The sequence below is a fragment of the Dendropsophus ebraccatus genome, chromosome 9, assembly GCF_027789765.1.
Source record: "Dendropsophus ebraccatus isolate aDenEbr1 chromosome 9, aDenEbr1.pat, whole genome shotgun sequence".
Classification (NCBI taxonomy): Eukaryota; Metazoa; Chordata; class Amphibia; order Anura; family Hylidae; genus Dendropsophus; species Dendropsophus ebraccatus.
In genome coordinates, this window is record NC_091462.1 from 96,683,955 (window position 1) to 96,756,043 (window position 72,089).

General features: G+C 44.3%; 1 protein-coding gene and 1 long non-coding RNA gene across 2 annotated transcripts; both read right to left on the reverse strand.

Annotated features, from left to right (window-relative positions):
- Nucleotides 1-7,074: 7,074 nt before the first annotated feature.
- Nucleotides 7,075-22,108, reverse strand: LOC138801284 (uncharacterized). The gene is made up of 2 exons (XR_011364594.1): nt 21,494-22,108; nt 7,075-9,974 (listed from the first exon to the last, which is right to left on the reverse strand). It is a non-coding gene; the product is annotated as an uncharacterized lncRNA (long non-coding RNA).
- Nucleotides 22,109-35,823: 13,715 nt separating this feature from the next.
- GRIFIN (galectin-related inter-fiber protein) lies at nt 35,824-45,878 on the reverse strand. Its single transcript, XM_069983925.1, has 4 exons — nt 45,841-45,878; nt 39,154-39,233; nt 38,210-38,372; nt 35,824-36,108 (listed from the first exon to the last, which is right to left on the reverse strand). Exons 1-4 carry the CDS (start codon nt 45,850-45,852, stop codon nt 35,941-35,943), a joined length of 423 nt encoding a protein of 140 aa, XP_069840026.1. The 5' UTR covers nt 45,853-45,878; the 3' UTR covers nt 35,824-35,940.
- Between the last annotated feature and the right edge of the window lie 26,211 nt (nt 45,879-72,089).

The following is a 72,089-nucleotide window of genomic DNA, read 5'->3' on the forward strand; positions in this document are numbered from 1 at the left end:
CGGTGGAAAAGGGCCCTAAGTAATAGATAAAATGGATGATAAGAGCACAATGGACATAATGTTACTGCCATAAAATAATAACAATACATTAATCCTAAATGAGAATTATTGACCATTTTCCCATTAAGTTTCATGGAACACAGTATTTCACCTCTTCTTCTTCTCTAGGAGAAACCAGCATAAAGCAGAATAGGTGGCAAGGCAGAAGATACAACCACAAAGGAAAAGGAAGATACACCTTGGTGGCCATGACTTCGAGGGGAATTCATAGGAGCCCTCCAACCCTTTATATTAAACACTGTAAATCTTATTGAACAGCTCATAATAAGCATTGTTGTCCCTAAAGACTGAAGAATTATAGTGTATATAGCTGTGGTAGCAGTTTAGCCCAATGTTAGGCATAATGGCTGTGTTATTGTACTAATACCTGATAAGTCTTTGAGCCGTGGGCAATGGATTTCATTAGTCTTTAGGGACAGATTGTTAGATTTTCTAATACTGTCTAGCGGTGATATGGCGTAGTTTAAACAAGACAGTCTGAAGATCCGCCAGATTTGTCACAGTAGATCTCACTGTTTCATCAATTTGGTGGATTGTGAATACTCATTTCTACGTAACCTATTGATTGGTTTAACACATGCTTGTTGGTGCCATTTTGGCACCCCGGCCTAGCCAAACCAAGTTCCATCATCAGGCATGGATGAAGAAGAATCTGAAACACATAATACATAATGAATATTTTGTTGTAAATCTACCCCTCTGTGTGTAGGGTCGGGGGTTCTGGTAAGGGGATGCTTGATCTACAGTACTTAGTATGAAGACAGAAATAGTTTGTCTAAGACTGTAAAAGAAACAGATCTCTAATCTCAGGGAGAACAGCCAAATGATAATACTGCTGGCTGCTAGTGAAAGCGCTCAATGCAGTGAAATCCTAGGTGCATTGCCCCCTGGGAAACATGAATATGCAAAAGAAGAGCCCATGGAACCTCATTGAAGAGTCTCAAAACACAGGACTAGCCAGATATCCCTCCGGGAAGGACCCAGCCAAGGGGCGGCTCCTGTAAGGAAACCACCAAAACCACCATTTTAAGTGGCCCTATAAGTCAATGTAATGACAAGGGATAAACCAAGGCCAGGTATCTATCCACATACAGCTGTTGCAGGGTGTTGCCCCTCATCAGTGTGGAGCAGGATTCTGGCTAAGTGGGAGCAATGCCTAGTAGAGCCCCTGGCTGGGTCCTTCACAGAGGAATATCTGGCTAGTCCTGTGTTTTGAGACTCTTCAATGAGGCTCCACAGACTCTTCTTTTGTCTAAGAGCATGGCTATTTCTCCACATCCATCCATGTTCAACAATCCCCCTCCTGGAGACTAAAAATCCGTTCACCACCTGTTATTATCTTATCAGTCTGCTTCCTGAGTTCTGAGTCTGCTGCCTTCTACTCAAGGCAGAGAAAACTGTATGTTAGCTTTTCTCTCCCTCTTGCTCTGAACTCCCTCTACCTCCTCCCTTCGGGGACACTCATGTAGACAGCATCCCTGGCCGGCTGTCTCTGAGGTCAAGTTGCTAGAAAGCCCACTGTAATTAACCTCCCTGGCATCACAGAGTGCAGAGACAGCTGGCCAGGGACGCTGTTTATATGATTGTCTCCGAGGGGGGGGAGGGTTTAGAGCAGCTCAGATACCGTTTTCTATGTCTTGAGCAAAAGGCCGCAGACTCAAAACTCAGGAAGAAGACTAATAAAGTGATAACAAGTATGGAACAGACTGTTAGTCACTAGGAGGGGGAATTATTGAACATCTATTTAACCCCTTTAAGAATATCAATAACATGATGAGAGTGACTCAATTATTATTTGTAAATTGGTAGAACATGAATGCATACAGTGGTAGAGGCAGGTCCGTATGAAGTTCCCTCATCTCTGTGTAACTATTCCTGCCCAGCATTACGCTAATAACCATCTGACATCCATTACCATGTATTTTGGGTTCCTGCTCTGTTTTGCCCTTGGCTCTAAATATGTTCAGCGTCAGGCCGTACAAGGTTGCTGGAAGTCCAGTCACTCGTATTTTTAGCATATTTGGCTCTAGTAGAAAATGACATTGCAGCCTGTCTGCTCCAATCTGCGTCCAATTTCCTGAGCATTTCATGTCCCGTCACAGAGGTCAGAGGAAATCGCTGATGTTAGACCTGTCTGGTCTTCTCCCTGGATGGACTGTGTATGAGGCCGTCCAGCTGTTCACGCATAGAACATGGCTGTTCCTGTAATGGCTGCTATTTTCTATGACACACTAAGGAGCATTTGTAGAGAAGAATCCCCTGTGGCGCCACACTTATTCGCTTTTGTCAGTCTGGTGCTATTTTTAATGTTTTCTCTACCCGCCATTCGACTGTATTGCAATTGTCAGTAGATGTTATGCAGAAAGCCAAGGACACCATACATTGTATGTTAGTACAAGTGCAAGTGACTATGTTAATGTGTGTGACATCATTCCACTTTACAGGAATGTCCGCCCCTTAACACTATGTTGTTTTAAGGCTTAATATGTCAACTTATTTAGTTTGTAACCACTCCCCCCCTTACCTAGAGAAGAAAAGGGGTTAAGGGTCCTATTACACTGAGCGATTTTTAACGATTAACAACCAAAGATAAACAGTCGCAAACAAGATTGTTTATTGTTAACCTGAAATCGTTCACCATATTAAACAGAGCGATAGTCGTTAGTTACAATCGTTACCATGATCGTTATTGCGATCGTTACTGTGATCGTTTATTCCTTCTGATCCCAGAAAAACAATGAAAAATGTGCAATTACACTGAACGATTAGTGAAAAAACGCAGAACTCGAGCGAACGAACGTGGAATTACAGTGAACGATTAGCGAACGATTAATGATAATTTTAGGTTCAGATCTAAATAAACGATCAACGACATACAAACAATTTTTCGATCGTTGTCTGCAATTACACAAAACGATTATCGTTTAAATTCGAACGATTTTTTAAACAATTTTTCGCACGATAATCATAGAAACATAGAAACATAGAAGATTGTCAGCAGAAAAAGACCACTGGGTCCATCTAGTCTGCCCTTTTAGGGGGGTGCATATTAAACGTTGACTTTCCTGTGGAATAGTCCTTCATTACTATAGACTACCAGGGATCCATACTGTATCCCCTTCTCTACCCAAGACCACCAGAGACTCTAGAATTAACACCTTCACTGCCCTAGATTACTATTTACAGTATACTAGAATTAACCCATTCTGTGCTTTAGACTAACAGGGATCCATACATTGGTGTCCATGCTGCTCTAGGCCACAAAAAAATAAAATAAATATATAAATAAATAAATTAACCCCTTTACTGCCTTAGATCACCAGGCAAACAAACATTAAAGAAAATTCAACTGGTGTCAGAAAGTTATATAGATTTGTAACTGACTTCTATTTAAAAAAAAAAAACTTAAGTCTTTAAGTACTTATCAGCTGCTGTATGTCCTGCAGGAAATTATGTATTCTTTCCAGTCTGACACAGTGCTCTCTGCTGCCACCTCTGTCCATGTCAAGAACTGTGCAGAGCAGGAGAGGTTTTCTATGGGGATTTACTACAGCTCTGGACACAGACAGAGGTGGCAGCAGAGAGCATTATGTCAGACTGGAAAGACTAAATCACTTCCTGCAGGACATACAGCTGCTGATAAGTACTGGAAGATTTGAGATTTCTAACCATAAGTAGATTATAAATCTGTATAACTTGCTGACAGCAGTTGATTTTAACCCCTTGCCTCCGCAGCCTGTTTTGTCCTTAATAACCAGGCTCATTTTTCAAAATCTGACCTGTCTCACTTAATGCGCTTATAGCTCAGTGATGCTTTAACGTATGCTAGCGATTCTGAGATAGTTTTTTCGTCACATATGACACTTAATAATAGTAGCAAAATTTGGTCACTACTTTGTGTATTTTTTGTGAAAAACATCAAAATATCATGAAAAATTTGAAAATTTTGCATTTTATGAACTTCTGAAATTCTCTGCTTCTAAAAAAGGAAGTCATAGCACATAAATTAGTTACTAAATCACATTACCAATATGTCCTCTTTTTTCTGGCATAATTTGGGAAACATATTTTACTTTTTTAGGGTGTTACGGGGCTTAGAAATTTATGAGCAAATTATCACATTTTGTGAAAATTTCCAAAACTGATTTCTTTTAGGGACCAGTTCTTTTTTTAAATGGATTTAGAAGGCTTGTATACTGGAAACCCCCATAAGTGACCCCATTTTGGAAACTAGACACCTTAAAGAATTAATCTAGGGGTATAATGAGCATTTTAACCCTACATGGGCTGAAGGAAAGTATTCACAATTCGGCCGTAAAAAAATAGAAAATTTTAATTTTCAAATAATATATACGTTTAGATTAAAGTTTCTCATTTTAAAAAGGAACATGAGAAAAAAAGCACCCCAAAATTTGTAACGCAGGTTCTCCTGAATACAACGGTACCCCATATGTGGGCGTAAACCACTGTATGGGCACACAGCGGGCTCAGAAGGGAAGGAACGCCAATTAGCTTTTTTAATGCAGATTTTGCTGAAGAAGTTTCTGAGCGCCAGGTGCGTTTGCAGAGCCCCTGTAGTGTCCGCAGAATAGAATCCCCCCAAAAGTCACCCCATTTTCGAAAGTACACCCCTCAAAGAATTCATCTTTGGGTAGGATGAGCATTTTGACCCCACAGGCATTAGAGGAAAGTATTCAAAATTAGACAGTAAAAATGAAAAACACGAATTTTTCCAATAATATGTTTGTTTAGTTTGAAATTTCTCAATTTCAAGAGGAACAAGAGAAAAAAAGTACCACAAAATTTGTAATGCAGGTTCTCCTGAATACAACGGTACCCCATATGTGGGCGTAAACCACTGTATGGGCACACAGCAGGGCTCAGAAGAAAAGGAGCGCCAATTAGCTTTTTCAATGCAGATTTTGCTGAAGAAGTTTTTGAGCGCCAGGTGCATTTGCAGTGCCCCTGTAGCGTCCGCAGAAGAGAAACCCCCCAAAAGTCACACCATTTTGGAAAGTACCCCCTCAAAGAATTCATCTTGGGGTGTGGTGACCATTTTGACCCCACAGGTATTAGAGGAAAGTATTTAAAATTAGACAGTAAAAATGAAAAACTTGAATTTTTCCAATAATATGTTTGTTTAGTTTTAAATTTCTCAATTTCACAAGGAACATGAGAGAATCCGCACCAAAAATTTGTAACGCAGGTTCTTCTGAGTACAACGGTACCCCATATGTGGGCATAAACCACTGTATGGCCACACAGGAGGGCTCAGAAGGAAGGGAGCGCCAATTAGCATTTTCAGTTCAGATTTTGCTGAAGTAGTTTCTGAGCGCCAGGTGCGTTTGCAGAGCCCCTGTAGTGTCCACAGAGGAGAACCCCCCCAAAAGTCACCCCATTTTGGAAAGTACACCCCTCAAAGAATTCAACTTGGGGTGTGGTGACCATTTTGACCCCACAGGTAGGGCTCAGAAGCAAAACCGCAGCTAGTAATAGTTATTAGAATAGCGCAGTTACTAAAATACAACCTGGGGTGGTCACGGGCAACCTGGGGTGGTCACGGGCAACCTGGTGTGGTTATGGGCAACCTGGGGTGGTTATGGGCAACCTGCGGTGGTTACAGACAATCTGGGGTGGTTACGGGCAACGTGGGGTGGTTACGGGCAACGTGGGGTGGTAACGGGCAACGTGGGGGGGTTACGGGCAACGTGGGGTAGTTACGGATAAACTGAAGTGCTTATAGGTAATCTGGGATGGGTAACTGTAATTTGGGGTCGTTACAGGCAATCTGGCGTGGTTACGGGCAATCTGGAGAGGGTCACTGGCCATTTGGGGTGGTTATAGGCAATGTGCGGTGGTTATAGGCAACGTGCGGTGGTCAGAGGCAACGTGCGGTGGTCAGAGGCAACGTGCGGTGGTTAGAGGCAACGTGCGGTGGTCAGAGGCAATGTGCGGTGATTACGTGCAATCTGGGGGGTTACGGGCAAACGGGGCTGATTACGCACCATCTGGAGGGGGTCACTGGCAATTCGGGGTGGTTACGGTAAACATGTGCTGGTTACAGGCAACATGCGGTGGTTATGGGCAACGTGCGGTGGTTATGGGTAATGTGTGGTGGTTATGGGCAACGTGCGGTGGTTATGGGCAACGTGCGGTGGTTAGAGGCAATGTGCGGTGGTTACGTGCAATCGGGGGGGTTACAGGCAATCGGGGCTGATTACGCACCATCTGGAGGGGTCACTTGCAATTCGAGGTGGTTACGGTCAACATGTGGTGGTTACAGGCAACATGCGGTGGTTATGGGCAACGTGCGGTGGTTATGGGTAATGTGTGGTGGTTATGGGCAACGTGCGGTGGTTATGGGCAACGTGCGGTGGTTAGAGGCAACGTGCGGTGGTTAGGGGCAACGTGCGGTGGTTAGGGGCAACGTGCGGTGGTTAAGGGCAACGTGCGGTGGTTAGGAGCAACGTGCGGTGGTTAGGGGCAACGTGCGGTGGTTAGAGGCAACGTGCGGTGGTTAGGGGCAACGTGCGGTGGTTAGGGGCAACGTGCGGTGGTTAGAGGCAACGTGCGGTGGTTAGGGGCAACGTGCGGTGGTTAGGGGCAACGTGCGGTGTTAGGGGCAACGTGTGGTGGTTAGGGGCAACGTGCGGTGGTTATGGGCAACGTGCGGTGGTTATGGGCAACGTGCGGTGATTACGTGCAATCTGGCGTGATTACGGGCAACCTGGGGCAGCCTCCGGTGGCGGAGAGCATGGGGCTTTGATCATTTATTCATTTCCATCCCTGAGAACAAACATCGTTTGTTCGTAGGGATGGGGGTGGCCATCTTGGATGTGATGGCCGCCCGGGGAGGGGAGGGTTAGTGATCGTCCACTAGGGGGGCTGATCTGTTGTGGCAGGGAGGTATGGGGTAATTAGGTTAATTTATTCTGCCACGCTTCAACCAACTGTCTATGTCTAGATCGTAAAATGGGGAAGTGTCGGCCGTAAGGAAATCACACCAACAACCAGTTTGGTCCAAGTTCCATATACACTTCTCTTTATTACTTCCTTGATCCATACATTTATACGGTAGAATATAGGGGTGGTTACAATATAACATTATTACATTCCTCTTTGATCTAATTGGATTACACCAAATCTCTATTAATTTATGCATTTTCTACTGCGTAGTTTAGGCCGTTAGACTCTTATGGTAGTAACGTTTTCTATCTTCACATATCTTCTGGACGTGACTTCCTCTAGCTTCCTCTGCAAACCACCAGCATACCATTCTTTGTCCAGGACAGGAACCATTAATCTTCCATGTGAAGGCTTTGCCTTGCATAAGCAGTTACGAGCTACTAGTATATATATATATATCTGAAGCAGTTTGTTAAGAATTATATATTGTAATGAAAATCACGTGTTAGTATACATTGTAGATTTAAATGTTTCTCTTATAAGGGTCATCCCCTGACCTCCATACTTGACAGTCCCCCCTAGAAACATTGAAATCACTTAATCACCCATTAGAATAACCTTTTCCCTTGTTTTCCCTAAAAACTAGTAGTCTTGAGCCTTTGTAGCTGTCTCATGGTGAGGGTTGGGGAGTAGGGGTATTTCACCCAGCTACTGGAGTTTGTGTTCCTAACAAACACCACCTCCTTCCACTGGGGCTTAGTCACCATGAGAGTCTACCCTTCCCTTATCTATCCCTAATTAAGTTGTAAGTCTAGGTTATTCTTTATCATATAGGTGATTCAAAGGGAACCTGTCAGGCCCTGGGTTGCTCAGTAATAACTCTCATTGGGAGAACCATGGGTTGCTCGGTAATAACTCTCATTGGGGGAGCTCCTTCTGTACTATCCTCCTCCATACAGGTGAAATTATCTTCCCCCAGATAAGGAAAGACTGGAGTAACCTCATCCAAACCCTTAGACAACATCTTCTTGACACAAGGGATTACACAGATCACCATGATTAACAAGGCCAGTAAAACTACTCCTAGCACCGTGCCCACCTGTGCTAGCCACTTCTGCCACCCGCTCATCCAAGAGAAGTACTGGTCCCATGGGTCTGTTATGCCAGCATTCCTCTTTAGCTCTTCAGATATGTTGTCTAGTTTTTTAATGGCTAGGGTTACTTTACCGTTTGGACCAGTATTGTCAGGTATATAGGTGCAACAAACATCCTTGATCATTTTACATACCCCACCATTCTCTGCCAACACCATATCTAGGGCCATTCTGTTTTGGAAAGTCATAATAGATGTGGGGCCTAGTTGGTCTACCAATCCATGTAGGGCATCCCGAGTGTAATTGACAAATCTCTGTTGATTGTAATAAATATAGTTTATCCAATCCACATTCTTGTTTATGGTTATCTGAGGAAAAATTTATTCAAATCCTGCTTTCACCTGGTCCCTAGCTTTAAACTCATCTGGCACCCCCCTTGGGACTCCTATGGCATCTATGTATATGTGTGGGTCAAAGCTTCCCTTTGGGGTCAGATCAACAGTTCTCTTGTGTCTGATGGAAGAGTCAAGGGACCTTGCAATTCTAGAATGAGAAAACCTCTTCCTCTTACCATCTCCAAGGGGTATTACATGAAGTGGCATTAGGGCCTTGGCTGGTGCACATTCCCCTGTCCAATTACCTTCAAGTTTGGGTCTTATTTTCATATCCCCACAGATCCAGAACACATCAGCTACTGATTGGACCTGGTTCAGGAGTTGGTCTCTGGTTACGTTACTGTAACTTCCACAATAGCCTGGTTCAAACTTACCCAGGTTTCTACCCTCCCCTTTGCTCACGAAGCATGTGTAGTTACCAGGGTATATTGTAATTCCCTGGCTTCGGGTGGGTGCTTGTGTGATTATGGGATATTTTACTTTCCAAGTCTCACAAATCGGGTTGTTAGTAGTACTGTTGGTGAACAGGCTGAGGAAACATTGTTCTAAAGCTGGGTCTAGATGTAGGGGAACTGACCCAAGGTGTGGGCGGGCACTAGAGCATACATAACAGTTTGATTAGTTGTATTGTGCTGCGGTGTATTTCATCCATTCTAACCAATAGTTGGTATCACTGTATCCTGTCTCTACTGCATATACCTCTTCTACCGTGGGGTCTGAGATAGCTACCATCTCATTATACATTTGCATGTGGGATTTGGCTAAATGTATTATATCCGTTGTTTGTTTCTCCTCTGTTCTCCACTCTGGAGAATGGAACATGTCCTTCAGCTTGATCCCTGCCTTATAACCAGATGCCATTCCCCCATATCCACCTATAATATATGTTCCTGCATCATTAGCACTGGGGTTCTCTATGGTTATAACTAGTTTCACCTTCTTCTTCTTAACACACAGTGGTTTGAGTAAGGTCAGTCTATTGAGTAAGGGTTTCCCATTCTTGTCTTTCCTCTGTAGTATAGCTTCTGGTCTATATCCCCAATCAGTGTCTCCAGTGTTCCATCCCACTGCCCCCCAGGAATCGCAATGTGGACCCCAATAGTTATCACCAGTAACACACATATACCACACAGTCCCCTCATCGAATGTCATTCCCCTGGGTAGATTAAAATTGACCTTAAAAGTTGCTATATGGGTGTTGGATGAATTATACCAGAGAGTAATGAACTCCTCATCTTGTGTAATGGCTACCTCTGCTGTCCCCCAACCCACCCAGGCAGAACACATTATAAAAAGGATAAAGACGTCTTTCATGGTGATGGACTGGTGGGTGACACCTTCTTGCAGTGAGAGGCGTGTATCCAGGTGGTTTTCCCTTCAAGTTTCACAGAGGTTGGAGACACCAAAAGCACTTGGTATGGGCCTTCAAATCTAGGTTCCAGAGCGTCTCTGACGTGCTTTTTCACAACCACAAAGTCACCTGGTTGGAGGGAATGAGTGCTCTGGTCAGATTCTGGATCTGGAATAGAGGAGAAAACTGCAGCATGTGTTACTTTCAATTCACTGCACAGGTTTACAACATACTTCACAAGATTATCATTCCCCGCCTTCAACTGTTGTGGGTAATATGCCCCAAGCCTAGCAGGACCCCCAAATAGAATTTCATACGGGGTTAGACCGGTGGGCTGCCTAGGGGTATTCCTGACAGAGTAGAGGGCAATAGGTAGGATCTCAGGCCATGGGAGGGATAACTCTCTGCTCGCTTTTAGAATTTTATTTTTTAGTGTGGCATTCATTCTTTCTACCTTTCCACTACTTTGAGGGTGATAGGGGGTATGTAAGCCTAAGTCTGCCCCTATCATCTTCCAGATCTCCCTAGTCACATCTGCAATAAAAGCTGGGCCTTGGTCATAGTTACATAGTTACATAGTTACATAGTTAATACGGTTGAAAAAAGACACATGTCCATCAAGTTCAACCAAGGAGGGGATGGATACAGGGAAGGGGGAGAGATGATAGGTTCTATACATATGCATTTATATTATTTTGCTCTAAGAACTTGTCTAGGCTGGTTTTGAAGCCCTCTACTGTTTTTGCTGTGACCAGATCCTGTGGTAGACTGTTCCACAGATTCACAGTTCTCATGGTAAAGAAGGCTTGTCGCCTCCGGAGATTGAACCTTTTTTTCTCCAGGCGGAGGCAGTGCCCTCTTGTCCTTTGAGGGGGTTTTACCTGGAACATCTTTTCCCCATATCTCTTGTAGGGGCCATTTATATATTTAAATAAGTTAATCATATCTCCCCTTAAACGTCTCTTCTCCAGACTAAACAAATGTAATTCTTTTAATCTCTCCTCATAACTAAGATGCTCCATTCCCCTTATTAGTTTAGTTGCCCGTCTTTGTACCCTCTCCAGCTCTAGAACATCCTTTTTATGAATCGGGTTCCAAAACTGGACGGCATACTCCAGATGAGGCCGCACCAAAGCTTTATAAAGCGGTAATATTATATCCCTGTCCCGAGAGTCCATGCCTGTTTTAATGCATGACAATATCCTGCTGGCCTTAGAAGCAGCTGACTGACATTGTGTACTGTTCTGTAGTCTATTATCTACAAGTACACCCAGATCCTTCTCCATCAGTGACTCTCCCAGAGTAACTCCCCCCAGGACATATGATGCATGTGGGTTATTAGTACCCAGGTGCATAACTTTACATTTATCCACATTGAACCTCATTTGCCAAGTGGACGCCCAAACACTCAGAGTGTCTAAGTCATCCTGTAACATCTGCACATCCTCCATAGACTGTACTGTACTACAAAGCTTGGTGTCATCTGCAAAGATAGAAACATTGCTGTTAATTCCATTCTCAATATCATTAATAAACAAGTTAAACAGAAGAGGGCCCAGTACTGACCCTTGGGGTACACCACTTATTACCGGGGACCATTCGGAGTAGGAATCATTGACCACCACTCTCTGGGTACGATTATTAAGCCAGTTTTCAATCCAGTTACACATTAAATTTTCCAAACCAATAGACTTTAACTTACCCATCAGAGGTCCATGAGGAACTGTGTCAAACGCTTTTGCAAAATCCAGGTACACTATATCCACAGCCGCGCCGCCATCCAGGCTTCTACTTACCTCTTCATAGAAACATATTAGGTTGGTTTGACAGCTTCTGTCCTTAGTAAAACCATGCTGGTTATCACTTATAATACTATTAGCCACTACATATTCCTGGATGTAGTCCCTTATAAGCCCCTCAAATAGTTTCCCCACAATGGACGTTAAGCTTACGGGTCTATAGTTACCTGGGGAAGTTCGAGAGCCCTTTTTGAAGATCGGCACTACATTTGCCTTACGCCAGTCCCTCGGCACAATACCAGTAAGCAAAGAATCACGGAATATTTCATACAAGGGTAGTGAAATTACAGAACTGAGTTCCCTAAGAACTCTGGGGTGCAATCCATCAGGCCCTGGAGCTTTGGTTACATTGAGTTTGTTTAATTTATCTTGGACCATATCTATAGTAAACCAGTTCAGTACATTACATGTGTTAGCAGCACTGGCCCCACCCACCTCAGTACTGGCCCCACCCACCACAGCTCCATCCTCTTTTGTATATACAGAACTGAAGAACCCATTAAGTAACTCAGCTTTCTCCTGATCCCCAGTTATTAATTCCCCGTCGCCATTATTTAGGGGTCCTACATGCTCTGACCTTGGTTTTTTTGCATTAATATATTTGAAGAATTTTTTGGGGTTTCTTTTGCTTTCTATAGCTACCAGCCTTTCATTGTGAATTTTTGCTGCTTTTATTACATTTTTACAGGTTTTGTTGACTTCTTTGTAATGTTTAAGTGCTACAGCTGACCCCTCTGATTTATATTTTTTGAATGCCCCTTTTTTCTCATTTATAGCCCTTCTAACCTCGGTTGTAAGCCATGTGGGATTGGATTTTAACCGTTTATATTTGTTACCCATAGGAATATATTTGGCAGTACAGTTATTTAATGTGGATTTGAAGATTTCCCATTTATTAGCTGTATCCGTATGTGACAGCAGCCGCTCCCAGTCTATGCCCTGAAGTTCTGCCCTTAACCCAGGAAAATTGGCCCTTTTAAAATTAAGAGTTTTTGCCCTCCCAACATGCTTTTCTTTTCTACACTTTAAGCTAAAAGTCACTATATTGTGGTCACTATTACCCAGGTGTTCATGGACAGTGACATCCCCAACCAGCTCAGCGTTGTTAGAAATAACCAGATCCAACAAGGCATCACTTCTAGTTGGCTCCTCCACAAACTGGCCCAGAAAATTATCCTGCAGGAGGTTAAGAAATTCCCTCCCCTTTGTGGTTTTAGCTGAACCGTGACCCCAATCTATATCTGGGTAGTTGAGGTCCCCCATTATCACTACTGTTCCCTCCCGGGCAGCCCGCTCTATTTGTCTATTCAACTGGCCATCTACCTCCTCAGTAATGTTGGGGGGTCTATAGATTACACCAAGAATAATTTTTTCACTCTTTACCTCCTTCTGTAGTTCTACCCATAATGCTTCCACATCATCACAGTCATCTCCCACTATTGCATCTTTTACACTCACTTTAATATCATTTCTGACATACAGACATACTCCTCCTCCCCTTCTGCCCACCCGGTCCCTTCTGAACAACGTAAATCCCTGAATATTGACAGCCCAGTCATGTGAGGAGTCCAGCCATGTCTCAGTCACACCAACCACATCAATGGACTCCTCCAGAACCAAGGCCTCCAGCTCCCCCATCTTGCTGGCTAGACTTCTGGCATTAGTAACCATACACTTTATATTACCATCGAGTTTAACCGCTTCATTATAAGAAATGGGATTTATTACTGTGCTATGGCTACAATCATCCTCACTGTTCATCCGCAACATTTGGATCTCCCTATCCACTGGTCTTATCCTCCCCCCACAGGACCCTTCTCCTCCCTCCTCATTGTTCTGTCCCCTCTCTAACCTATCTGCCACTACATTACATACTTCATTGTCCTCCCTCCACATCCCTGGTCGCTTTCAATAACTTCTGGAACTCCAAACCTACAGACTAGGTTGGTCAAAAGTCTTTTCACAGTAAGTTTGGCTGTCATGTTAACAACTGGGTAGGCCTCCGTCCATCCTGAGAACATGTCCACCACCACTAGGACATACTTGTATCTTCCACTCTTTGGTAGTTCCATGTGGTCAATCTGGATCCTCTGGAAAGGATATAGCGGTTTAGCCAAGTGTTTCTTGGGAGTATGCACTGTCCCCCCTGGATTGCAAGTCTTGCAGATGTCACAACTCTTAGCATAGGTAGCTGCTGTGATAGACATTCCAGGTGCCAGGTAAAACTTAGTGATGGTGGAAATCATCTGGTTCTTCCCTCTGTGGGTGACTCCATGGGCCCACTGCACCACTGCTAGGAACAATGTTCTTGGTAGACAGAGTCTCTTGTCTTTTCTCCAGAATCCATCTTCTTGCATCTTAGCACCTTGTTTTTCCCACTCCTTCTTTTCTTCTGGACCTATCTGGGACTGGAATTGCTTCAACAGAGTAATTCCTGGATTGGGTATATCTTCTTCTTCTCCGGCTTCATCTTCTTTTTCCCTCCCTGCTCTTGTTAGCACGTGTATAGCAACTTCTGCTTCCTCTCGAACTTCTGGGAGAAGTGCTGCAGCCTTTGCTGCCAGATCTGCTCTGTAGTTGCCCTTGGCTTCTTCTGTCTCTGTTCTTCCATGGGCTTTAATCTTCAGGATGGCTACTTGAGCCGGTAGATGGAGAGCTTCCATCAAAGTCTTCACGGCTTTGTGGTTCTTGATGGGCGTTCCACTAGCTGTCTGGAAACCTCGCAAGGCCCATTTCAGGCCAAAGTCATGCGCTATTCCATGCGCGTAGGCTGAGTCTGTGTAGATATTGGCAGTCTTCCCTTCCACTAGCTTGCAGGCTTCGGTCAGGGCCCTAAGTTCAGCTTCCTGGGCCGACATGTGGGAAGGAAGGGAGCTTGCCATCACAGTTTCTGATAAGGTGACCACAGCAAATCCTGTATGGAACTGCCCTCTTTCATCCGCGTACCTTGAGCCATCCGTGAAGAGAATATAGTCAGGATTGTCCAGTGCTGAAGTAGAAACATTTGATAGACGTGAAGTCTCATCTTCCATCTGCTGGACACAATCATGTTCTGGATAATAATCTTCCTCTGCAGGGTAGTCTTCATCCCTGTGAGATGCAGCACTATTGCCTTCAATAGGATCACATTCCCCCCTTGAGAGAGGAAGCAGAGTTGCAGGGTTCAGAATTGTACATCTTTGCAGTGTGACGTTTTCAGGCAAGAGGAGAGAACTTTGCAGGCGTGGCTTGCGCTGCATAGACAAATGAGGTTGTTGAGACAATTTCAGAATGGCTTGTAAATTATGTGGTGCCAAAATAGTAACAGGATGTCCCAAGATGAGATCAGCTGTTTTGTCGAGAAGTGCTTTTGCTGCAAGAACAGCCCTGAGGCAGGTGGGTGCTGCTCTAGCCACTGGGTCCAATCTGCAAGAGTAATATCCAAGAGGCCGTGTTCTTCCACCATGTTTCTGGGCCAATACTCCTGAAGCATGACCATTGTTCTCAGAGATGAAAAGGAAGAATGGTTGAGTATAATCTGGTATCCCCAAGGCAGGGGCTTGTAAAATAAGATTCTTAAGTTCATAGAAACAGTTCATAGCCTCTATGGGAAGACTATGTGAGTCCTTGATGTCAGAAAAGGAGTCATAAAGCGGTTGCATCAAAGCCGAAGCGTTTGGAATCCATTGGCGGCAGTATGTAATCATTCCAAGAAATGCTTGCAGTTGGGTCAGAGTCTGGGGTGGCTTGATCTCTGCCACTGCCTTCTTGCGGTCTTCCGTAAGGTGTTTGGTTCCACTTGAGATACAATGTCCTAGGAAAACAACTTTTTCACTGCACCACTGCAGTTTTGACTGTGACACCTTGCAGTTAATGGAGGCCAGGTGCTGAAGTAGGCTGATAGAATGATCTTCACAAACAAAGGCATTCGGGGCACATAAGAGTAGATCATCAACATACTGGAGGAGAACCACATCCGGGTGTGCCAAAATCCATGGTTGTAAGCATGTCTGCAGTGCTTGAGTGAATTGGTTTGGAGAGTTCTGTGCTCCCTGGGGCATTCTTGTCCAGGTGTACTGTTTCCCGCGATAAGTGAACGCGAAAAGGTATCTTGAAGATTCTTCCAGAGGAACGCTGAAGAAAGCATTTGTAAGATTGATTACTGTGAAACAAGCAGCAAAAGGAGGTATTTGGGAGAGGAGGGTGTTAGGGTTCGGAACCACTGGGGCTTCAAGGACAGTAGCAGCATTCACAGCTCTGAGATCTTGAACCAAACGGTATTTCTCAGGTTCACCTTGTGCAGTCCTCTTCTTGACAGGAAATAAGGGTGTATTGGCAGGTGACATGCACGGGATAAGCACACCATTCCTTAGGAAGGTGGAAATCTGTCCTTCCAGAGCCTGTTCTTGACCAGCTTTCAAGGGGTATTGAGGTAGGTGGGGTGGTAATGCACCTTCTTTTAGGAAGATACGTACCGGGGTGACATGAAGTAGGCCAATATCATCAGGGCCTGTGGCCCATAAACCATGTGGGATTCGGGGTAGTACTCTTGGAGGGATATGTTTCTGGCAAGGAAGGACTAGGAGTGTGTGTATGGCTTGTAAGGCACATACCTCTTCAGTGGTAGGAGTATTTTCGAGGTCTAGATACATTCCAGATGAATCAAATCGGATAGTTGCTCCCATCTTCTGTAAAAGGTCAGCTCCCAGTAAGTTGGTTGGGCATGAAGGAGAAACAAGAAGTCTTGACAGTATACTCTGGTGTCCAACAGGTACTGGATAGGTAAGGCGAGTTTTGGTAGGTTGTCCGTCAACTCCCACACATGATATATAGTCAGGAGAGAGGTTGACTCCTGGTGGGATATCCAAGGTTTTTAAAACTGATCTGGCTGCACCCGTGTCCACTAGAAAAGGGATTTCATGACCATTTACTGGAAGTTTAACTGTTAAAACAGGGCCAGATTGATAAGAAAGGTCTTTGTCCGGCAGGTTAGTAAAAACAGTAGACACAGGCTTGCCAAGTTCCTATGCATCAGGGTAAAACCAGTCCTGAGGAGGAGGAGGAAATGATTGTTGATCAAGTTGGTTCTGTTGTGATCTCTGAGGTTGACGCCCCTGGCCTGGGGGTCGATTATATCCTTGGTGGCGGTCATGCTGGGCCATATTCTGTTGTCCCATGTTCATGTTGGAGAATCCTCGGGTTGGTGGGTAACCTTGCTGAGTTTGAAGATGCTGTGCGAAAAAGAGACGGCATTGCTTCCTAATATGGCCTAGTTTGCCACAAAAATAGCAAGCAGGTTTAGGCTTTTGGGGCCTATTGTTGTTATTGGGCATCTGTTGTTGTCTGCCAGGGAAAGGACTTCCTGGATAGAGTTGAGCTGGCTGATTATACATAATCCCCTCCACTCTTGAGGCATTGTTAGCACGAGGGTTTTGTGTTTGTTGGAAAACAGCCACATTATTATCAGTCAGTCTTTGAGGGGCATGCTTAATCTGTTGCTTTTCAATAGCTTTAGAAATGAGCAAGACTTGGCTGTGGGGTAGTTCTATATACTCAGGGCGAGTTTCCTCCAATTTCCTCCTAATGGGGTCAAGAAGGCCTTTGACAAAAGATTCCACAAAAAGGGTGTGCTGGTGTTTGACCTTCATATCAAATCCCTGGTCTTGGAAGAGTGCCAACATCCTAGCATAGTACTTTTCCACTGTCTCAGCGGGTTCCTGAGATGTGTCAGCCACACTGACAGAGGAGTCAGCCAGTCTATCTTTGGCCCATTTAAGAAGTCTACGGCAAAACTCTTCACCCGAGGGATAGCTGAGGGTATCTAACATCCCATTCTCCACTAATGCTGACCTGATAATAGGCCAAAAGGAGTCTCCTACCTTGATACTGGTAATATTAGCTAGATCCTGCCAGTTGACGGAGTAGGTTTTCTGCACTTCATTGAGTCTACGGTAAAAAGGCATTGGGTGTTTCTCAGGATCAGGCAACTGGCTCAATAAATTATTAATTTCAGCAGGGTTGAAAGGAACATACTTGGGTTTCTCTTGGTGTGTTAAAATGGGTTGTACTGAGGAAAATGGTGATGGTGGTGTATTGGCAATTGGTGGTGGTGGTGGAAGCGGTAATGAGTCAAATGAAATCAACGGTTGAGGAGGAGGAGGAGGATCCAGACCTGGAAGGAGGTCATCACTAAATGGATTATGTCTCGATAAGGGTATCATCCCGGTTGAGTTTCCCTGCGTAGTGGGGAGAGGATAATCTGTACACATGTACTGCCAAGTTTCTGCAAGTAAGTCAGCTATATATGAGTCTTGAACTACGATCTTAATAAGCCGTAGCGTGTGGATGGGGCCAAAATCTCGTATTGCAGATAATATTGTCTCACAACAAGGCTTCTCGGGAAACCCAAATAGTCCAGCACAGATAAGTGGTAATGACAGTGAGGTTAATTCTTTAACCTTGACATTCTGGAGTACATTGTGTATTGTCTGTCTCAGTAAGCGGGCAGCTTCTTCATGAACATAATCTCTGTATATGGGGCCTACTGCATGTAGAATGACCCTACATTTCAGGTTGTAACCTGGAGTTGTCACTACTCCTGTCACTGGTAGGTAAGCACCCTGTCGGCATGCAAGGATGTCATCACAGTCTAACTGTATCTCCTTACCACCGTGCTTTACTATCTGTTTAGCCACACCTCCATTGTGCTTGAGGGCATTAGCTGGATTCACTAAGGCCTCTGTATCCTGATGTACCACATCACCTATGCCTATGACCAAGTTGGTCTTGAGATCCCATAACTTGGTAGAAAATACTGGAGTGAAAGGTATCGGGTTAAATTTCACTCTATTAGGTCCCTCAGACCTTCTAGTGGTAGTGTGGCGTGGGGTTATTGGATGATATGAGTCAACTGATACACGTTCATCCTTGAAACCAAAACCTGGGGAAGGCTGGTGTCTAGTCCTAAGTGACCCGCGTTCAACTGGCTCGGGGGCAGATTTCCCTTCTCCATCACTCTGGTATGGAGATTCCTCCTTAAGTCTGATAGGGGTGTTATGGAATTGCTGAATTGTAGCTGCAGGTACTTTATCAAACTCATGAGACTGTGGACTGAATGGGGCACTTGATGCTCGCTGTGGTGATAAGATCATAATGGGAGCGGCACCTGGGGTGGGTACATAGTATGCTCCAGAGGCAGTCAATAAGGGATATAGATTAGGAGCGCTGCTGTCCGGAAGGGTGGGTTTGGGTATAGCAATATGGCTGCCGGAAGTAGGCTGTTCCCCTTGGGTGGATGGGGAGGAGCTGGGAGTCCCAATATGGCTGTCCGCAGTTACAGCAGTGTCACTAGGTGGGGCAGATTGGGCGGTTCTACATTCAGGGGCTGGATTTGGGCGTCCCCTTCCACAACTACTGCAATATTCAGCAGAGGGTGGATTCTGCTGATGGCAATGTGGACACTCCCAACATCGTGGTCCACCGTCGCCATCATGGGATATGTAATTCCCCAGACAGTACATATATGCAGTCACTTCCCCTTTTGCATTGACATATTCCACCTCCACATAATTATCTTTTGCAATTGAACATGCGGTGCGATGCCATGCCTGGGCAGACAAAAGCAAGTCATTATCCTCCAAGGTCCCTCTGTTCTCTCTAAGGGCCTTGTCCCATAGCGTAACCTGCAGTCTCCCCTTTTTATGCATCTGACAGACATCCATTAGTTTTTTCATGTTAGCCACATGTTTCTTCCCTTCTCTTCTGGTTACCAGCTCGACTGGGCTTTCATAGGTATTATTGGGAGGCTTCGATGCAAACAAGGATCGCAAGCTTTCCATCGCGTTGCGAGTTTTCCCAGGGCTCAGAGATCACGGGTGTTCCTACTCTACGCTAATACCTAGTTTGTGCAATTCAAGCACGCGACCGTAAACTCAGCAAGTGAAACACGTCTTTAAAATATCTGAAGAAACTAATCCTTGACAATATGGTCATAGGAGGCCCCCTGGAGGGGAATATAAATGTACAACAAGCTACAGAAACAAGTGTTTCCTGTCTGTTTGACTTCACCGGAAAATAGGGAAGTGAAAGTCAAACTTGAGGAAGTGTCTGGAAAGAACAGAACAGCTAACCGCAGCTGCTTAGACAAACTACTAGACTACTACTCCTATCATACGTGCTTTGTGTTACATGCAGCCACAGTGTCTGCGCTCAGAAAGAAAAAAGGGGAAAAAAGGAAGTAAGAAGTTCCACTTGCATTAAACTTTAATATTAACCCTTTAAGGACAGAGCAAATTTCGATTTTTGCGTTTTCGGTTTTTCCTCCTTGTGCATAAAAGGCCATAGCACTTGCATTTTTCCACCTAGAGACCCACATGAGCCCTTATTTTTTGCGTCACTAATTGTACTTTGCAATGACAGGCTGAATTTTTCCATAAAGTACACTGCGAAACCAGAAAAAAATTTAAAGTGTGGTGAAATTGAAAAAAAAAACGCATTTTGTTTATTTGGGGGAAATGTGTTTTTACGCCATTCGCCCTGGGGTAAAACTGACTTGTTATATATGTTCCTCAAGTCGTTACGATTAAAACGATATGTAACATGTATAACTTATATTGTATCTGATGGCCTGTAAAAAATTTAAACCATTGTCAACAAATATACAACACTTAAAATCGCTCCATTCCCAGGCTTATAGCGCTTTTATCCTTTGGTCTATGGGGCTGTGCGAGGTGTCATTTTTTGCGCCATGATGTGTTCTTTCTATCGGTACCTTGATTGCGCATATACGACTTTTTGATCGCTTTTTATTACAATTTTTCTGGATTTGATGCGACCAAAAATGCGCAATTTTGCACTTTGGGATTTTTTTGCGCTGACGCAATTTACCGTGCGAGATCAGGAATGTGATTAATTAATAGTTTGGGCGATTACGCACGCGGCGATAGCAAACATGTTTGTTTATGTATTTATTTATTTACTTTTATTTATAACCTGGGAAAAGGGGGGTGATTCAGACTTTTATTAGGGGAGGGGGATTTTTACTATTAACAACACTTTTTTTTTTACTTTTACACTTATACTAGAAGCCCCCCTGGGGGACTTCTAGTATAAGTGCTTTGATCTCTCATTGAGATCTCTGCAGCAGAGATATGCTGCAGAGATCCATGAGATAGGCACTCGTTTACTTCCGGCTGCTGCAGCCGGAAGTAAACGAGTGCCGAGCCGGGGACGGCGCCATCTTGGAGCGGTCCCCGGCCGGCTTCATTTGCGGAGATCGCTCCTCCGGGATAACATCCCGGAGGAGCGATCTCCCCACTAGACACCAGGGATGACGCTGCGTCCGGTAATCGGATGCAGCTGTCAACTTTGACAGCTGCATCCGATTACTGTATTAGCGGGCACGGCGATCGGACCGTGCCCGCTAATACCTACGGTCCCGGGCTACACGCGGCACCCGGGACCGGCGCGGTTCAGAGCGGGGCCGCCGCGCGGCCCCGCTCTGAACTCCCTTACCGGCATCAGGGCGTAAATTTACGCCCGATGTCGTTAAGGGGTTAACATACGGCCGCTCTAAACAATATCTTCAGAACTGGTCTTGCCCAGCAACACAGCCAAGGCTAATTCACTGACTTGACAGGTTATCTTGCAAACCCAAAATATCTAACAGATTCTCTTTCAAACCCCAAATTATATCAGGTTCTCTTTTAAACCTCAAATTCTATCAGGTTCTCTTCCAAACCTCAAATATGTATATCTCTGTAACACAGGTTCTCTGTCAAACCCAAAATTATCTCTATACTGACACCAGTTCTGACAAGTTAAACCACCACGTGCCTCAGAGCCCCAGTAAGAAACCCATAGACAGTTAGTTGGTTACGACAAGCTGTACGTACACAATGATACACGTACATTTACGGGTTCTCGGGACGGCACAGCGGGAGGAACACCTCGTCGCTAAGGTCACCACGGGGATCGAGCAGGTTACCCACAGACTCACACAGGACCGCCTGACACAACAGGTAAGCTACAGATTTATAAAATCAGCAGACTTACCGTTGTGGTGGAGTTGATCAGGCTCGTTCAGTCGGTCCGGGATCGTCTAGCAGGCAGCCGGGTGTCGGTCCCACGGGGTAGGCCCCCCCCTGCAGGTGCCGGCCTATTGTTCGGGCACCAGTGTCGTGGCAGGGAGGTATGGGGTAATTAGGGTAATTTATTCTGCCACGCTTCAACCAACTGTCTATGTCTAGATCGTAAAATGGGGAAGTGTCGGCCGTAAGGAAATCACACCAACAACCAGTTTGGTCCAAGTTCCATATACACTTCTCTTTATTACTTCCTTGATCCATACATTTATACGGTAGAATATAGGGGTGGTTAGAATATAACATTATTACATTCCTCTTTGATCTAATTGGATTACACCAAATCTCTATTAATTTATGCATTTTCTACTGCGTAGCTTAGGCCTTTAGACTCTTGTAGTAGTAACGTTTTCTATCTTCACATATCTTCTGGACGTGACTTCCTCTGCAAACCACCAGCATACCATTCTTTGTCCAGGACAGGAACCATTAATCTTCCATGTGAAGGCTTTGCCTTGCATAAGCAGTTACGAGCTACTAGTATATATATATATCTGAAGCAGTTTGTTAAGAATTATATATTGTAATGAAAATCACGTGTTAGTATACATTGTAGATTTAAATGTTTCTCTTATAAGGGTCATCCCCTGACCTCCATACTTGACAGTTAGGGGCAACGTGCGGTGGTTAGGGGCAACGTGCGGTGTTAGGGGCAACGTGTGGTGGTTAGGGGCAACGTGCGGTGGTTATGGGCAACGTGCGGTGATTACGTGCAATCTGGCGTGATTACGGGCAACCTGGGGCAGCCTCCGGTGGCGGAGAGCATGGGGCTTTGATCATTTATTCATTTCCATCCCTGAGAACAAACATCGTTTGTTCGTAGGGATGGGGGCGGCCATCTTGGATGTGATGGCCGCCCGGGGAGGGGAGGGTTAGTGATCGGCCACTAGGGGGGCTGATCTGGGGTCTGAGTTATACATTTTCATCTCCCCCCACCGTGGATTCCACCGTAATAGCAGCGATCCGCCGGTATCGGGGGACGAGGGGGGGGCGGGGGACACATTAGAAGTTGCGGCGGGAGGAGGCAACGTTCTGCAGCCTCCTCCCGCCGCCCGATCGGCGGGAGGACATTGAATCTCCCCATAGACGCTGCGGTCGCATTGACCGCGGCGTTTATGGGGTTAACTGCCCGTGGGGAGCGCGGCTCCCCTCCGGGTAGTGGCAGCGGGAGGATGCTATGTGACATAGCCTCCTCCCACTGCCCGATCACCATTAGGGACAGCGGGGGGAGGCAGGGAAGCCATGACGTTTGGGGAACGTCATGTTGCGGGAAATACTTGTTTTACATGACGTTCCCCAAACGTCATTTTGCGTCAAGGGGTTAAAGATACCCCCCTTTTCGCCAGAGTTAGCCTTTAACCCTTTGAGATATAGACTATAGTCTTCACTGTTCTACACCTGGATGTGGTTTAATGCCATCTATATGGCTGCATTATATTGCTGTATGTTATTATTTACTTGATTTGGTTCTGTATTACCCTAATTAACACGTTTACCATGGCCTACAAGTATATATATATATCTAAACTGTTGGTCAGAGCCCCACTTTTCTGATTTAGAGCTATAGGTACCACTGGAGAGAGCTTACTGTGTCATCACTGTGTTCAATGTATGCAGTAAGCTCTTGAGCTCCCCCTAGTGGTGATTTTAATCAGCCAGAAAGTCATGATTTAAGTCTATGTCTATGAGGGTATTTGGAGCTCAGTATTAAAAGACAAGACTCATAGTAACATAATATTTAGCTAGAAGCCATCAGTGCAGAATTTTAGACCTATTCTGATCAATTCTGACCTAGAACCCACAATACTGTATGAACTGTTTTAACCTGCTTGCCTAGGAAATGACTGGGTCATGCCCGTACCCATGACCTTATAATTTGACGTTACCTGTAAAGTTACACAGTCCACTGGAGCATGGCCCAGGTAGTAAATGACCCCCACCTGATGATGTCACCAGATTGCTTTGGTTGTTATGGACATATAGAGATTATTATTATTATTTTAATTATTATTATTATAGAGATTATTGTTATAGAGTTGAAGAGATGGACAGCAGAAGTTAACCAATCCAACCACTATGGCTCAGCAATATGCCAATGTATTAATCTCCTGTCAAGTGTATACACATCTCTCATCAGCACCGACTGACATGACCTCCTGCTACAGAGGACGTCTTTTTCATTTGTTTTGCCCTACAATCTAACTGTACGGGTCGCCTTCATCTCCCGCTCTTTGGTCTTTGGTCTTTCCATAATTCATATAGAATATAAAATGAAGAGCGCTGCTCATTTGGTCACCCACGCTAAGATAGTGACTGACTAGACTACAACTCAATTCAAAGTGGTTGGAAGAGATTACATAAACATGACTGAAACAGCACCACTCCTGTCCATAGGTTGTGACTGGTATTGCAGCCTTATTTACGTCAACTATATGGTACAGATTGCGGTCTGGTCCAATCCATTATGGAGATTTTGTGGATAGAACTGTGAAGGGATAATGTGGCTGCTGCTGTATATAGGCACTGCTGTGGAGACAATGCATCTTGTAGTGTACAGGAAGAATGAGGCTGCTCTAGGAGCACTGTTATGGGGCACTGTGACTTGTTCTAGGAGCACTGTTATGGGGCACTGTGACTTGTTCTAGGGGCACTGTTATGGGGCACTGTGACTTGTTCTAGGGGCACGGTGACTTGTTCTACGAGCACTGTTATGGGGGCACGGTGACTTGTTCTAGGAGCACTGTTATGGGGGCACTGTGACTTGTTCTAGGAGCACTGTTATGGGGCACTGTGACTTGTTCTAGGAGCACTGTTATGGGGCACTGTGACTTGTTCTAGAAGCATTGTTATGGGGCACTGTGACTGGTTCTAGGAGCACTGTAATGGGGGCACTGTGACTTGTTCTAGGAGCACTGTTATGGGGCACTGTGACTTGTTCTAGGGGCACTGGTATGGGGGCACTGTGACTTGTTCTAGGAGCACTGTTATGGGGCACTGTGACTTGTTCTAGGGGCACTGTTATGGGGCACTGTGACTTGTTCTAGAGGCACTGTTATGGGGGCACTGTGACTTGTTCTAGGAGCACTGTTATGGGGCACTGTGACTTGTACTAGGGGCACTGTTATGGGGGCACTGTGACTTGTTCTAGAAGCATTGTTATGGGGGCACAGTGACTTGTTCTTGGAGCACTGTTATCAGGATACTTTGGCCTGTACTGTGAAAGGAGACTGTGACTTGCCCTGGTCTAGAGACACTGTTATGGGGACACTGTGCCTTATACTGTAAGGGAAGGGCTCCATTACATGCTACGATTATCTTGGGGAAAATCGTTATATCGTGCAAATTAAAACCATAATCGTCCTGTGTAATTGCAGGCAACGGTCGAAAAATTGTTCATGTGTCATTGATCGTTCATTTAGATCTGACCCTAAAACCATTGTTAATCGTTCGATTATTGTTCAGTGGAATTGCACATTGTTTTGCTGGGATCAGATGGAGTGAACGATCATAGTAGCAATCGTATAACAATCATTACTGATAACTATCGTTCTGTGTAATATGGTGAACAATTTCAGGTTAACAATAAAGTATCTTGCGATCGTTTATCGTTAATCGTTAAAAATCGCTTCATCTAATAGAACCCTAAGACTGTTGTTGGTCCTGTTCTAGGAGCACTGTTATAGACACTGTGAATTATAATGTAAGGGGAGAATGTGTATGTCCCTGTTGTGGGCACTATTATGGGGACACTGTGGCTTGTAGTGTGAGGGCAGAATTTGTTATCCCTGTTGTGGGGCACTATTATGGGGACACTGTAATGTAGTGTAAGGGGAGAATGTGTATGTCCCTGCTATAGGGGCACTATTATGGGGACACTGTAATGTAGTGTGAGGGGAGAATATGGGTATCCCTGTTGTAGGCAGGGCCGTATTTACCACTAGGCACCGTCTGATCCGGTGCCTAGGGCAGCACCTTGCAGGGGGGCAGCACCAGGGAGCAGGGGGACAGAAAAAACAAATTTTTTGGTTTCTATTTTTTTAGTTTCCCTCCTCCCGTTCTGACTTGCCAGTAAATCTGGTGTCTTTTCCAGGGGGGTGGGGGGTATGGTGGTATTGGTCAGGTCTGGTATCGCCAATCGATGCGTGAAGATGAGGAGTCTTCAGGTTTAGTGCCTAGGGCAGCAGCAGCTGTTAATACAGCCCTGGTTGTAGGGGCACTATTATGGGGACTCTGTAATGTAGTGTCAGGGGAGAATGTAGGGGCACTATTATGGGGACACTGTAATGTAGTGTAAGGGGAGAATGTAGGGGCACTATTATGGGGACTCTGTAATGTAGTGTAAGGGGAGAATGTAGGGGCACTATTATGGGGACACTGTAATGTAGTGTCAGGGGAGAATGTAGGGGCACTATTATGGGGACACTGTAATGTAGTGTCAGGGGAGAATGTAGGGGCACTATTATGGGGACTCTGTAATGTAGTGTCAGGGGAGAATGTAGGGGCACTATTATGGGGACTCTGTAATGTAGTGTGAGGGGAGAATGTAGGGGCACTATTATGGGGACACTGTAATGTAGTGTCAGGGGAGAATGTAGGGGCACTATTATGGGGACTCTGTAATGTAGTGTGAGGGGAGAATGTAGGGGCACTATTATGGGGACACTGTAATGTAGTGTAAGGGGAGAATGTAGGGGCACTATTATGGGGACACTGTAATGTAGTGTGAGGGGAGAATGTAGGGGCACTATTATGTGACTTGTTCTAGGAGCACTGTTATGGGGCACTGTGACTTGTTCTAGGGGCACTGTTATGGGGGCACTGTGACTTGTTCTAGAGGCACTGTTATGGGGGCACTGTGACTTGTTCTAGGAGCACTGTTATGGGGCACTGTGACTTGTTCTAGGGGCACTGTTATGGGGCACTGTGACTTGTTCTAGGGGCACTGTTATGGGGGCACTGTGACTTGTTCTAGAAGCATTGTTATGGGGGCACGGTGACTTGTTCTTGGAGCACTGTTATCAGGATACTTTGGCCTGTACTGTGAAAGGAGACTGTGACTTGCCCTGGTCTAGAGACACTGTTATGGGGACACTGTGCCTTATACTGTAAGGGAAGGGCTCCATTACATGCTACGATTATCTTGGGGAAAATCGTTATATCGTGCAAATTAAAACCATAATCGTCCTGTGTAATTGCAGGCAACGGTCGAAAAATTGTTCATGTGTCATTGATCGTTCATTTAGATCTGACCCTAAAACCATTGTTAATCGTTCGATTATTGTTCAGTGGAATTGCACATTGTTTTGCTGGGATCAGATGGAGTGAACGATCATAGTAGCAATCGTATAACAATCATTACTGATAACTATCGTTCTGTGTAATATGGTGAACAATTTCAGGTTAACAATAAAGTATCTTGCGATCGTTTATCGTTAATCGTTAAAAATCGCTTCATCTAATAGAACCCTAAGACTGTGGTTGGTCCTGTTCTAGGAGCACTGTTATAGACACTGTGAATTATAATGTAAGGGGAGAATGTGTATGTCCCTGTTGTGGGCACTATTATGGGGACACTGTGGCTTGTAGTGTGAGGGCAGAATTTGTTATCCCTGTTGTGGGGCACTATTATGGGGACACTGTAATGTAGTGTAAGGGGAGAATGTGTATGTCCCTGCTGTAGGGGCACTATTATGGGACACTGTAATGTAGTGTGAGGGGAGAATATGGGTATCCCTGTTGTAGGCAGGGCCGTATTTACCACTAGGCACCGTCCGATCCGGTGCCTAGGGCAGCACCTTGCAGGGGGGCAGCACCAGGGAGCAGGGGGACAGAAAAAACTAATTTTTTGGTTTCTATTTTTTTTAGTTTCCCTCCTCCCGTTCCGACTTGCCAGTAAATCTGGTGTCTTTTCCAGGGGGGTGGGGGGTATGGTGGTATTGGTCAGGTTTGGTATCGCCAATCGATGCGTGAAGATGGGGCGTCTTCAGGTTTAGTGCCTAGGGCAGCAGCAGCTGTTAATACAGCCCTGGTTGTAGGGGCACTATTATGGGGACTCTGTAATGTAGTGTCAGGGGAGACTGTAGGGGCACTATTATGGGGACTCTGTAATGTAGTGTCAGGGGAGAATGTAGGGGCACTATTATGGGGACACTGTAATGTAGTGTAAGGGGAGAATGTAGGGGCACTATTATGGGGACTCTGTAATGTAATGTGAGGGGAGAATGTAGGGGCACTATTATGGGGACTCTGTAATGTAGTGTGAGGGGAGAATGTAGGGGCACTATTATGGGGACTCTGTAATGTAGTGTAAGGGGAGAATGTAGGGGCACTATTATGGGGACACTGTAATGTAGTGTAAGGGGAGAATGTAGGGGCACTATTATGGGGACACTGTAATGTAGTGTAAGGGGAGAATGTAGGGGCACTATTATGGGGACACTGTAATGTAGTGTAAGGGGAGAATGTAGGGGCACTATTATGGGGACTCTGTAATGTAATGTGAGGGGAGAATGTAGGGGCACTATTATGGGGACTCTGTAATGTAGTGTAAGGGGAGAATGTAGGGGCACTATTATGGGGACACTGTAATGTAGTGTAAGGGGATATCTTTCTTTAAATAATCAGTACTTGGTTGCAGAGTTCTATAACCTGATGTGACGTGTGAAGGTAATGTGGTGTCAGTGAGATTATGCTGAAGGTCACTAACATGACACGCTTACACAACCAATTAGAGGTTCACATGTAAGGGGGATTGGGTGGTCTCCATCAGCAGCGATTATCAACAGTAGACATATGGCGGATAATTAGAAATGTTTAAGCAATGTCTGACTATTTCGGAATCTTATCATAAAAAACATGCTTTTCATTTAAAACCTGTCATTTCTTCCTGTCAATCTTCTGATGAAAAACATTTGCTTGGAAAAAATAGGTACGAACGGATGAACCATTTGGTCTGCTATGTGGGGATCTTATATACTCTACTGCCACCATCAGGAGAAAGTGAGAAAAGCATCTTTACTATGAATGAAGCTTTTCAGTTTGTATTCATTGATGGCTACCAGGGTTATCCAGTCTAGTAGAAATAAAGCAAACTTTTATATACTACTTCTGTATTTGGCAACAAGAGGAGCGCACTCCTTTATCCAGACCAGATTACCTGTGACAGATTTTCAGTCCCACCATATACAGTGGTACTTTGGTTTAAGAGTAACTTGGTTTAAGAGCGTTTTGGTTTAAGAGCTCACAGTTTTTCAAAATTGTGACTTGGTTTAAGAGCATTGCTTTGGTTTAAGAGCTCCCTGTACTGGGTTGGAGCGCGAGTGGAGGAGGGGCATGGTCTGCATAGCGGGGTCTACAGCTCTGTACTCTGACCCAGGAAGTTTTACCTCACCTTCCAATTCATGGTAGATCCACTTCAGGCTGGGGCTTACATCAGGGGACAGGACTGTGGAGGTAATTTCTCCATAGCTGTAACCCTTCTCTCCCCGGACAGAGAGTGCTGCTATACTGTGCCCACCTCTGCCCTGCTTATTCCTTCATGCTCCCTGCAGTCTCTGTCAGCCCTTGTGTTTCCCATCCTCTCCATTACTGTACAGTAACTTATAATATCACATATTCAGCTGTTTCTGAATGTTTGTTTCATCTGTTTTACATGTTATTCAGAATAATAAATCTTTATTTTTGGGGTGTGGAACCAATTGTCTGCATATCAGTGATTTCTTATGGAAAAATTTGCTTTGGTTTAAGAGTGGATTTGGATTACAAGCACGGCCCCGGAACGAATTATGCTCGTAATCCAAGGCACCACTGTATTATGTATATTGGTCATGCTCTTTGAGAAGGCAACAACCCATGAAGATGACTTTTTAATGAAATTTTGTGTAGCTGTCTCAAAGAGGTTTCACTCTAGAGGTATCACACAAATCCTTCCCTCAACATGTTTCGCTATAACCAGTGTCTTCAGGGGGGGGGGGGGACAAATAAAAGTGCTATGATGTAAGTTGTGCCTATAGAAGGAACTGCAGCGCTGGAATCATCATCAGTGGTGTCTGATGGACCTTGTTTAAATTACAATAAGGTCTGCTAGGGTTCTCTGACATGCCCATTGCTTTCACAAGAATCATCAGCCTCAGGAACAAATTGGGTTGCTGACACAGATGTGAAATAGTGTATTTTCTCTTCCCCATGCTTTTGCTCTGCCCACTTAGAAGGAGCAGGGACCCCTGTCAAACTGGAAGGGGTAGGAACTTGCAGCCCTATTCTTCACTGTACCCCTGTCTTTGCCTAGTTGGACGATGCACCCTAGAAAGGGGCCCCCAACTGGGCAATGGTCCTTTCCTATGTAAATGCAATTGATATAGTGAAGATAGAAGGGTTAAGGACAGCAAAACAGGCTCCATACTAGGGTGTCACGTCATGGTCCTATACAATATGCAGAGGGTAGTGGGAATCTGATCCAAGCGTAAAAGTCAGGAGAGGACATCGCCTGTATAAATCACAAGACAGAAGAGGCAATCCAGGTCACAAGCAAGAAGTCTAAAGCACAGTAAGAAGTCTTAAGCAATAAACAAAACAGCAAAAGTACATGCAAGGCAATGAAGACCAATTGCAGCCATGACTATGAAGTGAGACCGTCACCATGGCACAGCAGAAGAGACCGGAGACGCTGTTAGACTGTGATAACTGTCTTATAAGAGACACAGAAACTACGTAATGAGCAGGGACTCCGGGCATTTTGACAGGTGTCCCTGCTCTTTCTAAGCAGACAGGGAACAAGCAGGAGAGCAAGGAGAAGTAGAGAAGACTGTGACATGAGCCCTCGGTAGGTGTTCCTATTGGCTACTAATGTCCGTGAAAAGCCAGAGGATTACACGACTATCAGTTACTTGGCTGGGAATGGCATTTCTGAGTGCTCAACAGGAACGTGGTATCTGATGGAAATTTCTTTAAAATTAGTTCTTCCCCTTAGACAAACCCCAAAGCTAAATCCAGCATTAGGCTGATCAGTTTAAATCTGAGAAAAAACTAACAGTAAGTGTTCAGTTTCCCTGCAGCGCCACCACAGGAAAAATAAAGTATTACACTGTTCCCATTAAAATCAATATGTTATTCATGTAATGAATGGGCATGCTGCGTCCTTCAGAAAGACTCTCCACTGTGGCTAATAGACAGGGGTCCTAAAACCTGAATCCTCTTCTCTATTAAATCAGAATTCCCTAATAGAGTCCTTTGAATAAATGCCTGTAAAGTTATTAAAAGCAATTGGTGCTTAGAGGAGAGTGACCCCCCCTGCGTACCTATTCATACCGATTAACATGCAGGTACGACGAGTTTATTTGAGCTTCTTTGGAAATTGTGACTTCTCCACATCTGCCGATAGAAACGTCTTTGCTTCCTCTGTGTAATGTGATGACGAATCATTGTGTGACTGCCGCATACACCGCGCTCAGGTTAATCTCTTCGATTTGCATTTGAGAAATCATTGTTAACTAAAGCTTCTCATTTAAGATGATTCATCCGTCAGGGATCCCCGGGGGCAGAGAATACATCTCCGTTCCTGGGGACTGGCGTAAGAACAGTGGGGTATATTCAGACCCAGACATCCTTTCTAGTTGAATAGAAAATAATGAAAGTAATGGAAATATTATAAGACAAGTGTCTAGAAACATGCCGGGGAGATGGTCCGGGAACTGAGAATCACGCAATGTTCTTTGTCACAGACTCTTTGGGGATTCTTCGACTTTTTATCCTAAATGAGATTTTGCTATGTTGGATTGATCCCCATCTCTCTCTGTATCCGATTCTTGTACTGTAATTGCTTTACCAAATTAGCATGTTATGAATGAGAAGAATGGAAGTAGTTGATGTGAAATGGGGGAATTTTTTTTAAAAAATTTAAAATGTCAACTGTCCTTTAATCTGTAAGAGACTGAATGATATTGCCGCTAGGGCTGTGCACCCCACCACAAAAGTTTCTCACAAAGAGAACTGAGTTTTATAGGTTACTTCATCCCAATGTTCAAAGAGTTTTTTTTTTTTTTCATCATGCAACTTTTTTGTATTCTCAATATATAAAGGGCTCTCCTGGATATTGAAGGCTAAGGGTCCTATTCCACGGGCCGAGGAGGTAAACGAGCGGCGATCTGCTAGATCGCCGCTCGTTTACTGGCCCTATTCCACGGCCCGATGATCGTTGAGCGAGGGCTGCAGGGACATTATTACCGATGTCCTTGCAGCCCTTGCAGCATCATACCTGTCCAGGCTTGTTCTCCGCGCTGTCTTCATCCCCGGGTCCCGCGCTCTCTATCTTCAGAATGGCCGGTCAGCTGACAGGCCACACTCAGCCAATCACAGGCTGCGGCGGTCCCGGCCTGTGATTGGCTGAGCGTTCCGTCAGCTGACCAGCCATTCTGAAGATAGAGCGCGCGGGACCCGGGGATAAAGACAGCGCGGAGAAGAAGCCTGGACAGGTAATGTATGATGCTGCTGCTTGTCAAATCGTCTGTTGCCCGCCGCTCACCGCTATTCAAGCGTAACGATGCATGGTGGGGGAACGATGATTTTAGGTCTGGCCCTAAATGAACGATCAGCCGATGACACGATCATCGGCTGATCGTTCTCTCTATTTCACCGAATGATAATCGGCCGAATCGGGCCAAATGGGGCCGATCCGGCCGATTATCGTTACTGTGGAATAGGGCCCTAAGAGAACCTGAGGACAATTAAAGGGGTTGTCTTCTTTTTGTTAGAAAAGCCTTCCAATAATAAACTGATCACAAGATGTCCTGATGCTTTGATCCTTAAGGGGTTATCCAGCGCTACAAAAACATGGCCACTTTCTTTCAGAGACAAAACGACTCTTGTCTCCAGTTCAGGTGCGGTTTGCAATTAAGCTCCATTCACTTTAATGGCATTGAGCAGCAAAGTGTCTCTGAAAGAAAGTGGCCATGTTTTTGTAGAGCTGGATAACCCCTTTAGTGATCAACTGTAATCTGTGATCAAACAGGTCTTCACCAACAGTGCCACTACAGGGGAAGTGAACTTTTTCACAATTCCCACCGAAGTCCCGTCTGTAGTGGATGTGTAGTGTCCCACTACAATGTTTTTGTCAGGGAAACTTTGGTTGTTGGACATGTGCTGTATTCTGCTGATGTTGCATTGTTTCATGCTATTTATGCAAACTAGTCCTCTTTTTACTGTGTCCATTTAATTCTATTGTCTTGTACTGATGTATACTGTTGTGCTGGCTGCATTATATTGATGAACAGGCCAGGAACTTTTCAGATAATGGGTTGTGTCTGCTTCTGCTTTGGCCCAGCCTTAGGGCCCTATTACACGGAGCAATTTTTAACGATTAACGATTAACGATTAACCTGAAATCGTTCACCATATTACACAGAGTGATAGTCGTTACTTACCATCGTTACTATGATAGTTTACTCCTTACGATCCCAGTAAAACAATGAACAATATGCTATTACACTGAACGATTAGTGAAAAAATGTGGAACTTGAGCGAACGAACGTGGAATTACAGCAAACGATTAACGATAATTTTAGGTTCAGATCTAAATCAACGATCAACGACATACGAACGATTTTTCGATCGTTGCCTGCAATTACACAGAACGATTGTCGTTTAAATTTGTACGATATAATGATTTTTCGCATGATAATCGTGCCGTGTAATAGGGCCCTTAGTCTCCCCAAAGAGTCTAGTGTCTATTCTACCTGAGAGTGAGGAAGGGTGTGGAGCACCTTACCTACCTCCTTCCATTAGTTGGTCCTCAAGTATTTTTTGACCCTGCAAGAGTCTCCCTTCTGGAGTGTTACGCCAAGCCCAGCCCGAGAGATTACAAGGGAGATTCAGCGTCTAGAGGAGCTCATCCAGGATTTCATCTCAGAGACATTTTTGCTATCTCATCACTAAATTACCTTTGGAACTGCACCTCACAATTGGGCACTGCAGCTCACATGAGTAAGTACTATTGTCTTTGTACAAATACACTGAGAACCAACCAGTGTCCACTACTCAATATAGAAGCTAAAAACTTCAAAGGCGCTAGAGTGGAGTACATACTAATTTGGGGGACCTCCTATACACTCTACCTTGGCACTTCCCATCAGTGCTTATTCAACTGTTTATTTAAAGGGGTTATCCAGCACTACAGAAAGATGGCCATTTTCATCCAAAAACAGCACCAGCAATTTTTTAAATTCTGTGTAATATTATAAAACTATAAGAAAAAAAACATTGATTCTAAAAGCAATTAGATCATGTAACTGCTGACATGAGCCTCTAGTCCCTGATGAAGTTAGCCAGCGAAACATGTCAGGGAGGCTTAGTTTCTAATAGTTAGCAATTCTAGCTAAAAACAGATACTGAATAGACTGCATCTACCTGGAATTAGTGTGTCAGTATAGGCACGGTGTAAAATAGCAACATTTAGGAATTGGGTCTATAAAATTATGCCTAACAAGTGAGCATCACTGTCATTTGCCCCTGTCCTTGTATGTAGGTCACATATACTTACTTATCCTGTTCATTCCTCTTTTGCACATGCAATATGTCCTTGGCTCCTCCTTTTTGTAGATTTTTTGTTGGTCCTAAAAAATAATGGCATTGTCATGATCGTGCCTGAAACGGCATCAGTGCCACCCTCTGCGGCGAAGGTTCGAACTCTGCGCCAAAGACTGTGCTTTAGACCTTAAGTCCGTTCGTGGTTTTATGTTTTTTGCTATTTTTGCTTTTGATATATTGCTGTCCGTGGTGAGACTAACAGTTCATCCCATACTTGTTATTATCTATTCAGTCTCCTTCCTAAGTTCTGAGCTGCTGCTTTTTGCTAAAGGCACAAAAATGTACATGTTAGCTTTTCTCTCCATCTCCCCAACCCTTTCGAGACAGCTAATGTAAACAAGTCCCTATCTGCCACTTTGTAGTAACTTTGTAATGCTGGGAGGATTACCATGGCTTCATCAGCAACTTGACCTCAGATTAAAGGGGTTGTCCGGCGATAAAAAATTATTCACAGAATAACACACATTACAAAGTTATACAACTTTGTAATGTATGTTATGTCTGTGAATGGCCCCCTTCCCCGTGTTTCCCCCCACCCACGCTAGACCCGGAAGTGTGGTGCATTATACTCACCGCATGTCGTGTCGTCCACGGTCTCCGATCGTCAGCAGTGACGTCTTCTTCGTGAGTTCGGCGGATCTTCCCGAGTGCCGGCCGCCCTCTGCAGCGTCATCCGAAGCTCAGCCGCGATTGGCTGAGCATAACTGTGCTCAGCCAATCGCGGCTGAGCGGCTGATGACGCGGCCACGTCATCAGCTGCTCAGCCGCGATTGGCTGAGCACAGTTATGCTCAGCCAATCGCGGCTGAGCTTCGGATGACGCTGCAGAGGGCGGCCGGCACTCGGGAAGATCCGTGGCCTCCCGAAGAAGACGTCACTGCTGAAGATCGGAGACCGTGGTCGGCACGTGACAGGTAATGTATAGCGCACCACACTTCCGGGTACACGGGTGGGGGTGGTGGGACACGGGGAAGGGGGCCATTCACAGACATAACATACATTACAAAGTTGTATAACTTTGTAATGTGTGTTATTCTGTGAATAATTTTTTATCGCCGGACAACCCCTTTAACCCTCCCAGCATTACAAAGAACCTATAAAGTTGCAGATAAAGCCTGACAAAGATTTGTTTACATCAGCTGTCTCAGAAGGCAGGAGGAAGGAGAGCGAGATAGAGAGAAAAGCTCACATACAATTTTTTGTGTCTTCAGCAGAAAGCAGCAGCTGAGAACTGGGAGAAAAGGAGACTGAATAGATAATAACAAGTATGGAAGGAATTGTTAGTCTCAACATGGGCAGCAACATATCAAAAGTTATGTTTGAGTGGAATACCCCTTAAAATCAAAGTTTTACAGATGATGGAATTTTTGGTGACTGAGAAGGTTTCAAAACAAATCATTGTTCGTTCTTTTCATAAATAATGACGCCTGTTGTTTTATTAGTATTTGCGTTGCTTTGTATGGAATGTTCCACTATTCATCTCTATATATGACCCAAATCCAAGCCGGGAGCCTAAGAAATAACTTCATCATTATCATCATCATCATCTCTATACTGGAGAAGGAGGCAGTGAAGAATGTATAGAGCCCCTTTAAGACAAAGTCAGGTGTGGGCAGGGTTTCGGCCTGGTCACCAGCTACTCATACATCTCCCGTCTTGAGATCTCCACAGAGGAAATATTGATGTCATTGAGAATCTGCACTTTGGTTATGGCAGTGAACTGCTTCATACGGTGTCGGTACTGGAGGATCTTACTGTCGTCTACATAAACCTGGAAATTCTCTCTGTCTGAGTAAATTTCCACCTGAAAGAAAAAATGAAATGAGTCGGATATCAAACTAAATAGTGAAAGTGGTAGCTGCAATATTTCCAGGTATGTCCAAGTAGTTGTTGGAGGAAAAATGTGCATACACTCCTATACACAAGAGTATGTGGGTCATAGAGCCAGACCTATGGGGTCCTCAGAGAGAAGAAGGGCTAATTCATGGCTGGTAAGATTTCCCCCTGTACAGAAGTCAGAGCCTTACTGTGCTGGGTGGCAAAATAGTAGCATGCATAGAAAAGTGTATGCCACTATTATGCGGTTTTGCTACCTTATGGGCAAAAGGGAGTCTGCCCTTCACACCCTTTGTCACACAATAGCATAGGGGTGTGACCAGGTAAGCCTGGGCCCCCTCTCTTTAAAGGGGTACTCTGGACAATTTTTTATCGTGTCAGAAAGTTATATCGTTTTTTAAGTTCCTTCTTTTTAAAAATCTCATGCATGTCTTCCAGTACTTATTAACTGCTGTATGTCCTACAGGAAGTGGTGTATTGTTTACAGTCTGACACAGTACTCTCTGCTGCCACCTCTGTCTGTGACAGGAACTGTTCAGGGCATGAAAGGTTTTCTGTTTCAATACATTTTATTTGATTTTAACAACATTTTTATGAATAGCCATACAACATTAAAGATACGTTCACACGTACCGGATCCGCAGCGGATTTCTCGCTGCATATTTGTAGCGAGATCCGCTGTGGATCCCTTCCCAGTAAACTCTATGGGAAGACAAACTCACAGCAGGATGCACATCCCGCTGCAAGTTTGTCCGAAGCCCGCCCCGTTAACCCCCGGCCACTGGAGCCTAAACTTCACCTGGTCCCCGCTACCTTCACCTGGTCCCCGCTACGGCTTGCTTCGGGGCTCCCAGTGCCTTCACCTCCAACTCAGCCAATCAGTACGCTGCGGCGAGGCCGCGCACAGATTGCCAAGCGGGACGTGCCGAGAACCCCCGAAGCAAGCCGGAGTAGGGACCAGGTGGAGTAGGTTAACAATAAGTATTACATCAAGAAACCATGTAATTTAAAAGAACAGGCATTTATTATTTAACTAAATTGTACATAAGTGAGTGAAAAGTTACGACCCCAATTCCTGAAATTTCTTAATAGAGCTATTGCCAAAGGCTATAGCCTCTTTATATTTATAGGTAGTATTTATCTCCTGAGTTATATCATCAATAATTGGTATGGAGGGGGATTTCCATCACCTTGTTAATGATAATTTTGCAATTGTTGCCATTTTGCAAAATAAAATACAATGTGGTGGTGGGATTAAATGAAGGTCCAAGAACAGAAGTAAGAGTTGAGGTGTAGTAGGAACATGATATTGAAAAGTTGTATCTAGTAGTGTAGATATTTCTTTCCAAAATTGTGTAACCAGTGGGCAATGCCACAGAATATGCTGCAATGAACCTTCATGACCACATTCCCGCCAACATAAACTACAAGTTGATAGAAACATTTTATGAAGCCACAGTGGGGTATAATACCATTGCAGGAGAGGTTTTCTATGGGGATTTGCTACTGCTGTGGACAGTTCCTAACATGAACAGAGGTGGCAGCAGAGAGCATTGTGTTAGAATGAAGAATACACCACTTCCTGCAGGACATACAGTGGTTGATAAGTACTGGAAGACTTGAGATTTATTAATAGAAGTCTTTTACAAATCTGTATAACCTTTTACCACCAGCTGATTTGAAAGAAAACTATTTTTGCTAGAGAACCCCTTTAAGGCCACATAATAGGAATGCCCTTGCACAAAGCCCAGCACTATACTGGAAGTCCATTTTAATCTTTGCTACGGAAATGATAAACTAGATATTTAGACAATGGCTAGTGGTGGCCTATAGCTAATTTAATACACTAACACACATACTTTATACAGTCTCTAAACAGTAGATATGTTTATGTTCTCTATAGTGTAACTTTAACTCTTAAATGATTATAGGCAGCAGCACAAGAAGCCCAATCACCAGTGACTGCGCCTTAGTGCTGCACATGACACCGGGGATCAAGGGAACTTCTTGGACACCCAATCCAACTAGTGCCAATGCATGAACAAGAGACTTTCATAGACTAATCTTACCTGGAAAGGCTCATTTGCTTCCATGGGAAAAGTATCAGTGCGTTCCTCCTGCCCCCAGTGGCTCGACAAGAATGAATTGCAGACAATGTTGCCCTCATTAAAACGAGGATTAAAATGGAAAGCGATCTGGTCCCCAGAATCGGTGAGGAAGTTAATTTCAAAGCTGTTTATAAAGGAAACACAAGTAAGATTCTACAGAGATTGTTATACTGTTCTACCTAATATAGCATCCCCTTCCATCTTGTAACAGTGTCCTCCATTCTTCCAATCAAATTGGTAATTGGTTGTGCAATACTCTGCAAGACTAATGTATTGCTCTGTGATTTCTCCATTTGTTACACCCTCTTTTAAAGGGGTAATCCAGTAAAAAAAAAAAAAATCTTTCAAATCAAGTGATGGAGATTTGTAATTTACTTCAATTAAAAAAAAAATCTCATGTTTTCCAGTACTCCAGCTGCTGTATGTCCTGCAGGAAGTGGTGTATTCTTTCCAGTCTGGGGAGCAGGAGAGGTATTCTATGGGGATTTGCTACTGCTCTGGACAGTTCCTGTCATGGACAGAGGTGGCAGCAGAGAGCACTGTGTCAGACTGGAAAGAATACATCACTTCCTGCAGGACATACAGCAGCTGATAAGTACTGGAAACTGGAAGTTTTTTAATAGGAGCAAATTTCTTACCACCAAAATGCCAAGGTGGCTACTGACTGTGGCATCTGGGATGTTTTACAGATGGGATCTGAGTGACTTCTGATCCTGCCAACTACTGTTTATATGATGTTGGTGCACATGTTGGGAGTTTTTCCCAGTATACACATAGCATTGCACCACAGTCGTGTTGGTCTTTTAGAGTGTTATGGCATGGCACTGCTGTAATGACCATCTAACCATCTCTGCAATGTTGAGGATAGACGCACACAATGAGTCCGATGAATGTGACAATCTTACTCATTCTCCGTGGAACTTGTCTCTCCCTTTAAAATCACACTCCATCCAGGACACAGTCCGTGTGGACAGGACGCTTCAAACTACAGAGAAAAGAAACCACAATGTTATAAAAATTGGTCTTGTAGCCTTCATTCTCTTGTATACCTGACCTGTTGGCTGCTTTCTGTACAATAGTGTGAATTTTCTCGCTATTCTGTCTTCTCCATTTAAGAGCAATTCCTGCTATGCAACTGTCTCATAGCCTGTTCCAGAGCAATGGATCAGGCAATTTGACTGCTCAGGTTTGGATAGTTTTCGGTGGAGTTTCACACGTCCCCCCTTTAAAGCTTCAGGCATTGTGCACGACTGGGTTATCCTGATGATTCTAAGTTATTGGAGATTGGTTCAGTGTGTTTGCTTGCAAGTTTCTGTTTTGCTGAGGTTATGGTTTTGTTTTGCTCTTCTTGTGGTGTCTTCTAGCATAGTGATAGGTAAACAGATCACTGATATCAGGGAGACCAGCCAAAGAAGACACCACCGGCTTATGGCTAAAGCGCTCAATACAGTGAAATCCAATATGCAAAAAAGTCTGTGGCCCCTCAGTTATGAGTCTGAAAACATTGGACTAGCAAGATATCTCTCCAGGGAAGGACCTAGCAAAGGCATGGCTCCAGTATGGAGACCATCAACACCACCATATTACGTGGCCCCTTCAGTCAATATCCAACTCAATTAGGAGTCTGATGATATGGGCAGGGAAATACCAAAGCCAGGTATCCATCCACCGACAGTTATTTCGGGGTGTTGCCCCTCATCAGTGTGGAGCAGGATTCTGGTTAGCAGGAACAATGGCTAGCCAGATATCCCTCCAGCGAATTGCCTAGAAAAAGGCTCCCTCCAGGGCCACCCCTTTCTAGACCCTTTCCTGGAGGGATATCTGGCTGTGTTTTCAGACTTATGACTCATGACATAGAAACATAGAAGATTGTCGGCAGAAAAAGTTTTTACTACGTGATCAGTGCAATTGGGTTCGTAATTGCAAGCCTGGTTGTGCAGTCTACTGATGAGCTGACATTGTAACTGGTATTGCAGTATTCAAGTGAATGGTACTTACAGTAGCTGCAAGCAGTCATTCTTTAAAGTGAATGTACAATCAGGTACATTGCTTTAAGTTTTTTATATGAATAGACTGGCGCCGGTGCAGGGATGCTGGTGCCGCGGTCTAGTCCCACGCACCGGCCCTGCCGGAAGCACTGGAGACCCTAGTGTGATGACCTGCCCTTCCCTCTGTGATTAAGCTCCATTGATTAAAGGAGGCGCGTCACAGAGGGGAGGGGGTTTCATCACCATCTCCATTTCTACAGGCCAGGCCAATTCCCGGGATAAGACTGGCGTCATGCGTGGGAAAAGGACATCGGCACCAGGATCCCTGCACCAGAATATAAAACCCTTAAAGCGATGTACTGTACCTGATGATGGTACATTCGCTTTAAAATGCCACACACTAAAGTAACTGTCATATACCACTTGCTCACAATCACTGGCACATAGAATTGTATGCATTATGTGACTCAACATTGGTAAACAGGCTGGCATGACTCCTACTAAATATAAGATCAGGACAAGGAAGGGTCATGGCAATGTTGTAGGGCGGAAGACACAGTAAAACCTTGTGCAAGGAGCCTATATCCGGGTACAAAATATCTCTAAGGGTTTGTACCATGGAATCTTGCACTTGCTTTGCCGCCAAATAGGTTTTCAATTACACAGCATATAATGGAACAAAACATGGGTCACACAACAGTGGAGTATTGTACCAGAGCAGGTTATAGGCAGCATATAACTGAAGTATATAACATGTCTCAGTAATACAGCTATGTGCATTTGGCCTCAGTATGTAGATGCATTGGTCTGCATAGGAGCTGTCAACGCAAAAACGTAGGATTTAAAGAGAACCTGTAACCTTTCCTTGTCTGTCTTGCAACGCCCATGAACTAACAATTCTAGAGCATCTTGTCTTATAGCTCTTTTATGTGCTCTTTCTCTGTTATTTTTAGACATGTATGACTGAATAGTCAACTGGGAGTTACCATTTGGGGGGGGTGTCCTTATATTATCTGACTATCCCATCAGAGCTGACACTACCAGACTGTGTAGGGACACGCCCCCATCTGATACCACCCAAAAATAATAGAGGAACGGTACACCACTCAACTATAAGAATAGGTAATCCAGAATTGTAATTTCATGGAGAATACAAGTATTTTCTGAAAAAAAAAAAAAGTGGTGACAAGTTCCCTTTAGGGTGCCTTCACACCTACCGTATCGCAGTAGAAAATCCGCTGCGGATCCGCAGCGGATTTAACTAAATGAATGAACACAGCACTAAATCCGCACTTACAAATCTGCTGCGGATCCGCAGCAGATTTGACAGTGCGTATTTAATGCTGTGTTCATTCATTTAGTTAAATCTGCTGCGGATCTGCTGCGGATCCGCAGAGGATTTTCTACTGCGATACGGTAGGTGTGAAGGCACCCTAAAGGTAGATTCTTTGTAAAAATGTAAATTGCTTTATGACCCTTTGGAGAAATTAAAGAAAAAGTCTATAAAATATAAAGTTCTGTCTTGCAAACTGGTAGTGACGGCAATTTATCATACTTGGGTCCTTAGGTGAAATCTCTCTGATTTAATGAATGCAGTGTGAAATACTTATTAGTACAGTGGGGGGTTCGGCACAACCCTTGCCTAGCAGGCCAGTGATATGGTTCATCGGAGAATACAAGGTCTGAAGAGAAAGTGTCGGCCAGGCGGGGAGTCGCTTTTTTCCCCTCTTTTCTTAATCTGCCACATAGAAATACATCACCTGTGAACTGCCGCCGCCTCGCTGCCATCCGACTGACTCAGAGCATTCAAGTGTATAAAGCCCTCCGTCAGTTCCCGCTCTTAGGAATGTGCAGTTTATAGCAGCCTTTGTTTCATAGCTGCTTATTATTAGCTTGTGACCTGAAGGTGTGTAAAATAAAGCACTCCCTACTGTACGGATAAGGAATTATTAGTATGATTGTAACTATACAGGGACGGGGGATAGAGCTAACCTAGGGCAGGGTCAGACTGATCCACTGGAATACCAAAGGGCACAGGTTCTGAGTCGACCGTGTTTCCCCGAAAATAAGACAGTGCTTTATATTAATTTTACTCAAAAATAAATACTATTTGATTGATTACATGAAAATTTACAGGAAAAAACATGGGGGGAGATTTATCAAACATGGTGTAATGTAAAACTGGCTCAGTCAAAGATGTTTCCACAAAAAATTTCATTAAAAAATGGAAATTTTTTCTCATAAAGGTTATGTCGCAGGAGGAGAGGGAAGCTGTTATGAAACACTTTTGTAATACTGTTTGGTATCAGATAGCGGAGGCAAGGGGCACCCTAGGAGTACTCAGAGTTCCTTAATTATATTAAAGATAGAGATTCTTTATCTACATTTCTTTCGATCCTGTAGAGCATTAATTTTTGTTCTTTAGATTCTATTGTTTTTTATAGCAAAATTGTTTTCAAACTTACTATATTGTATCCTATTTATGTCTTCCTTTGATATGTAACTGTATTGTTATAGATAAAATTTGAAAAATCTAATAAAAATATTTGGAAAAAAAAAAACTGGCTCAGTTGCCCCTAGCAACCAATCAGATTCCACCTTTCATTCTCCAAAGAGTCTGTGAGGAATGAAAGGTGGAATCTGATTGGTTGCTAGGGGCAACAGAGCCAGTTTCACTTTACACCATGTTTGATAAATCTCCCCCTATCTTTTATTTTTGGAGTATGTTTTATTTCTCTCCCCCTGACCGGGGGAGAGAGATAAGACATCCCCCAGCCCTCCCCAGAATACTCACAATCTTGTGGGAGGGGTGGCGATGTGCAGTGTGACAGGCGGCGTTGTGTGTTGGGATGTGAGGCGGTGTGCGTTGCGACATGTGGCGGCATGTGGTGGGAAGTGCAGAAGATGTGGGGGCTATGGGCCAAGCTGCCTGCGGCGTCGGCAGTAAAGCTCCAGGAGGGGATTAGATGAGTCCTGTGTGGTGGCGGGTGGCCTTAATTTCGGAGGGTGCCCTAGTTTAGGGTGGGGGTGCCTTATTTTTTTTTTGGGGGGGCCTTACTTTAGGCTAGAGGGTAGGGTAGTTGGGGTGTCTTATTTTAGGAGGGCGTCTTATTTTCGAAGAAACACAGTATAATACAACAGAGCCCCACAGGGGCGAATTAACTTTACCATAGTCCCCGGGCTGTTCACCAAGCCTGGGCCCCCCCACCCCACTGTAACTATGGCAGCACTAGCCTTGCGTTCATAGTACAGGACAGATTTGTGCAAAATTACCATTAAAAAACAGTGATTTTTTGCAAGTCATGGTGGAAGTGTAGCAGGGAGACAGTACACCACTGAAAGTATAAGTCTTTTTGGGTGGCCATAGGCCCCCCAGGAGCTCAGGGCCACGGGCTGCCGCCCGAAACGCCCCTATTATAATCCACTACTGGAGCCCCAAAGGGCCAATGGCAACAACAAAGTTTAGATCAAGGATGGGGAACCTTCGGCCCTCCAGGTGTTGCAAAACTACAATTGCCATCATGCCTGGACAGTCAAAGCTTTAGCATGGTGTGAATTGTAGTTTTGCAACACTTGGAGGGCCAAAGGTTCCCCATCCCTGAATTAGATGAAGGGTGGATAACAGAATTATTTTTTCAGGTGAGCCCAAGGAACAGAATCTGTCTACAGAAAGTAATCCCTTATAGTGCCCATACATCTTCAGGCTATGTTAACACACTGTCTTTTTTAGGTGATCGTGGTTATTATTTACGGCCTTCAAATAAAATAAAAGCTGTTATTTTGCCTAAAAAGACGTTTTGTGGGAACACAACCTATACCTGGTTCTGTCCACAGAATAAGATGTATGAAAAATGATGAAAAGGGTCAGACATGCTGGATTTTTCACTGGCCCTTTTGTTCTTGGAGGGATAAGCTAGCACCAGAGCAGTCTGGCCGTGGCTTACCTCTCCCTTTCTCAGAGAGTACACTTGAACAATCGGCTGTACCAAACATTCATGTCTAGGGGAGAGACACCTGTGCATCGCAATGAATGTTCAGTTAACCGTAGGGTATGTTGGGCTATGTTCACACAATGTTTTCACAATGTTCCAAAATCTTTTTGAAAGCTATCGACAACCTGCATTCCATGAATGTGAACATGCATAATACACAGTAATCCTTAGTAATGGAATCCTTTATCATGGCATGTCACTTATTTTGAGTGGAAATGAGGATTGGCTGAATTGACTGTTTATTAACGTCAGGAACTCGAGGCTCAGTGCATTGGATTTTATCCTGTTGTGTGAGCAAAGCTGACAACAATCTCTACCAATCCCCTAATACACTTGGCTCTGGGGAGTGTTCTGAATGGAAAGAGTAGGGTTAAGTCAATCATCTGTCGAGGGAGCCATGTAGATTGTTAGCGGGTCCTGCTGTAATCTGTGGGTTTGGATGACTTTTTCTAATCTATATCGAGGGTCTTTAGAGAAATAAGAGGGGAAAGGTGCAAAGACTGGGAGAGAATTGAGCAGAATGAGGCAATAATAATAATAATATTTATTTGTATAGCGCCAACAGATTCCGCAGCGCTTATTTAAATATATAAATACATTACAGGTTATATATGAAGTTATACAATGAATAAATTAAAATACCAAATTAGTGACCTGCTCTCAAGAGCTTACAGACTAGACAGGCAATAGGAGGCCTTCTGAGTTTGGGCGGAGGGGCTTTACTGTCAGTAATGCTACATAGGTTAGTCTACATGCTGTCACTCAACTAAAATAAAAGGCTCATGGGAGGTCCACTGACCAACTACTATATCCAGTCAGCTAAACTCTATGTACTGTACTAGTAATGTGACCAGCCACCATATTAGTGTATGGAACTACATTGCCTGCTGTGACCATCCATAGCTACTCACTCTTCATGCATCAAATCTAGACCCTTGCTAATAGCATTCAACCAGAGTCTAGGTGATCAATTACTTACTACAAGGACTCAATAGAATGAAGGTTTCCAAAGAGTGTCAAGTGGGCGAGTGGCTACCACTCTCATTGTTTAGGCCAGTCTTCCACAACCCATGGATCTCCAACTTTTGCAAAATTGCAGGGCCAAGGATTGGGGGACACCGGTTGATGGGGTAGCAGCTTGTAAAGGTCACTTTTTTATGATTTGGACCCTGAAAAGTAAGGAATTCCAGAATTTATAGAATTTTAACACTTATAAACACTTTATTAACTTTTTAAAACTTCTTATGCCGATGAGGAAACAATCAGTCAGTTGTTGGTGACGGATTCTTTGCTCTTATACTCTGATTCGGCCTTTTAGTGCATAATATGGTTCCCGGTGCCAGTGGTGACTCATTAACCCATTTATACCCACTGCAGTCTTGTTCACTGACACATCTAGACTTCACGCCCGTCATCCTATTGGATATATATTAAAGCTGTGCTGTTTCGTGGCTAATAAGTTGCATAGTCAAGTGAAAACTAACATAGAAGTAGATCTGTCAATAGGAGCTATCCAGTAGATACCAAGCTGAAAATAAGCGAAAACAGCAAAACAGATCATGCAATCAATGAGAGAAGGTGCAATGTTCTGCTAACCCCGAGCCTCTCTTACCTTTAATGCCATCTTCTCCAGCGCTCAGCAGATTTGCAGTACAGACCCACATGTAGCCCCTCATATACCATCGGATGCATCAGCCAACCACGTGTCGGAGATTAACACAAACACAATGGGAATTTGTTATGCTGAGATGACAGGCACATGAGACCTTGGGGATAGGATGCCTGTAAAACAATGGCTGATCTTAGTCTGCATTGGTTGATGTCCGGGCATTGAAGCCGCCAGTAAATTTCTGTGTACGAGAAATTCCTAACAAGGCCCAGATTAAGTGAGGTCATATTGTGATTTTAGCACTGCCGAATCTGCTAGGATCAGCATTAAACATGGGAGAACAACATGTCTATTGTCGCCTACTAAAGATGGCCAATATTACATGTACATAGCCCTAGAGAGCTTCACAGACACCTGTCATATCGTCCGACCCACTTCTAAAGTGACACCGTGATGTACATTTTTCTACTATATCTCTATGGGGATTAAGAGCTCAATTTATCTGATCCCTTGTACGGATATAAGAAGGAAAACCATGGCTGTTTCTAGCCGCCACTACAGAAAATATAGGCGTTTGCGTCATACTAGTGTTTTTGTATAAGCAGTATGCACTGAGCTCACAATCACCCCCTAGTGGTTGCTGCAAGCAGACAGAATGTTGTCGCTTTGACATGTCAGATGTTTGTTGAAATGATTGGTACACTTTAATAAGCCTGTGCCAGACTGAAGAACAGGGTGGGGAACAAGTAGTTGGTTGTTGAAAGTCCGACCTTAGGGATCCCCAACAATCCTGAGAATAAAGGTCAGTTTCCTGCATATGAATGGAGTGAAAGTGTGCTAGCTTGGCCACTGCTCTTTTTACTCTCTAGGGGATTACCAGGGTCTAAATTCAGCTATATTCAAAAATTCCATAGACAGTGAATATAACATTGGCTGAGCATGCCCACTGTCACTCCATTCACTTGGGGGATAATGGACCTCCATTTATGTGATTAACCAGAATAGCCTAAAGGCCATTAATAATTATCCTTGTAGAAAAATCTTATAGGGAAGTATCTAACCTGCTGATATGTCCCTATAGCACACAGGAGGCTAAGGATGTGGGTAAGTTTCTTACCTTTATCCTCTGCACTCTTTCTGTGCTATTAGGAGTTTAATCCCTATGCTAATAAGGTTTTTTGGCGCACTGGGGCGGGAATACTCCCAGGCCGGCTCTGCAGACATAGGGGCAGGCTAGCCATGGGTGGATCAGTGCACTGAGGGTGGTAGCCCCACCCCTAATGCACCAAAGCACCTAATTAGCCTAAAGTTTAAACCCCTAATAGTACAGAAATTGCACCGATGGATGAAGATAAGAAATGCACCTTCACCCTGATTGCTATGTGCACTATTGGGATATATTAGCAGGTAAGAATCTTCTAACCTGCTGATAGTTTCCCTTTAAAGACACACAGTAAGATCAGATCCATCAACAGCAGCTTGTTCATAGTTTACACTTGTCCAAAAATGCCTTAAAGCGAATATTCCAGTTCGGTTGGTGATTTCTTTTTCACCACCTGGTCAGCGCTGTCTTGGAGGTCCCGGTGACATGGTCCACTTTTCAAATTTTACTCGATTCCCACGATCTGTCAACGATTTCTTTATGTGCACTTCAGCCTGCTCTATGCACTGGAGGAGGGCCCGTCCCTCCCAATGTTCCGATATGCCCTTCCCTCTGTGACGAGGCTCCATCAGAATCAAGTCTTGCTACGTCACTGGGGGGTGGGGGATACCAGTACACCAGGCCTCTTCCAGTGCATAGAGTGGGCTGGTGCACGTGAAGAAATCATCACTGATCACGGGAATCGGGTGGCGTTTTGAAAAATGGATCATGCCACCAGGATCTCCACACCAGTGCCAACCAGGCAGTGAAAACAAAAAATCATTAACAGAACTGGTATATTTGCTTTAAAATTAAGCTAGCAGGGTCATAACTAGAAATGACTGGGCCCCATAGCAAACTTTCGCTTGGGCCCCCCCTCCCAACTGACCACATATCTGGGAAATGTAGTCAGAACATTTAACTACAAGTGCTCGTCAGGAGCGTTTTCAGTTAAAGGGACATTTTTATCACCCAGGAGTCTTGCTTGGCCACCGGGTGCTGAAAATGATGACTGCTCAAGTGGTCCAGTGCATTGCCTGTTGCGGTGAGCCCCGTAGCAGCCCCTATGGTAGTTACGCCCTTGTAAACTAGACTCTACTGATATAGAAAAAATGGTGTATCCAACATTAGGGTCTAGATACACAGTAATATACCAGAAGCACCGTACATCCTAAACTGTTTGTGAATAAAGATCCCAGAATAGTCCCTAGGATGACAACATGACAGCCTCCTATTACTCTAGGTTATTTGCAGTCACGGTTGCTATTAATAATGGAGGATATGAAGTGTCTAGGAGGTCACTGTGAAGACGTGACAACCCTGCACATTGTCACTATCACAACAGGAAATTGGAAGGCGACAAGTTAATTCAGCAAAACAAATCTAATAATAGAATTACAGGAAACGTCCAAAGATTTTTAAGGAAAATCAAAAAAATGCAGAAAACAAGGAGGGAGGTGGCGAAAAATGGGACATCTGAGATTTCGCTGGGTAGAAAATTCTCCTTGTGACCCTCTGCCCCATATAGACATCCAGCAAACACAGCTTAATGTTTTCTGACATTGGCATGTGTTGTCTTTGTTACGCTGAGTCCGAACCAAGATGGAGCCAAATGTCATGGTCATTTTTCCACATGGCAGCTCCGGCTGCTGTTTCCTGTGGGCCATGACTAAAGCCCTGTGTAACAATGCGGGATTATGGGATTAAGTCGCCTCTTCTTTTTCTGCTTTGGATTAATGTGCCCTATGTGCAATGAACAATGTGGGCGTTGTGTGCCAATGAATAGGTCACATGACCGGGCACCATGTATTTATTGCCAGGGGACTGGAAATATTCCCAATTGAATACAGTATATAATGAAGAGAAATTGACTTCTTTATACAGTGCTCTTTGCAAAAGTTGGGAGGTATGTGAAATCCACTGCGGATACAGCGCTATAAACCCACCTTTAGGGTGGGTTCACACTGAGAAATTCTCGCGGATAAACTGCAGAATTCCGTCGGCTGTCCGCGTGCCCGGCCGCGCGCCTTTCTGCCGGCTCCATAGACACCATTCTATGGTCTGGCTGATTCCGCAAGTGACATGTCACTTCTTTTGGCAGAATGCGGAATCAGCCGACCCATAGAATGGTGTCTATGGAGCCGTCGGAAAGGCACGCGGCCGTGCGCGCGGACAGCCGACGGAATTCCGCTGAGTTTATCTGCGAGAATTCCTCAGTGTGAACCCACCCTTAAGATGAATTGTTAATAGGGCAATGCGGATGGGGGATAACTTAGTAAGATGTGAATAACCATTTAGGAAAACATTGATATCTAATGAATGAATCATTTTTGGTGGAAACCTAGATTTATGTATCCTACAACAGTTGAGCTTAAAGGGGTACTCCAGTCAATTGTTTGGCACCAGAAAGTGCCAGAGATTTGTAATTTACTTCTATTAAAAAATAGTACTTAACAGTTGCAGGAAGAGGTATATTCTTTCCAGTCTGGAGAGCAGAAGAGGTTTTCTATGGGGATTTTCTACGGCTCTGGACAGTTCCTGTCATGCACAGGGGTGGCAGCAGAGAGTACTGTGTCAGACTGGAAAGAATACATCACTTTCTGCAGCAGCTGATAAATAATGGAAGCCTGGAGATTTTTTTTTAATAGAAGTATACTTCCTGGCACCAGTTGATTTAAAAGATTTTATTTATTTATTTTTGCTGGAGTACCCCTTTAAAGAGTACCTGTTATTAAAAATAACTTTTAAAATATCATCAGGCATGTCAAAAGTTATTGATCGCAATGGATCTTACTGCTGAGACCTGCTCGGATTAGGAGATATAGCTGGGGAGAGAGCATGGCAACAGCGTGATCCACTCCCTGGCGCTTTCTAATTCTGACAATGTAGCCTCATAGATTTCCATTGTCAGAATAAACCGATCGGGATATACAGTTGGAGAGTGGATGGCATAGCTGCCTCACTCTCTCCCCAGCTATATTTCCTGATCACAGCATGAAACCTGCTGCGATCAATAACTTTTGACATGCCTGATGACATGTCAAAAGTTATTTTTCATGACCGTTACTCTTTAAAATCTATTTCATTAATCAAAAATCTTGTGCATGAAAATGTGTCTGATGGACACTAGATGGCGCAATGAAACCATCACTAGGATACGACAGAACGTTTTATGCAGTAGATGTATTCCTTCTATTTGTTTCTATTATCCGTGTATCTATGTTTGTCAGATGATCAATAGATACTATCTTCTGTTTTCTTATTTATGGAATGAGAACTGGCATTATCTGTCAATCAGCTATCTTCTATGACTCTCCTATATACTTGCCCATTCACCTTTGCTAAGAACACATATTTCGATATAAGGTAAAGGCAATGCAACAGTTTGTTTATAGATAGCACAATTAAAGGGGTACTCCAGCGAGGGGGGGGGACATTTTGTGCTGGGACGTCCACTCACCTCCCCGGTTCCAGCGGCGGGTCCCGCATTGCGGCGCTCCGGTGCCCAATTCCCGGCCGCTTCCGGGTGTCTGACGGGGGCCCGAGACAATATGACTTGAAACGGATCCCGCCTCCTTCACTGAGTGGCTGAGCGGACCTTAGATGTCTCGGGCCAGCGTCAGACACCCGGAAGCGGCCGGGAACCGGGCACCGGAGCGCCGCGGTGCCGCACCCGCTGCTGGAACCGGGGAGGTGAGTGGACGTCTTTTCCCTAGGCCACCTCCTCCCCCGTCCCAGCACAAAAGTGCCCCCCCCCCCCGCTGGAGTACCCCTTTAAGCCTAAAGGGAAAAGAACACCCTACCAGCAGCTAAAAAGGTAGTTTACAAAAAAAAAAAATTCTTTCAAATCAGAGATTTGTAATTTACTTCTATTAAAAAATCTCAAGTCTTCCAGTACTTATTAGCTGCTGTGTGTCCTGCAGGAAGTGGTGTGCTCTCTACAGTCTGGAAAGCAGGAGAGGGTTTCTGTGGGGATTTGCTACTGCTCTGGACAGTTCCTGGCATGGACAGAGGTGGCAGCAGAGAGCCAATGAGTCCTGACCTCAAACTACATAGTTTCTTTATAAAAAAGACTTCTACTCCCCTACCTGTCCTCATTGAAACCAATACTGACAATAGAGAAGCTATAAAACAGTCAGGAAGCTCCCTGTACAAATGGCCTTTAACACTAAAGGGAAATTACTTTATTATGTAAAGATGGAAAAACCAGCATGATTGGTGGCCATAGAGCGCACCTGTGTGGTAGTCTGCCCCAGGTCCATACTGTTACAGGAAGATATGTGTTAGTGTTAGCGGATCCCTCTATGTCTAGTCACCAGCTATAAGGCCTGTTTCCTGGCAGCTACTATGACTGATGATAAGAGCCGACACATGAACACAACGTCTGTCAGATCGGAAACGGGTGACGGTAAATGATGGAGTCTTGTCTGCTCTTGTTAGGCTGATAACAGATTTAAGTGTTGGGGAAGGGGGGGGGGTACATTAATTTTCCATCTGCGGCTATGGAACATGTTTACTTTTGCATTATATTTTATAGACCATTCATCAGCAATACAAGTCATGGTACAGGAATGTACGCCATTATTTACGCCTAGTTATATAGTGTTAAAGCGGTTGTCTAGCCAAAATCTTTTTCTTACAAATCAAATGGTGTCAGAAAGTTACTTAGATTTGTAATTTGCTTCTATTAAAAAAAATCTCCAGTCTTCCTGTACTTATCAGTTTCTGTATGTCATGCAGGAAATGTTTTATTTTCAGTCTGACACAGTGCTCTCCGCTGACATCTCTGGCTGAGACAGGAACTGTCCAGAGCGGGAGAGGTTTTCTATGGGGATTTCCATAAAAAGTTTCTCCTTCTCTAGAGTTGCGAAGACTGGAGATTTTTTTTGTAACTTTTTTTTTAATAACTTTCTGACACCAGTTGATTTGAAAGAAAAAGATTTTTACTGGAGTGCCCCTTTAATACTACAATGGCCCAGATTTATTATTGTGTTTACTCCACTTTTATGGCTTATTTTGCACCTTTTTTTTTTTTTTTTTTTGCAAGTGTGTTTTTCGCTATGTGTGAGGCCTTTACACTTGTTTTGCACCTTTTGGCCACTTGTTACTCCATTTTTGGCTCAGAAAAAAATAGGGTGTTCTGATGCAGTTTAAGGGATTACCATCAAATTTATGATTCATGTTTTTTGGACACAGCTTTGGACATCATCTGAATGGGCTGAGCAAAATTGTGAAAATTATATAATGTAATATTATTTTTCTTACATGTTGTCTCTGTACTGAGTAATGTCACAATTATACCTTTTTTTTATTGTTTGGCACAAGTGTTAATGTCAGTCATGTTTATTATGAAGTATGAAGGCTTGACTGACTGCTTTTTTTTTTTGTAAAAAGCTCTGTGTGAACACAACCTTACTGCTTTGTGTGCTTGTTCATCTCTAGCTTCATCCCTACCTGCCGATCTCTGTAAAAATGTCTCATGTGACACAAGGAGAACACCAAACCTGCCGTTTTTTAATTTTTTTTTTTTTATTAGTACAATGGCCCGCATTTACTAATCTTTTTTTTTTTTAACTTTAAGCATCGGAACCCTGCGGCCAAAAAGATCATCTGGCTGGTACTTAAGTACTGGCCGGGATGATCCAGACAGAGACCGGCCGTTCCATGTCTAATACGACATGTGAACATAGCCTGAGGCTGGGTTCACACTACTTATATTTCAGCCAGTATTGTGGTCCTCATATTGCAACCAAAGCCAGGAGTGGATTGAAAACACAGAAAGGATCTGTTCACACAATGTTGAAATTGAGTGGATGGCCGCCATATAACAGTAAATAACGGCCATTATTTCAATATAACAGCCGTTATTTTAAAATAACAGCAAATATTTGCCATTAAATGGCGGCCATCCACTCAATTTCAACATTGTGTGAACAGATCCTTTCTGTGTTTTTAATCCACTCCTGGTTTTGGTTGCAATACTGACTGAAATATACTGACTGAAATATACATATACTGACTGAAATATACGTAGTGTGAACGCAGCCTAAATGTGTAAGCGAAGCTCTTCCCAGCAACTATTCCAGCAAATTCCAAGACTTTTCCCCGCTGCCAGCATCATATTGACAGATGATTCCATGTTTGTGAGGCCTAAAGGTTATTTTCACTAAAAAGAAAAAGAACAGTGTGCGGCGCACATCGTGCCCAACACTGCCAGTCGCTTTTATTAGCCGTCTGCTGCCCTTCCAGGTACCTGAGCAATTCGGTGCAGGAATCAGAGAAAAATGAACACAATCAGAGGTCCGATGTGTGGAGTTTTTCCTGGAGGAAAGTACAAGATCCTTATCAAAGGAGGATGGGAGTAGTAGTAGGTCTAATGAAACCATATGTATTGCAGATAACGCGTTTCAAGCTGGTCCCTCTTCATCAGATCGCTAGCATAAAACATAAGCAGACATACAGGATATTTATAGGAGAAAGGACGGGAGTTTCAAATTCAAAAACCCCCGGGAATGTATGAATTTGTGTAAAGTAAAGTGGAATTGTCTTAGTTGCCCCTAGCAACTAATCATATTCCACTTTTCAAAGAAACTCTGAGGAATGAAAAGAGGAATCTGATTGGTTGCTAGGGGCAACTAAGACAATTCTACTTTACATCAGTTTCATAAATCTCCCCCATAGTGTATTGATGAAATTCGGTAATGTACTTAGATGGATAAAAGTCAGACTAGCTGAATAGTGGACGCCGCAGAGCTGGTGCACAAAGTCCTCCCAACAAGGGTTCAAAAACCTGAACCAAGGCCGTCTATGGGCACAGACACAGCCACCAGACCGGTCGGACCAGTGAGGGCCTCAATAAAGACATATTGCTGGGCCAGATAATTTAGTGGTTTACTTACATCATATGGTGCTCAGTTATCTTGAGGAAATCCAGGAGCAAAATTGAGGACAACACGCAGAGGACTTGCAGTAAATTTCGCCGCTCATGCCCAATTTACCTGTGCCATAGACTCCATTCTACGGTCAGGCAGAGTCCGCCGGGACACTTATCTTTAGGTCAAAGTTGCTATGCACAAACAAAGGCAAAGTGATACTGTCACCCCCTTTCTGTATGAGGACACAGCAGTGAAGCCTACATTTTGCAGTTTTCATACCTTATTTTATAATAGATTTCTTGGTGCTTGGTCCAGTGAAAAGCGCTTTTTATCGTTGGTGCCACCTGGGCGGGGCATCATGCCCGAAGCGCCACTTTGCCCCACCCACATTGGCCCAGTAGGCCTGGCCCCATCCCTGATATCATCGACACCTAGGCCCCGTCCCCTTGGGAGCCATTGGAACAGGCCAGCTTAGAGATATAGGCCCCACTATAATACTTCTTTATAATGTTCCCACCCTCCCCTGTCTGCCCTGTTTTTTTACATTTGGCCACAGTTCTCCGTAACCCCTTATGCCATTAATTCTCAAATGATGACCATGTTCCAAGTCCAGACCAGTGATGTCAGCTGTCCAGACCCCACTGACCTGTTGATGATGGGAGGATGGCATACAAGGTGTCTGATCCTTTGTGTGGCAGCACCTGGTAATTAGGAGAATTGGGGAGCAGTAAATTTATATCCGGTTGTATTTTAGGGCTAATCTGAGGTATAAGTCATTTTAGTGGTCCGGGGTCTAAATAGTTTTGGGGGGTCTAGTCTGAGATCTGAGTTTATTTAAGGAGCTGCTTACGGGTCTGATTAATTTCAGGTTTGGGGGTCTGGTCGTTTTTTTTTTTTTAACATAATAGTAAATCATGATTACAAAGTTTTACAAAGTTAGAAAAACATTAGCAAGATATCTTTACTAAGGATGAGTGAATCTCGAACATGCGTCTGAACCCGAGCATGTTGCATCTGATTAAGGGTCCTATTCCACGGGCCGATGGGGGCCCGATTAATAATGTCAACGAGCGCCAATCTGCTAGATCAGCTCTCGTTTACTGGGCCTATAACATGGCCCGATAATCGTTTAACGAGGGCTGCAGGGAGATCGTTGCCGATGTCCTTGCAGCCCTTCTTTAAACACCATACTTTACCTGGAATAGCGATGCGTGGCGGGCGACCGACGAATTCACAAGCACCATGTTTTACCTTAGCATGTTGCAGGTCTTCTCCTGTGCTCCTTCTTCCTCCCGGTCCTGTGCACAGCCGCAGCTTCGATGCGGCCTGTCTGAGCTGACAGACTGCCCAACCAATCACTGGCCGTGGCAGTCCTGGCCAGTGACTGGCTGAGCGGTCTGTTAGCTAAGACAGGCCGCACCGAAGCTGCTGCTGTGCGCGGGACCGGGAGACAGAAGGAGCGCAGGCGAAGACCTGCAACATGCTAAGGTAAAACATGGTGCTTGTGAATTCGTCGGTCGCCCGCCGCTCATCGCTATTCCACGCAGCGATGCTCGGTCGGTGCCCGATGATTTTAGGTTTGAACCTAAATAAACGATCAACCGATGACACAATCATCAGCTGATCATTGTCTCTATTCCACGGAGCGATAATCGGACGAATCGGCCCGATTAGGCCGATTAACGCTCCGTGGAATAGGACCCTAACAGTGGCTTCAAAAGTTGGATGCAGCCCTAGGGAATGCTGTAAACAGCTGTATCCATGTTTTCCAGGCAACCTTCCAGGCAACACCAATGAACCTCGAGATTCACTCATCTTTAATCTTTACCATTGGTGGTCAGCAGAGGATATGCAGTTACAACTGGACCTCATAGTCCAGGACATAAATGAAGCGATGGAGAAGATGCAATCAAAACAAATGGGATTTCCAATCTTTGTTGGTCCTGTGAGCCAGCTACATCCTATCAATGGGTATTTCATGGAATGCATGGTTGTTGGTGTTGGTGCTTGCTGGCTATGGGTGGTGAACATGACATCCATATGCTTCATCATAACATATGTAAAGGAAACCTGTCAGGAGATTAATGCCGCCCTACCTACAAGCAGTGTCCAAATTGAGTAAGTGCCCACCACGCCTAATGTTCCGAAGAAATTTCCATCCATAACGAATTTCCCAGAATACTTTGTAAGTGGTTTTGAAGATGAGTGATTTATGTCACGGGAAATATTAACGTTTTTGACAAATGTCTAATTACCATTCCTAATGTTTATTTTCTTTACCATAGGATTTGTTGCTTTTGCCAGAACCGCACATAAATTACTGTCATGGCCGTTTATGAGCAGAAAACAAATGTCTTGATTTGTCGCTTGTTACCCAAATTGCTTCCATGTGTATCCGCTCAGAGGACGTATTCCAATGGGTTAAATTCTCAGATTCCTGTAAGTAATATTTCTTTTGTGGCTCTTAACGTTTAGCTGTCAAAATCTGTATTCTCTTAGGTAGCGCTGAAGATTTTTAGGGCATACGGACTTAATTTGGACATTAGGGGTTTTTATGGTGATGTCATGAGAAAGTAATTATAACTCGATTTTGTATGTTGTAAGAAATAATACATAATAAAAGGGTTATTTAGAGAAAATCCTATATTTAGTCTATGTTATAGAGGAGTTTGTTGTTGACTGTGGCCTCCAGTATCTTGGTAGAGCCCAGCCAGGATCTTCCTCTTCATTGGCACCACCATAGTACAAGTGTTCTTCATACCTTTGGTGTTGAATCGTATTATTCTGCTCAGTGTGGGTTCTGACTGACTCTCTGTACGTGTTCAAGCTTAGAGGTCTCACACCACCCAACAGTAAGAAGAAAGGGAGGTTATTTAGAAGACTCTCATGCACAATGACATGGACTGGAGGGATGGAGAAGAAGCGACAGTGGCAACAATCTTTAACTTGCACCCTTTTTTGTATATTTGGTTGATACCTGAAGAAGATGGTGATACTCCTTAAAGAGTCACTGTCATGAAAAAACTATTTTTGCCATTTTATCAGTAGAGAGGAGCAAGCCAAGCCTCCTGAACCCAGATATGTTTCGAACCTTGCTACCAAACTGAACTTTTAGACAAGTTCAGGAAGACGGCGGCCACTAAAAAGATATCATTATGTATTCTCGCCTGTCGGCACTCCCCCGGTGTCTTCTTGTAGCTCTCTGGTGTCTTCAACCACCTCTAAAGTGATGGCCCGCTCAGCCAATCACTGGCTGACGGGGATGGGACAGCACTGCGGCCAGTGATGTGCTGAGCAGACTGTCACTCTAGAGACAAGAGTGACAGCGCTCTCAGCCAATCACTGACCGTGGTGCTGTCCAGTCACAGTCAGCCTGTGACTGGCTAAGCGGGCTGTCACCGGAGAAGACAGGATGGGACAAGAGAAGATGGACTACGGGGAAGCATGGAGAGGTAAGTATGATAAGTGACCTTTTGGAACCACAGTAAAACAGCTAAACTCCCACAATCTGTTAGCTGTTTTAGTGCAGTTTGTTAAAGTTCGGACGAACTCGGACTATACATTAAAGTTTATCGAACCAACCAAACCTTTGAACGGTTTGTTCATCTCTAGTCATCAGGCATGTCAACAGTTATTGATCACAGCAGGTCTCACTGCTGAGACCTGCTGTGATCAAGAGATGTGATCCACTCCCCAGCCAACAGTGTGATCCACTCCCCAGCCAACCAATAATTCAGACAATGCAGCCTCATAGACTTACATTGGAGCTATGTGTTTTTTTGGTTGTTTTTTTTTTGCTTTTTGGCCTGTGCACTTTATAAAATATGTTATGGAATTGCATAGTATTACTACATCTTTCAAATGATTAGATGCTTAACAGTAGTTACTGGTCATTGTCTGTGTATGAGAGACTACCCGTTTGACCCTAAACACATCTGACCATTTGCCCTAAGAACTAAAAGGAGGGAACACTACATATTGATGTGTGACCAAACTGTGACCCTGTCTGTGCCCTTGGGCTTATAGACCAATATAAGGGCCTTATGGACGCAGTCAGTTTTTATTTACGATTTTAACTCCTCACTTTCTAAAAGCCATAACTTATATTCCATGGTCGGAACTATCTGAGGACTATTTGTGGGGCAGTAACAACAACAAAAAAATATTTGTGGGATAGAATTGCCATATGTTGATCCCTATAACATCTACAACTGTGTTTGGTCAACTTTCTTGCGTGATACCTTGTAGTTTCTATTGGTATCAATCCATGTTTCCTGGGATGCAGGTGACCAGAAAAAGCATGTAGGTAATTAGTTTAATTCATGGGGTTCAACAGGTGAGAAATAATATTGTATTTAATGCTTTAGACTGGGTTCACACTACGTATATTTCAGTCAGTATTGTGGTCCTCATATTGCAACCAAAACCAGGAGTGGATTAACCCCTTAAGGACAGAGCCAATTTCGATTCTTGCGTTTTCGTTTTTTCCTCCTTGTGCTCAGGAATGTGATTAATTAATAGTTCGGGCGATTACGCACGCGGCGATAGCAAACATGTTTATTTATTTATTTGTTTACGTTTATTAATAACCTGGGAAAAGGGTGGTGATTCAGACTTTTATTAGGGGAGGGGGCTTTTTACTATTAACAACACTTTTTTTTTTACTTTTAGGGTACAAACCCACTTGGCGGATCTGCAGCGAGTCTCCTTGCTGCGTTTTTGCAGCAAGACTCGCTGCAGATCCCAGCCCTATACTTTCATTAGCAGAGAAACTCGCAGCAGGGATGTACATCCCTGCTGCGATTTTGTCTGCAGCCCTCCCCATTAATCCCCTTGCCGCCGGACATTATACATTACCGGGTCCCCGTTCCTGCTTGCTTCGGGGCTCCCGGTGTCTTCACGGCCCGCCCGGCCAATCAGTGTGCTGCGGCGGGACAGCGCACTGATTGGCCGGGCGGAACGTGCCGGGAGCCGCCGAAGCAAGCAGGAGCGGGGACCTGGTAATGTATATCCTGCCCGCCCCCCCTGCAGCCCCGATCGCCCCCGGCCGCATGATCGCCCCCCGCACCCCCTGGCCGTACGATAGCCCCCCGCAGCCCCGATCGCCCCCAGCCCCCGGCCGCATGATCGCCCCCCGCACCCCCCGGCCGCACGATCGCCCCCCCTACTCCCCGGCCGCACGATCGCCCCCCGCACCCCCGGCCGCACGATCGGGGCTGCGGGGGGCGATCGTACGGCCGGAGGGTGCGGGGGGCGATCATGCGGCCGGGGGGTGCGGGGGCCGATCATGCGGCCCGGGGCGATCGGGGCTGCGGGGGGCTATCGTACGGCCGGGGGGTGCGGGGGGCGATCATGCGACCGAAGGCGATCGGGACTGCAGGGGGGGCGGCCAGGATATACATTACCAGGTCCCCGCTCCTGCTTGCTTCGGCAGCTCCCACTACGTTCTGCCCCCCTGGGGGACTTCTAGTATAAGTGCTCTGATCTCTCATAGAGATCTCTGCAGAATAGATATGCTGCAGAGATCCATGAGATAGGCACTCGTTTATTTCCGGCTGCTGCAGCCGGAAGTAAACGAGTGCCGAGCGGGGGACGGCGCCATCTTGGAGCGGTCCCCGGCCGGCTTCAGAAACAGAAATCGCTCCTCCGGGATAACATCCCGGAGGAGTGATCTTCCCACTAGACACCAGGGATGACGCTGCGTCCGGTAATCGGATGCAGCTGTCAACTTTGACAGCTGCATCTAATTACTGTATTAGCGGGCACGGCGATCGGACCATGCCCGCTAATACCTGCGGTCCCGGGCTACAAGCGGCACCCGGGACCGCCGCGGTTCAGAGCGTGGCCGCCGCGCGGCCCCGCTCTGAACGTCCCTAACGGCATCAGGGCGTAAATATGCGCCCTATGTCGTTAAGGGGTTAAAAACACAGAAAGGATCTGTTCACACAATGGTGAAACTGAGTGGATGGCCGCCATATAACAGTAAATAACGGCCATTATTTCAATACAACAGCCGTTGTTCTAAAATAACAGCAAATATTTGCCATTAAATGGCGGCCATCCACTTAATTTCACCATTGTGTGAACAGATCCTTTCTGTGTTTTTAATCCACTCCTGGTTTTGGTTGCAATATGAGGACCACAATACTGACTGAAATATACGTAGCGTGAACCCAGCCTTATACAGTATGTTTATGTTTGTGGCTATGGCAACTATCTTCATTTTTAGATTTTTTTAAACACTGTTTAAGTTGCTGATTTTAAATTTTATTATCAGGATTTTTAATATTTTTTGTCATTTTTTTTTTTTACTTGTTTGGGTATTACTTTTTAGCCCCTAGGAAACTCAACTATGCAAGCTTGATCACTTATAGAGTATATTGCAGTGTACTTTGAGATTACTGTCATCCTATTACACCTGGTCTTTGGGTCCTTTTACACATAAGCATTTTTGGCAGTCCGCTGTCAGAAATGAGTGCCAGTCAGCGTGGTCGGCGCTCGCTGGCAGTGCCTTTACAAGACATGCTTAATTGCGCGGCCGGGCCACACCATTGATGGCTGCAATGTTCGCACTACCACTAACATTCACTGTTATTGGCCACACATCTCCTGTTAACATAGAGAGATACTGTATGTGTCCGATACCAATAGATTTTACTTCCGGTACTTTTACATGGGCTGATTATCAACCGAATGAGCTTTTCTCGGAACGTTAGTTGCCGAATCGGCCCATGTTACAGGGCCCTAACGCAGAGTGTAATAAGAACACAATGATGGCAGCCATGAAGACCTTTAGAAGACCCCGCACTCTCAGGACAACCAATAGGAGCCCTTCAAATTGGTTACAGAAGGACAATTGGAAGACACTTTTAGGGTATAAACCCACACACCGTATACGCAGCAAAAACGCAGCAAATACGCAGCAAATATGCAGCAGATGTGATGGTCAAGATTTGATGCTGTGTTCAGTTATTTAGATCTAATCTTCTGCGTATGGCAGTAGTAAATACGCTGCATATATGGTGTGTGGGTTTCAGTGGCGTCGCTAGGCAGTTCTATCCGGGGCTCCTGCCCCGGATAAAATGCCTGCTGCCCCGAATGTTTTCTCCCCCTGCATCTCCTATAGACTGTCAGTGAGTGAGTGCACTCACACTGACTCTGACTGTCCCGTGCAGTCAGAGTCAGTGTGTGCCGGTGCAAGCTGTTATCTGACTGGGCCCTGGTTCAGGCACTTACCCAGTCAGATGCCAGCCAGTGCGGGCACACTGCACACTGAATGTGACTGTCCTGGCCCTGCAGCAGGATGTACAGCAGTCAGTGAGTGCAAGCTGTCATCTGATGGGGCTCTTACCTTACCCAGTCAGATGACAGCCAGTGCGGGGCCCCTGCTCCTGGAGAGGCCCAGTAGGCTGCCTCATGCTGTAGTCTGGGGTCCTGCTCCCTCCACATAATATGTTTCCTGCTGTCCTCTGCTGTCGGGAGGAGGGGGAGGGGCGGGAGGACACAGGAGAGCCGGGGCCGTGAGGAAGAGGGTGGCTGGACAGGAGCTGAGGACAAAAGTAAGTGTCTATGTGAGTGTGTGTGTGCCTGCCTGCCTGTCCGTGTATGAGAACTGTGGATGTCTCTATGCAGTGTGCAAGTGTATGTGTGTAAAGTGTGCTTATGTATGTAAGGTGCACAGTGTGTGTAGTAAACGTGTAAAGGATGTATGAATGCATGTACAGTATATGATATATGAGCAGTAAGTGTATGCATGTACAGTATACGATATATGAGCAGTAAGTGTATGCATGTACAGTATATGATATATGAGCAGTAAGTGTATGCATGTACAGTATATGATATATGAGCAGTAAGTGTATGCATGTACAGTATATGATATATGAGCTGTAAGTGTATGCATGTACAGTATATGATATATGAGCAGTAAGTGTATGCATGTACAGTATATGATATATGAGCAGTAAGTGTATGCATGTACAGTATATGATATATGAGCAGTAAGTGTATGCATGTACAGTATACGATATATGAGCAGTAAGTGTATGCATGTACAGTATACGATATATGAGCAGTAAGTGTATGCATGTACAGTATATGATATATGAGCAGTAAGTGTATGCATGTACAGTATATGATATATGAGCAGTAAGTGTATGCATGTACAGTATACGATATATGAGCAGTAAGTGTATGCATGTACAGTATATGATATATGAGCAGTAAGTGTATGCATGTACAGTATATGATATATGAGCTGTAAGTGTATGCATGTACAGTATATGATATATGAGCAGTAAGTGTATGCATGTACAGTATATGATATATGAGCAGTAAGTGTATGCATGTACAGTATATGATATATGAGCAGTAACAGTAAGTGTATGCATGTACAGTATATGATATATGAGCAGTAACAGTAAGTGTATGCATGTACAGTATACGATATATGAGCAGTAAGTGTATGCATGTACAGTATACGATATATGAGCAGTAAGTGTATGCATGTACAGTATACGATATATGAGCAGTAAGTGTATGCATGTATAGTATATGATATGAGCAGTAAGTGTATGCATGTATAGTATATGATATATGAGCAGTAAGTGTATGCATGTACAGTATACGATATATGAGCAGTAAGTGTATGCATGTACAGTATATGATATATGAGCAGTAAGTGTATGCATGTACAGTATACGATATATGAGCAGTAAGTGTATGCATGTACAGTGTGTGCATATGGTGTATGCATATGTTTCCAGTATGTGTATATATGTGCAGTATGTGTATATGATGTATGTATATGGTGTATGTGTCTATATGATGTATAGAGTGTATGCATGTACAGTGTTGGTGTATATGATATATGTATATGGTGTATGCATGTATTGTATGTGATGTATGTGCAGTGTGTTTAGGGTGTGTGTGTATGCATATGGGGTATATATGATGTATACACAGGGGGACTAACAGCAGGGGATATTAAACCACCTTTGATGGCGGCTGGGGTGTGTGGTGGGGTGGGGGGTGGGTTTGATGGGGGGCGGGGGTGGCCGCTAGGTGAGGTAATGTGTATGTGTGGAGGATGGCTGCCAGATGAGGTAGTGTGTGTGTGTATGGGTCAGGTAGGGTAGTGTGTGTGTGTATGGGTCAGGTAGGGTAGTGTGTGTGTATGGGTCAGGTGGGGTAGTGTGTGTGTGTGTGTGTGTGTGTGTATGGGTCAGGTGGGAGTAGTGTGTGTGTGTATGGGTCAGGTGGGAGTAGTGTGTGTGTATGGGTTAGGTGGGAGTAGTGTGTGTGTGTGTGTGTGTGGGGGGGGGTTTACTGCAGGCAGAGAGGGGGAAATGTATTACTATGGTGGATACAGCAGATGCATTATTACTATATAGGGGAAAAAGCAGGGGACATACTTCTTAGAAATGCTTTTACTTGGCAATTTTTCACCACTGGGGTGTACTGCTACTGGTGACAGTGACCCTGACAGGAGCCCAGGCCAGGTGGCTGCCTCTTTCTGCTTAGCCACAGTTGTTATGAGTGGCAGCAATAGAGCAGGGCTAATAGAGCGGTCATTGAGGTTACTAACTTCTGCACTGGGCTCCTTCGCTAACCATTTATGACGACACTCAGAGGGCCCGGGCCCCGGATGTTTTAGGACCCTAGCAACGCCCCTGGTGGGTTTGTACCCTTAAAGTGTTTGTCGAGGAATAGAATTCTTTAATTTTTTCTTAGAACGTATGGGTTTCCATACAATACAGAGAACATAGCAGAATATATATTTATAGTGCATCTGTAGCTAACGTATACTGCATCTGCAGCTCATATTTACATAAAACTATACCAATAATATCAAATTAAGGAGAAGAAAATGTATATTGTAGCCAATAGAAATATATTATTATCATCTTTTCGGTTGGCCATCAGCTATTGAGAACTCTCGTCAGTTTATTATTGTATTAGATTAGTTATCAATATAATTGATTTTATTTGTACTTATTGGTGATCTTCCATATCTCTCAGGGATGGTTGGGGCCTCAGGTGTTTGAGGCTGTTTCCACAGTGTAATGACATTAGTAAATCCCTAGGGGGCAGTAAAGTAAAAGAAATCCATTCACTGTGAGCGCTTGTGAGCCCCAGTAAAACGTGTCCTCCCTGTATGAACCTATGTTACATCGGTACTGACTCATCATTGGACACCGAAAACATTTTATTTCTAGTGAGTGAGCTCAGCCTTGTGCCTTGTTCTATCTATACAGAATAACCCAGCGGCCTATAGGAAAGAAAAAAATACTAGATAAGTCTATAACACAGTAGGGTTATTGGGAACTTGATGGACTTTTTTCATTTTATCAACAATATCTATGTAAGCAAAGTCTCTATGAAGAAGTCTGTCCCCCTTTAAGCCCATTCACCCCCTTGTTTCTATCTCCTTCACCCTCTGGCACTTATGTTATATGCTTCATCTTTAATGAGTACATGGAGAACCTATGCACCATATGCCGGCGTCTGCCTGAAAACTCATTACCTCCAAGCCTCCCCTTGTACACAACCCACTATGTGACCTGAGCGAGCGACAGATGGGGAAAATGCTTTTAATGCATAAAATAGTCTTTGTGGTGAGAAGAAGAGATGACTGGTTGAGCCTGGGAAAGGTCAGGATGACATATGTCATGTCCAAGGTCCTCAGTGGGATGCCTAGTGCTGCCAGGTACAGTATGTGTCCTCACTACTACTGTTAGGATTATTTACTATCATCTATTACTAATATACCAAATATTTTGATGAACTTCCTCAATTATCTGCTTAAAGGGGTAGTTCAGCTAAAAGAAAATTCAAATTAACTGGTGCCAGAGATTTGTAATTTACTTCTATTAAAAAATCTCCAGTCTTCCAGTACCTATCAGTTGCTGTATGTCCTGCAGGAAGTCGTGTATTCTCTCCAGTCTGATACAGTTCTCTCCTCTGCCACCTCTGTCCATAGAAAATCTCTCCTGCTTTCCAGACTGGGAAGAATACATCACTTCCTGAAGAACATACAGCAGCTGATAAGGACTGGACTTGAGATTTGTTTTTTATAGAAGTAAATTACAAGACTCTGGCACTTTCTTGCACCAGGTGATTAGAAAGATTTTTTTTTTTTTTTTTTTTTTGCTGAACTACCCCTTTAGAGGGTTTCTCCTCTATAAGACAATCTCTTAAACCGAGCAGATGGCCACTGCAGACATACAGACCTCACTTAAACATTTGAAATGTTTCTATCAGTTGGGGTCCAGGTGTTTAGACCCCACCGATCATTAGCATAGCCAGAGCTAGTGCACTTCTTTCCCAAGTTCTATAGTAAATCTATGAGTCAGATAGAGCAGCGAGCTGAGGAGTGAAGAGCACAGCTGTGCGCTTCTCCCACCTCCAACAATTGGTGGAGGTCTCAACTGATGTGAACATTCTTGGCATGACTGTATGACGTGTTTAAAGTGTCATTGTTTTTTAAGTGACAGTAATGCTTTAAGCATCAATTGTAAAATACCCCTTTAAATGTTTCCGTAACTCAATACGGTGATCAGATTTGTTTCCATTGGTAGAGGCCATGTTCTCATAATAAACAGTATACAGGGACTGTCTAAGTCGAGGTTCTTACATCCCTATTTTGGTAACGTGGTATTTCCCTATTTCATAACTAAAATGTCAGCAGCACTGGTGACTCCTAACAGGTTCCTCAAAGTAAGTTCCTTAAAATGTCACCATGCCTCGTGTACACCTTCACTATGGCGGAGATTTATCAAACATGGTGTAAAGTAGAATTGTCTTAGTTGCCCCTAGCAACCAATCAGATTCCACCTTTCATTTTTCAATGAACCTGTGAGGAATGAAAGGTGGAATCTGACTGGTTGCTAGGGGCAACTGAGCCAGTTCTACTTTACACCATGTTTGATAAATCTTCCCCTATGTATAAGGAGCGGGTCAGACACAGTATATATCCCTATAGATAACTCTATTTCGCCATTCTGAGGAGGTGGTTCCATTACTGTATCACTATACATCTTGACTGCACTCTTATTGTCGTCCCTTCGGAGTCTACGCTGCAGCGTACAGTATATATAGGGTGTTGTCTGCATAAAGTGTAAAACCACAAAAACTGATAGAGATCTGGCTTCTTCAGAAAGCAAAACTTCAGCCTTTTGCAATACTTGACGTGAACATGACATTTGGGGACAGGAACTGATGTGGCTGACTCTCCATACAGTGCAATGAGATAGGTACCTGCTATAGTAAAGGGAGTTTTGTATAATAGAATGTTCAGTGCAATATAAGCCTTTGAAAAAGTAAAAAGAGGGGCCCTTTTGCCTATATTGAAATGGTCTATGCTTTCCGATAGCTGTTACAAGCCACCAGTAATGGTGAACCCATGCCTTATCTCTATGTCCATATTGGTGGAACTGGAACCCATTAGCCTCTGGGCCTGTGCAGATGTACAGGTTGCACGTATGATATGATGCCCCCCAAACCTCCTAGACTCTCCCAGCCATAGAATGAACCATTAGTAGCAATACATGTATACACACAGTGGGGCTGAGCTCTTCTTTCTATTTCTAAGCCCCCCTTCACACGTATATAAATCTGGATAAATTTCTGGACCCATAAGGTGTTATAGGGCTGAGAAAGCCTTCAGGATGGGTGTCTGTGCCGGAAAATCGCTCCTAAAAATTTAGGACATGTCCAGAATTCCGGCACAGATGCCCCATAGACAGCTCCGAATGCACAATCTGTCTGGAATTCCGGATACATTACATGCATTACATTTGCACTCTGTGGTTGGCCAGGCCAGAAGCCATTGGCTCCCAACCCTGTCAAACACTCTTACGGCCGCTACCCCCCACCCCCAGTATTTACAGCACACAAATGACGTGACTCCAGATAGAAGATCGGAGGGAAGCCCTCTGAAAGGCTGTTTCTTGGCTGGAAAAACAACCACAGACGTACTCAAAATTTAGATACTTTATCTCCCATTTTTTGCCACTTTTGTGGGTCTCTTTGTGACTGTAGTTGTAAACGGGCACAATCTGTCCGGAATTGGGTGCATTACATGACATGCCCTGGCCAGGCAAGTGCCGCTGGGTGCTGCCATTGTTTACGTAGGGCACTCACTTGAAATGTTGATAAGGCTGCTTTGACTTTCACTTCGGCCCTCCAGCTGTTCCAAAACCACAATTCCCATCATACTTGGACAGCCAAAGCTTTGGCTTTGACTGTCCCGGCATGATGGGAATTGTAGTTTTGCAATAGCCAAAGGCACAGGTAGAACTTGCACTATAGATACCGATCCCGTCTCGCCGGTGGACTGACATGACAGATTTAATTCTTCAAGTTTATTTTTATTCACAACCTGACATAAATAAATTGATGTAAACTCTGTATGAGGCGGCAATGTCCCCCGAGGGCTGTGCTGCGGCTTGTTTACATGTACACTTTGTACTACAATGTTTTCTCTCTAGGTTATCTGGGGATTTGCAAACATTTTCTGATTGTCATTTTCCATTGACTACTTATCTCTTTTTATTACTATATGGTTATAGGTACCGGAAACCCTTTTGTGGCATTCTACATTCAGTATGCAAAACTCTGGCAGCAATAATATAGGTCATGCCAGTCAAAAAAGGACACAAATTGGCCAATCATTGTATACTTTTTGCCTACTTACTTTTCTACTTTATCAGAAAGTACTTTATCAGCTGTATACCGATTCCATAATACATAGGCCAGAGCCCCAACCTAATGTGATTCCCTTAAATTGTGACTGATGCCTGCTAATATCCTAAATACACATAACTGTGCCAGTCATTTAATTCAGATAAAGATCTTATTCTGGGCTAAGTAGTCAAGTGGGCGGTCATATCCAGTGATTGACAGCTGTCAGTTAATAAGTGTGCATATACAGAGTTGACAATCACTCAGTGGGACCATCCACTTGACTACTTAGCCCAGAATGAGCAGAGATTTACATCATCATAAAAGTAATAGACGCAGTGCGACTACAGCAATGCCATGCACAGAGGACCCATAAGAATTCCAGTAACCCCATAGGAATGCCAGCCACAGTAATCCCCATTAAAGTGCTCCATGAGAGTGATAATCTACAACATTGGCACCTGTCCTCACTTTCATGCTGCCTGATCCACAAGTCATTGCCGCTGTATCTAGGGGCTTCTTACTGCCCCACCAGCCTTGTTTGGGTATAGAAATATATCAATCAAGGTCGGCAGAGCATGTAGAAGCCACCGTGTACCGCTTCATTGGCTCACTGATCAGGCAGCACTAAAGTAGATTTTTTTTAAACTAATGCCAGCCACAGGGCACCAATAACAGTGCTATCCAACTTGCCCTTTTTTTTTATCAGTACCTGTCTGCTATATTAATGGCAGGCACATTGCTTCCTTTAAAATACTCGTGACATAACCTCCTCTTACCCAGTGTGGGTAGAAACTGGCCGCTATCATGAAGTCATCAGTGGTTTAGAGATGTAAACCACTGGTGTATGGGTGCGGGTGCAGTAAGAACAGACCAGAGTCTAATAGCTTAAGCAGGATAATGTTTGTTTACTTAAGGTCTTCAGTGCAATACAATAATACTTTGGCAACTGCAGGTGAGAGGTAGTAGAAGTAGTTTGTGGGCAAGAGGAAAGTGGAGTAGAGGAGCGCCTTGAGGGCCCTGTCCAAGGTAGCTGTGTACTCTGCCAGGATAGTGTAGTGAAGAACAGAAGAGAAGATACTCCTACTCACGTATAGATATCTTTGATCTGACCGTTTTATGCCCTATAGTGTCGGGATACCCGTCCTGTGAGGGTAGTATGAGGTCCCAGGTCCCTGGGCTGGGTTGAGCAGACTTTACGAGGCTTCTCAGAGTAGCCGTGTATTGCAGTAGGATACTTAGGCTAACTGCAGCTTTGTCCTACTGGGGTCTGTACTAATTCAGGTATACTGCCCTGTGTCGTGTTTATGGTATCCCTGGTATGGTCAAGATGATTCTCAGAGAATGTCCTTCCTCCTGCATGCTAGCTGACGTTAACAGCACAAAACGAACCAACTCTCTCTGTCTGTCTCTCCAACTCCTGACCAGAAAGGACCCTCCCACCAGGAACTAACCTCCTTTTATAGGGGCGAACTAAACCTACTGGTGATTGGTGGGGCTGTTTGTGCAAGAGATAGAAGAAAGGCGATAGGGCAGAAAAAGAGGAAAGAAAACCTGCACCTGTGACAGGATAAAACATGACATGTTACACAAATTGAACCCATTGTTTCCTTCAGCTGTGCATAATACCAGATACGTATCAGAAATACAGCGACATCTAGTGGGGAAAAACCAACAGAACACTCCTCCTTCATCCCACTGTAAGGACCTAAGGGAGTTGGTTTATAAGGTGCCTAAGAACTTGCAACACCTGCGTTGGGATACCACATATATAGAGATATGGGGAAGGAAATTACTGTTGATCACAATAAATGCAAAAAAACAATCAGGTAGGATTCCAAATTTGATGCAATTTTATTTTTATGTGATATATCGCCTTGAAACCTTGACCTAAAAGTCCAGGCAAAACTGACCCACAGAGTATTACTAAAAGAGATCCCAATAGGGAGGTGCATGAGAATGGGATCCACAGAAGTGCAATCAGGGAGTCCCTGTGTCATGCTCCGCCCCCTGGGAGCCTGCACTGGGCACAACACAGATACAGTGTTCCCAACATACACCCACTTACCAGGCAATAATAGATGGATCTGACACAGCTGAGTAAATAATTAAGCCAATGTACCACCAAACAATTGCATGGCGGGGTCCTGCGGGAGCGTGCTGGGCCGCTCGCCCTCCTTAATCTCACTCAAGGACAGACTCATAAAAAGTTTGTGACCTTTAAGTCCAGCTGAAGCAGGTGTTTATCTGCTGCCTTGATAAGGGAGATTAAATGGTCTAAGGGCCTTGTGCCAGGGCAATTAATCCACATAGCAGGCAGCCAGCTTGTCCTGTGCTCCTTCACATGATCCTGTATATATCAGGCTTATATAGGAAAACACATATGTTAACCCCACTTGTGCTGAAAGGGAAGTCGGCGTAGCACAACACATGCAAATGTCTCTTCTGATTATAGCCAACTATGGAACCCCACCACAATATGGTGCTATCTTTTATAACATTTATAATATACTGGTGAATCCAAACAAGCAATGAAGTCTATGTAAACTCAATGTGCTGTGCACTAGTGTAAGGCCATCTATTACTATCTAAGGGTATATTCACACTGAGGAATAGGAGAGTATTCAGCGAGGAATTAAAGAGGAAAGTTTTCTGCTTGAAATTCCTCGCCTATTCATCTCTGGCAGAATAGGAGCAGAATTTGACTAAAATTTAAGCCCCATTGACTTCTATAGCATTCCTCTAGTGAAATACGCCCAAAGAATTGACCTGTCAATTCTTTAGACGGAAAGCGGAAAGTGGAATTTCTGGCGTGAAAACTCTGCAGTATGAACAACAGTGCAGAAATCCTATGAAAATCAATGGGACTGCTGATTCTGTGCGTATTCCTCAGTGTGAACATACCTTAAGGGCCCTACTCCACCGGACGATTATCGTTTGCATAATTGTTAACGATTAACGTTCTCAAACGACCACTACTGTGAAAGACCTGAAAACGTTCACTCATTTCCATGGAATCGTTACTTTTCTTTGCTATTTATTCACTATTGCGTTCGTATCTATTGCAAACGACCAAACGATGTCTTATTCAATGCGAACGATTTGCGAACGTTTTGTGAACGAGCAACAATAAAAATAGGTCCAGGTCTTATAAAGCGATCAACGATTTCTCGTTCGGTCGTTAATCGTTAACTACATTTCAACCGAACGATTATCGTTTAGATTCGAACAATTTAACGATAATCTGAACGATAATCGTCCGGTGGAATAGGGCCCTAATAAGGTCCAGTTCACACTGAGTAAAATCAGTTCCAAATGGAGACTCTATGGGAGGGCTCGCACGCCTCCGCTCAAAGAATTGACATGTGGAGAGGCCAAACTGAGTGTTTTTTCGAACCCGAACGCTGGGCATTTGACTCCTTTGCATCCATTTTCTGCAGCTTCAAGTAGTCAAATCCTTTAGGATCTCAATATTTTGTAAAAGTGAAGTGTTCATTGTCCAGATTTGATTTCTTATAGAGGAGCTTCTGTATCCCAGATAGGTGAGGATAAAACCTCTTCACCCACTATTGTTTGGCTCCTGCATGCATAAGGTTTCTAAAGATAACACTCTGAACAACACTTGCAAAGTAGCCTTCCTCTCTGGTGCCACCTACTAGAGACAAGAACCCTAGGATAGTGGAATAACATTGGATACGGAATAACAAGCTTATCGCTGGGAGTCTGATCTCTGTGACCCCCATGATCCCTAGAGAAGGGATGCAATTGCCTGCAAAAATGGAGTGCTTGCTGCACCTGTGCAGCCACCTCAGCGTGTTCTCTAATCATTCTCTATGGCCGCCGAACTAAGAAATATTTGGGAGGACTGGCCAATCCTTCCAACATCATAACTCAGATGAGAGAAGTGTCAGGTTTGTTGAACTTCAACTGTGCGACCCTTTAGCTTTGGGACAGATAAGCCACTTAACTCCCTTCTCCCCATTCACAACACATGAATGCTTGGCCAAAACAAGCCCCACCCAGTAATACTCACCTGTCCTGGCTCCTGCTGTGCTCTAGTGTTCTGAACTCTTCTCATCAGGTCTGGATGCTGTGTAATGTAGGTGGAGCTAATCGCTCTGCCAGCATCACACAGGAAGTGCTAGTGGTAGAACAGGAAGCACAGGGCTCCCTTCCTCCTGCCAGCACTCGGCTATTCAACAGCAGTGTGCAGCGATGTGCTGATACAATTGAATAGAAGGAAAGCAGTGTGCGGGTTTGCTGACCGCCGTTCTCTCAAACCAGCTGTCATTTTCACAGCCGATTCAGGGGAAATGCAGAACGACAGCAAGTGGTGATGGAGGACAGCAGGCCCCCACAGCGTATGGGCCCGGTCACAATTGCGACCTCTATTGCTGCGCTATTGTCTCTCACTAGAAACAAATCGATATAAAACATCTGGAAGTAGAGTTAAATAATAAAAGACACATATGACAACACACAACCACAGGCCCCATGTTATACCCAATGGGACCCAGAACATTGACAGTCCTATGGGGTAAGAACTAGACCCT

Excerpts from the sequence above, each read along its gene's own strand:
- GRIFIN (XM_069983925.1), bottom strand. Across the intron at positions 38,373-39,153 it reads ACAAGTTCCACGGAGAATGA|CTTTGAAATTAACTTCCTCA; the intron begins GTAAGATTGTCA and ends CTTTATAAACAG. Across the intron at positions 36,109-38,209 it reads AAGCAAATGAGCCTTTCCAG|GTGGAAATTTACTCAGACAG; the intron begins GTAAGATTAGTC and ends TTTTTCTTTCAG.